At 39.3% G+C, this 68,981-nt stretch overlaps 8 protein-coding genes across 14 annotated transcripts; 5 read left to right on the top strand and 3 right to left on the bottom strand.

Moving 5' to 3' along the window:
- Positions 1-940: 940 nt before the first annotated feature.
- Positions 941-3,802, top strand: LOC104444281 (isoflavone reductase-like protein). Its single transcript, XM_010057937.2, has 5 exons — positions 941-1,126; positions 1,659-1,790; positions 2,665-2,905; positions 3,324-3,527; positions 3,636-3,802. The coding sequence occupies exons 1-5, from the start codon at positions 941-943 to the stop codon at positions 3,800-3,802; spliced, it is 930 nt and encodes a 309-aa protein (XP_010056239.2).
- A 3,709-nt stretch (positions 3,803-7,511) lies between these two features.
- Positions 7,512-9,655, top strand: LOC104444282 (phenylcoumaran benzylic ether reductase Pyrc5). Its single transcript, XM_039313361.1, has 4 exons — positions 7,512-7,697; positions 8,537-8,777; positions 9,177-9,380; positions 9,489-9,655. The coding sequence occupies exons 1-4, from the start codon at positions 7,512-7,514 to the stop codon at positions 9,653-9,655; spliced, it is 798 nt and encodes a 265-aa protein (XP_039169295.1).
- Positions 9,656-19,549: 9,894 nt separating this feature from the next.
- Positions 19,550-22,625, top strand: LOC104444283 (isoflavone reductase-like protein). The gene is made up of 5 exons (XM_010057939.3): positions 19,550-19,787; positions 20,320-20,451; positions 21,413-21,653; positions 22,073-22,276; positions 22,371-22,625. Exons 1-5 carry the CDS (start codon positions 19,602-19,604, stop codon positions 22,535-22,537), a joined length of 930 nt encoding a protein of 309 aa, XP_010056241.2. The 5' UTR covers positions 19,550-19,601; the 3' UTR covers positions 22,538-22,625.
- An 8,294-nt stretch (positions 22,626-30,919) lies between these two features.
- LOC104444285 (vacuolar protein sorting-associated protein 25) lies at positions 30,920-35,157 on the bottom strand. Its single transcript, XM_010057942.3, has 7 exons — positions 35,042-35,157; positions 33,868-33,976; positions 32,605-32,744; positions 31,961-32,014; positions 31,756-31,844; positions 31,602-31,677; positions 30,920-31,293 (listed from the first exon to the last, which is right to left on the bottom strand). Exons 2-7 carry the CDS (start codon positions 33,924-33,926, stop codon positions 31,172-31,174), a joined length of 540 nt encoding a protein of 179 aa, XP_010056244.1. The 5' UTR covers positions 33,927-33,976; positions 35,042-35,157; the 3' UTR covers positions 30,920-31,171.
- Positions 35,158-36,477: 1,320 nt separating this feature from the next.
- Positions 36,478-43,342, top strand: LOC104444277 (phosphomevalonate kinase, peroxisomal). 4 transcript variants are annotated; one of them, XM_018874040.2, is made up of 11 exons: positions 36,478-36,674; positions 36,770-36,873; positions 37,257-37,407; positions 37,957-38,054; positions 38,188-38,297; positions 38,381-38,433; positions 38,721-39,083; positions 40,347-40,451; positions 40,816-41,043; positions 42,116-42,238; positions 42,883-43,342. In XM_018874040.2, exons 1-11 carry the CDS (start codon positions 36,513-36,515, stop codon positions 43,147-43,149), a joined length of 1,764 nt encoding a protein of 587 aa, XP_018729585.2. In that variant the 5' UTR covers positions 36,478-36,512; the 3' UTR covers positions 43,150-43,342. The 4 variants fall into 4 exon arrangements, with proteins under 4 accessions (XP_018729585.2, XP_018729584.2, XP_010056232.2 ...); XM_018874039.2 differs by having other exon boundaries at positions 36,552-36,674; positions 36,760-36,873; XM_010057930.3 differs by having other exon boundaries at positions 36,564-36,678; positions 36,760-36,873.
- Positions 43,343-43,881: 539 nt separating this feature from the next.
- On the bottom strand, positions 43,882-46,042 carry LOC104444276 (pentatricopeptide repeat-containing protein At1g31920). The gene has a single exon (XM_010057928.3). The coding sequence runs from the start codon at positions 45,760-45,762 to the stop codon at positions 43,909-43,911; it is 1,854 nt and encodes a 617-aa protein (XP_010056230.1). The 5' UTR covers positions 45,763-46,042; the 3' UTR covers positions 43,882-43,908.
- A 3,259-nt stretch (positions 46,043-49,301) lies between these two features.
- On the top strand, positions 49,302-55,333 carry LOC104444275 (extra-large guanine nucleotide-binding protein 3). 4 transcript variants are annotated; one of them, XM_039313062.1, is made up of 10 exons: positions 49,302-49,751; positions 50,196-50,343; positions 50,464-51,581; positions 51,713-51,850; positions 52,109-52,213; positions 52,312-52,491; positions 52,625-52,802; positions 53,458-53,720; positions 53,951-54,123; positions 54,365-55,333. In XM_039313062.1, exons 3-10 carry the CDS (start codon positions 50,616-50,618, stop codon positions 54,957-54,959), a joined length of 2,598 nt encoding a protein of 865 aa, XP_039168996.1. In that variant the 5' UTR covers positions 49,302-49,751; positions 50,196-50,343; positions 50,464-50,615; the 3' UTR covers positions 54,960-55,333. The 4 variants fall into 4 exon arrangements, with proteins under 4 accessions (XP_039168996.1, XP_018729582.2, XP_039168994.1 ...); XM_018874037.2 differs by having other exon boundaries at positions 49,304-49,751; positions 50,196-51,581; positions 53,473-53,720; XM_039313060.1 differs by lacking the exon at positions 49,302-49,751 and adding an exon at positions 49,903-49,920 and having other exon boundaries at positions 50,196-51,581.
- A 726-nt stretch (positions 55,334-56,059) lies between these two features.
- Positions 56,060-61,110, bottom strand: LOC104444274 (26S proteasome non-ATPase regulatory subunit 13 homolog B). Its single transcript, XM_010057924.3, has 6 exons — positions 60,846-61,110; positions 58,652-59,095; positions 57,901-57,981; positions 57,359-57,555; positions 57,145-57,244; positions 56,060-56,624 (listed from the first exon to the last, which is right to left on the bottom strand). Exons 1-6 carry the CDS (start codon positions 60,993-60,995, stop codon positions 56,439-56,441), a joined length of 1,158 nt encoding a protein of 385 aa, XP_010056226.2. The 5' UTR covers positions 60,996-61,110; the 3' UTR covers positions 56,060-56,438.
- Positions 61,111-68,981: the final 7,871 nt, after the last annotated feature.

Raw genomic sequence — 68,981 nt, 5'->3', positions numbered from 1 at the left:
CATAGTATTTTATATTATTTCATATGAAAAAGTAAACCTAAAAACTGGTTTCAACTTCTCTTTTATCAAAATCATGGTAAATTATAATAGTACAATATCAATTGAGAAAACAAACTATACTTTAAATTAAACAATTTTTCTAAAACTTCAAAATTAGGATTACTTAAAATTTTACACCATCCAAACTTAAATTTGGATTTTCTTATTCTTGGTAAGTTAAGTTTTTCTAGTTTCAGGGACAACATCGTTATTAAAATAATTTATATTTGATTATCTACCCCTTTTTTTCCAAGACTAACATCACAAAAAAAAAAAATCTCAAATTAGTGCATTTATGTTATATTTACCAAAAATTAACTTTTATATCATAAAAAGTTTTACATTGCTATATTCATATCATCCTAGTTTGTGACATTGGAAATTAGTTTTGGGCGTATATGGCACTACTGTACTAGTTTGGAAATTTTGTAGGGATAAGAAATTAATTTAATATAGATATAACAGAAAATTAATTTCATGCACTTTTTTGCGACGAAAGATCAGATAGGGAACCACCGCCCACAGTGCTCGTGATGGCTAGAACTTCACTCCCCCAGAGGGGTTCGAAACCCCGTGTCCCCATTGAGCGACTCACCCACAGCTGGGCCTGTGGTGGTGGCTTAGTTCATCTCGGGTTTACGCCGTCGGCTCCCAGCTGTACGGTGGTTCCGGGTCAAAAAAGATAAGATAGGGAAAAGTCAATTCGCTGGAAAGACATTTCTTGAAATGACAATTACGCCTTTCTGGAATCAAAGTATAAAATGGCTCCGCGTGAAGAGCCCCGGCACTTTAGCGCGCGCTCTCCCTTTGTTACAAGCAGTTGGAGCAGAGTCGCTACAGAGTCCGAGCGAGTTCGCCGGAGGAAATCCACCGACTCCGCCGTGTGAAAAGCCACTCCGAGATGGCGGAGAAGAGCAAAGTCCTGGTGATCGGAGTCACCGGACTCATCGGAAAGTTCGTCGTGGAAGCCAGTGCTAAGTCCGGCCACCCTACCTTCGCTCTCGTGGCACCGCCGTCCACTCCGTCCGACGCTGCCAAGGTCGACCTCGTCGAAGGTTTCAAGAGCTTAGGCGTCCACGTAGTTCTGGTGAGAAGCTATTCCCGTGCGATCGCCTTCGTTTCCGACATCTGGTTCTGCTTCGAGGAACCGAAGCGTCACCTGCCGTTAAATCTCGTTCGCCGTCCTGAGATACGTCTTCAGCGGTAGAACCGGAGTTGATTTTCGTCTCCTTCGCTCGCTCGATCGAGTTGATTGGAGTCATGTTGCGATTTGGTGTTGCTCTTTGTCATTTTTCACACTGCCTGACAAATCATCTCAGCTTCGCGTGTTGATTCGAACGAGTGCATTTTCAGACAAATCTCACAGAAACTTCCTTATGTTTTAGCCGTTTATGAGACAGCTATAGCTACGTAGCTGCACTGACCTGTTCTTCAGATGCCATGGACGAGAATTCTGTAGTAGCTTGTTTTTTATTTGTCATAGTATTTTTTTCGTCTTTTTAAGGTCTTGAAGTATGAATCTCTCCTTTTCTTAGTCTTCCCACTGCCAAAACAGGATTTGTTGATGATTGCTGATTTCATCGATAGTTTATTCATGCTCTTGGTCATTTGATTATCAGGGAGATATGAACGATCCAGGTACTCTGTTGAATGCGATCAGGCAGGTTGATGTGGTAATCTCTACAGTTGAGACATCACCAGAGGACCAATACAAGATTATCGCTGCCATTACGATAGTCGGAAATATAAAGGTGGTGCTGTTTCGAATGATTTTGTCCTCGTAATCACTGTTCGTTTAGCATTTGACTGATGATACAGGTTGTGTTAGTTTAATTCTTTCCTTCTGGCATAAGTGCAACACCTTCTCCTTGTGAGCTTCGCTTTGATGTAATGGGATGCATTGACTCATTTATCTGTAGAATTCACATCTTTTTTCATCTTAAATGGTCATGACTTTGTGTAGAAGTCCCTGTGTGTTTGGGTTTCCTCTAGGTCAGCAAAGAAAAAAACGTAAGAAGTTTCGATCACTCAATACGGACTCTGGACATGTATCCCAGCGCTTTGATCATGAATTCGCAGGGAACATGAACTAGTTTAACCTTGAAATGGTCCTTTTCAGGAGTATTGTTGTTGCATAATGTTATCCCACGCCACTTACTGGGATAGTACTTAGTAGTAACTGTTGTTGCTGCGGGTGGTTGACAGCCAACAATGAATGGAACTCAGCATGCTCCCAAAAGGCGATGGACTTTCCTCTGATATCTTAGCACTTGTGAAAGTGTCCATCCAAGCAAGCAGCATGTTTGCATATTTTATGCTTGACAGTTATCTGGCTGCCGCTTAACATTTAAATCTTCACTTTCCATTTCTTCCATTTTTCTAATAGCACTTGGGCTAGAATTTGCTTAATTGCTGAATCTTTTATTTTACTTATGATCATTTTTTTACTCCGTTATAGTAACATATTGACAAAAAAGAAGAAGAAAGAAATTCAGTCTCGTATAAGTTTGTTTTGTTTTATTTTGCCAGAACTCATATAATTTTGTCGGATAAGGGCAATGTGCTCTAAATTTTCGTTGTTTTCCAATAGAAATGTTTCTTCTGATTTGGTTATTTTTATTCTAGAGATTCTTGCCTTCAGTGTTTGGAAATCATGCGGACCGTGCCCATGCTGTGGAGCCAGCAAGAACTTTTTATGCTGCTTACTATACCAACATCCTCCGCCTTCTTGAGGAACAGGGAATCCCGTATACCTATGTGTCTTGCAACTTTCTTGCGGGTTGGCACCGTACTACTTTGGCACAGCCTGGGGCTACAGCTCCCTCTAGAGATAAAGTTGACATCTTAGGGGATGGTAATGCAAAAGGTAAGTAGCAATTTGTTGAAATACGTATTCTGATTCGTCGGGATTTTTCTGTACAATTTTTACGATTTAACTACGGAAGTGATTAGATTGAGGGTAGTTCCTGAAGCTTGAGAATTTCAGGCAACCCCCTATCTGGAGATGTCGGGCCTTTTACATACATTAGTCTTGACTTCCAGAGACTCATAAATGATATGAAAGTGATGTTGGTTATCTTGGCACAACGCCGCCTGGTCGGCATTATTAAGAAGGTTATCTTTATGAATCTGGTTGAGAAAAGAACATATGGATGCATTCGTCTCTAATAAAATAATTATTTCAAGAAAGTTCTTTAAATGTAAAGCGAAAGTATCTCTAGGAAGGTCAAAGTTTCTGTGTTATATTTATTAGCGAAATTCTGAAATTCTCCGTCAATATACAGTGGTGTTTAACAGGGAGGATGACATCGGCATCTATACCATGAAAGCCATGAATGATCCAAGGACCTTGAACAAAATTCTCTACATTAGACCTCCTGCCAACACCTACTCGATGAATGATGTCGTGTCTTTATGGGAGAGAAAGATCGGCAAGACCCTGGAGAGGGTTTATATTCCAGAGGAGCAAGTTCTGAAGAAAATTCGAGGTGACAGATGCATTATTATCAGATTTCAGCATGTGGAAATTGTCTCTATTCTCTAAGATATTTAAACCTTTTGATGTCCATCGGTCTACTTGTCCGCTCATATTGCAGATGCGAGATCTCCAGATGATCTGATGTGGGCCATATACCATTCTATTTTTGTGAAAGGAGACCAAACTAACTTCAAGATTGAGCCGTCATTTGGAGTGGAAGCTTCGGAGCTCTACCCCAACGTCAAATACAGCACCATGGATGAGTACCTTGATCAGTTTGTCTGATCGTCGAAACTTACTGTGCTTGGGGATTTGATTTCTCACATCAGCTTGGAATCAGAAATGGTAATAGTATTCTGCTTCTTACGAACCTAGTGTGGAACGTCACTCCTATTAATCATCTCATGGCACTGTACGACCTCCAGTTATTAAGACATACTATGAATACTGAATGAATATGTGCTCATCTGTGCTGTGTGCTTGGAGAAGTCACTTCTGTTTTGGAGTTGTTTTGGGTTTAGGGGCTAGCTAATAAATAAAAAAAGGAAAAGGGTTTATGGTGTCGTGCCAAAAGCCTTCCCCAAATTTGGGTAAAACCTAATTGACTTCTCAACCCGTAGAAGACTTGATTAGACAAATTGAAAGCACAGGGAGTTAATTAGAGAAGAGGTAAAAGTACAGGGGTGAAAGGTACGAATCTTCCTTTTTTATTCTCGTAGTGGATTATAGTTGATACTCACTTTTTTGAAATCAAATACTTTGTACGGCCTCGAAGATCTCCTCAGAATCTAAACTCGAGGTTTTACTTAGTAGAATTTTTTTTTTTAGAAGTCCAGCAACGATGATATTTTTGTCGCCAGTTGTCGAAGGGTAAGCTTAAAGAATAGCCAGTTAAAACCCATTAATGAATACCTTGCGGTGTTGGATGATCCTTAATGTTTCGAGGACTGTTATGGGCGTGGAACAAGCAAGAAGAAAGAGAGGCATGCATGATGAATCTGGACACCTCACGAACCAATTTCTTTACTAATCATGGTGGGCGCGGACTCGTGTCCTTTCCTAATTAAGAAAGTCCAATAAGGCGAGGTCTACGTAATATTGTGTTTACAAATTAGGTAAATTGCAATTTCAAATTTCATATGAATGATCTAAGTATAAAATCTTTTCCATTTAATGATAAAGAGACTATCTTACTACGTGCTTAATATATGTGCATTGAACTCACTCTTTAGAATTGGAATCAATCTAAAAACCTCGGTTTCCTTTTCTTAAGAACTTAATTTGAAAATATAGAAATCTTATGTTGCCCAAAAAATCAGAAAGAGTAATCTCTTGATCAACCCCCCTTTGGAAAGAGTCTAGTGCACCTCAAAACAATCATTTAGCGATATGAAACGTCATGATACCATGCAAGTACATGCATGTCGGATAGCTCATTGCCCTTTCATATCGTTTTCACTAGTCTTTTCATATGATACAAAAAAATGGTTTCAACTTTTATTTACATGAAAAATCATTGTAAGTTATAATAGTCTAATATCGATTGAGAAATAAAATCATCATACAAAATAAATTAGAAACTCTAATCCTTCAAAATTAAGATTACTTAAATCTTTAGCACCATCTGAACTTAAGTGTAGATTTTTTTTTATATTTTTAGTAAGTTAAATTTTCTTATTTCACAATAATTTGAATCATCTCTCAAACTCGACAAAATCTTTATTGAAGTACTTTGTATTAGGTTTTCTTCTGTTTCTATTAGTCCACTTCGCATGTACTTCTTTTCCAGCTAATTGATGATCGGAGGCATTGCATGCCTCGAAAGTACATAGTTGAAGCGAGTGCTAAGTCCGGTCACCTTACCTTTGCTCTCGTGAGGGAGCCCCGGTCTCTCCGATCCCACCAAGGCCAACATCGCCCAAGGTTTCAAGAGCTTAGGCGTCAAATTTTTCATGTGTGTATCGTGTCGTGAGTAGTCACTACGGTGCAATTATGTTCGTTTCCGACATCAACTTGAACCATAAGTTATATAGGATTCTGCTTCTCCGCATCCTGCTAATCATCTCACGGCACGTGCAAGTTCCTAATACGAGGACATACTAGGAACATTCGATGTGCGAGGCGCCTATGCAGTGCTTGGAGGAGTCACTTCTATTTTGGAGTTTGATATGAGTTTTTCTATTTCTGTATATTATACGTTTTATGTCGTCGGCGTGGGTATTGAATTCGAGCTGCTGATGATGTTCGATAATTCACCTGATTTCCTGGTCTTAGACTAAAAGATAATTGTGTCTTAAGCTCCATCTATTTCGCGAAAAATAAATAATTTAGAAGAAAAAATATCTCAAAAATGATTATTTATATCGCTTATAAAATAAATGGACAAAAAATATTTTTGTCGTCTACTAAAATATTTAGACATATTTTGTTGTTGATAATAACAACATTTTTCATCGACTAATCATTTTAAAATATGCAAGTAATCATTTTTTAGAAGAATATTTTTAAAATTATTCATTTTTTACTAAACAAATAAAGTTGAGTAGTTTTTCATGTCTAAATAGTCTATAGGCAATCATTGTGGTGAAATCAAATACTTTATATATCCTCGAATATCTAAAGTTAATTGAAACTCCGGGTTTCCTTAGCCGACGAAATCTCCTTTCATGAATGATAAACTTAAAAGAATAACAAGTTTAAGGATTCTTACTGCGGGGAACAAACAAGGCAAAGAAAAAGGCAAATGTGCGATGAAGTTGGAACAACCCTCGAACTAGACTCGCGGTAGCTAAGCATGTGAAATTATGGAAAACAAATTTCAGTAAACCCTTTTTAGCAAAACAAGCACTCAAATGATATGCACTTTCAATTTCGAATTGGTGATCTAAACATTGAATCTTTCGCATTTAATGATAAAGAGATTATCATTTATATATGTCTAACTTACTAACATCATGCTCCCTATTCAATCAATGAGCCAATCTAACAAGGTTAGTCTCCTTCAATAAGTTATGAATTGTTTACAAGATAATGTTTTGTTGGCCAAAAAGTTAAAAAATTAATTAATGTAGTTGGACCTACAGGAAAAAAGAAATGGCACCTCAAAACAATCATAGAGCGACTATGAAACTCCGTGATGTCATGTATATATGTGCATCTGCATGTCCAATAGCTCATTGTCCTCTCATACCATTTTCTCTTATTATTTCAATATGATAAAGTAAACCTAAAAAGTGGTTTCAACTTCTTTTTTTATCAATGACATAAAAAATCATGGTAAATTATAATAGTACAATATCAATTGAGAAAACAAAATATAGTTTCAATTAAACAGTATTTCTAGCACTTCAAAATTAGGATTACCTAAATTTCTAACACCATCCAAACTTAAATTTGGATTTTGTTATTCTAGGCAAGTTAAGTTTTTCTCATTTCACAAAAAATGAATCATCTCTCAAATTAGACAACATCATTATTAGAATACTTTATATTTTATTTTCTTCCCTTTCTTTTTTCAGGACTAATACCATAAAAAAAAAAACTCAAACTAGTACATCCATATTATATTTACCAAAAATTAATTTTTATATCACAAAAATTTTTATATTGTCATATTCATGTCACATTTGTCCAAAATTTGCAGTAATTTTTTACATTAAAAATTAGTTCGGGATGACATTTGTATCCGGCTGGAGAATATTTTAGGTACAAAGTTAATTTAGGATAAATGTAATAGAAAATTAATTTCATGCACTTTTTTTTCTGGTGAAGGATCAGATCGAGAAGTCAATAGGCTGGAAGGACAATTCATTGAAAAGATAATTACGCCCTTCTGGAATCAAAATATATAAATTGGCTCCGTGTAGAAGAGCCCCGGGCATTTTTGCGCGCTCTCTCCCTTTCTCGCAGACACAGTTGGAGCACAGTCGCTGCGAAGACCGACGGAGCTTGCCGGAGAAAATCCACCGACTCCGCCGTGAAAAACCCCTCCGAGATGGCGGAGAAGAGCAAAGTCCTGGTGATCGGAGTCACCGGACTCATCGGAAAGTTCGTCGTGGAAGCGAGTGCTAAATCCGGCCACCCCACCTTCGCTTTCGTGGAACCGCTGTCCACTCCGGCCGACGCTGCCAAGGCCAACTTCGTCCAAGGTTTCAGGAGATTAGGCGTCTACGTAGTTCTGGTGAGTAGGTAGCTATGCCCGTGCGATGGCGTTCGTTTCCGACATCTGGTTCCGCTTCGAGGAACCGAAAGCGTCACCTGCCGTTGAATCTTGTTCGTCGTTCCGAGAAACGTCTTCGGCAGTAGAATCGGAGCTGAGTTTCGTCTCCATCTCTCACTCGATCGAGCTGATTGGAGCCACGTTGCGATTCGGTGTTGTTCATTGTCTTTTCTGATATTTTGACATAACAAGTTTCAGTCACTCAATATGGACTATGGACTTGTATCCCAGCGCTTCGATCATGAATTCGCGAGGAACACGAACCAGTTTAACCTTGAAATGGTCCTTTTCAGGAGTATTATCGTTGCATGTATGTTACTCAACCCCACTTACTGGGATAGTACTTAGTAGTAATCGTTGTTGCTGCGGGTGGTTGACAGCCAACAATGAGTGGAACTCAGCATGCTCCGAAAAGGCAATGGACTTGCCTGATATTTTATCACTGTGAAAGTGTCCATTCAAGCAAGCAGCATGTTTGCATATTTTATACTTGACAGAGTTATCTGGCTGCTGCCTAACATTGAAATCTTCACTTTCCATTCCTTCTACTTTTCTAATAGCACTTATGGTAGAATTTGCTTATTTGCTGAATTTATTGTTTCACTTATGATAAGTTTTTACTCTGTTATAGTAACATACTAACAAAAAAAAAACAAACATGAAATTCAGTCACTTTCAAGTTTGTTTTGTTTTATTTTGCCAGAACTCATATAATTTTGTTGGATAAGGGGAATGTGCTCCAAATTTTCGTTGCTTTCCAATGGAAATATTTCTTCTGATTGGATTATTTTTCTTTCTAGAGATTCTTGCCTTCAGTGTTTGGAAGTGATGTGGATCGTGCCCATGCTGTGGAGCCAGCAAGAACTTTTTATGCTGCTTACTATACCGACATCCACCGCCTTCTTGAGGAAGAGGGAATCCCGTATACCTATGTGTGTTGTAACTTTCTTGTAGGTTGGCACCGTTCAACATTGGTGCAGCCCAGGACTAGAGCTGCCTCTAGAGAGAGAATTGTCATCTTAGGGGATGGTAATGCGAAAGGTAAGAAGCATCGAAATACCCATTCTGATTCGTCAAGATTTTTCTGTACAACTTTTACGATTTAATTACGGGAGTAATCAGAGTGAGGACAATTCCTGAAGCTTGAGAATTCCAGGCAACTCCCCTAGCTGGAGATGTCGGGTCTTTTACATCCATTATTCTTGACTTCCGGAGACTAATAAATGATATAAAAGTGATGTTGGTTATCTTGGCACAATACCGCCTGGTCAGCATATTAAGAAGGTTATCTTATGTATCTAGTTGATAAAAGAACATATGAATGCATTCGTACACGATGAATCTTTTTATTGAGAGAGTTCTTTAAATAAGAGCCGAAAGGTCAAAGTTTTTGTGATATATTTATTAGCCAAATTCTAAAATTCTCCCGTCAATGTACAGTGGTGTTTAACAGGGAGGATGATATCGGCACCTATACCATCAAAGCTGTGGATGATCCTAGGACCTTGAACAAAATTTTGTACATCAGACCTCCTGGCAGCACCTACTCGATGAATGATCTCGTGTCTTTGTGGGAGAGAAAGACCGGCAAGACCCTGGAGAGGGTTTATGTTCCAGAGGAGCAAGTTCTGAAGAAAATTCGAGGTCACAAATGTGTTACTATTAGATTTGAGCACGTAAAAATTGTCTCTATTCTCTATGAGATTTAAACCTTTTGACAACGATTGGTCTACTTGTCTGCTCATATTGCAGATGTGAAATCTCCAGACGATCTGGTGTGGGCCATATCCCATTCTGTTTTCGTGAAAGGAGACCAAACTAACGTCGAGATTGAGCCGTCGTACGGAGTGGAAGCTTCGGAGCTCTACCCTGATGTTAAATATAGCAGCATGGATGAGTACCTTAATCAGTTTGTCTGATCGTCGAAGCTTACTGTTCTTGGGGATTTGATTTGTCACATCAGCTTGGATGCACAAATGGTAATAGTATATTGTTTCTCACGAACCTAGTGGGAAACGTCGCTCCCATTGATTCTCTCATGGCACTGTACAACCTCCAGATATTAAGACATACTATGAATACTGAATAAGTGCTCATCTGTGCTGTATGCTTAGAGAAGTTACTTCTGTTTTGGAGGTGCTATGTGTTCAGGGGCTAGCTAACAAATAAAAAAAGGACGAGGGTTTATGGTGTCGTGCCAAAAGCCTATCCCGAATTTGGGTAAAACCTAATTGACTTAATTAGACAAATTGAAAGTACACGGACTTAATTGGAGAATCGGAAAAAGTAGAAGGGTGAAAAGTATAAATCTTCCGTTTTTATTCTCGTAGTGGAGCATTGTTGATGCACAATTTTGAAATCAAATAATTTACATGTCCTCGAAGATCTCCTCGGAATCTAAAATCGAGGTTTACTTAGCAGATTTTATATATATATATATATAGAAGTCAGCAAGGATGATGTTTTACCGACCAAAAAAACAAGGATGATGTTTTTGTTGCCACTTGGTGAAGGGTAAGGTTAAAGAATAGCAAGTTAGAACCCATTGATGAATACCTCGCGGTGTTGGCTTATCCTTAATGATTTGAGGACTGTTATGGGCATGGAACAAGCAAGAAGAAAGAGAGGCATGCACAATAAATTTGGACACCTTGCGAACCAAATTTTTTACTAAACGTTGAGAGTGAGGACTCATATCCTTTCCTAAACAAGAGAGTCCAATAAGGCGGTGTCTACATAGTATCGTGTTAACTTCACAGATTAGGTAAATTGCAATTTCAAATTTCATATGGACGATTTAAACATTAAATCTTTTCCATTTAATGATAAAGAGACTATCTTACTACTTGCTTAATATATGTGCATTGAACTCACTCTTTAGTAGCGGAATCAATCTAAAAACCTCAGTCTCATTTTTTTAAAGAACTCATGAATTTGAAAACATAGAAATCTTATGTTCCCTGAAAAATCATAAAGAGTACTCTTAGGATTTGTTTGGTAACACTTCTGTTCTGGAGAACAATTTCTTTTTAGAAATAGTCTTTTTCTATTTCTATTCCTTGAGACAATTTCTCAATAAAATAATACGTTTGATAACTATGTAAAATTTCTATTCTCGGAATGGAAAAATAATAGGAATGTGTCTGGTACGATTCATAGTAATATAAAATTTCTATTAATTTTTTTCTTATTCTTCTTTATTGCTGCCAATCGCCGACCACTGCTGCCGCCAGCCGCCGGCCATTGATCATCGCTGCCCATTGCCAACCCCGCCGGCGATGATTAGTGGCAACAGGTGGCGGGTGGCGTTGTTGGTGGTCATCGGCAGCGAGGATCAGTGGTCGGCGGCAACAGCGGCGGTCGGCGGCGACGGCCGGCCAGCCGCAATGGTCGACTGATGGCAAGCGGCGAAGGGGGTGGCAGCTGGCAAATAAGAAAAAAAAAAAGAAGAAAAGAAAAGAGAAAATAACTTATTTCTAAAAATTGTTCCCGAGAATAAGAATCTACTTTTTTTCTACTTCTTATTTTTATTCCAAATATATTCATTGGCCACTTTTTATTTTAGGGAATAGAAAAATTAATTGATGTTACCAAACGGATTTATGTACTTTTTTTGTTTCGAGAAACAAAAAAACAGAAATTGAGAGAAACAAAAACGTTACCAAACGGTGCCTTGATCGACACTGCCTTTGGAAAGAATTTAGTGCACCTCAAAGAAATCATTTAGCGATATGAAATGTCTTGATACCATGCAAGCGCATGCACGTCAAATAGCTCATTGCCCTTTCATACCAATTTCACTTACCTTTTCCTCAAAACAATCATTTAACGATCGTCATGATTCCAGGCAAGCACATGCGTGAGGAATAACTTATTGTCCTTTCATACCATTTTCACTTTTCATATGATATAAAAAGAACTATTTCAACTTCTTCCTTAATATTTACATGAAAAATCATTGTAAGTTAGAATAGTCTAGTATCAATCGAGAAACAAAACCATAATAATAAAATTAATTAGAATCTCCAGTCCTTCAAAATTAAGATTCCTCAAATCTTTAGCACCATCCAAACTTAAACGTGGAATTTCTTATTTTTGGTAAGTCAAATTTTCTTTTTTTCACAATAATTTGAATTATCTCTCAAACTTGACAAAATCTTTATTGAAGTACTTTATATTAGATTTTCTTCTGCTTCTATTAGTCCACTTTGCGTGCACTTCTTTTCCAGCTAATGGCGATATCAAGAAAAACCAGTTCACATAAAAAGACATTTTCGTCCTTCTGAAATCAAAATCAGATGATGATTCATCTCGGAGCCTGCCAACACGCCAGCAGCTATGGTCCAAGACCGAGCAAGTCCGCCGGGAAAAACCATGCTGCCGCCGGGACGAACCTTCAATGGCCAAGAATAACAAACTCCTGGTGATCAGAGGCACTGGATATCTCGGAAGGTTCAAAGTTTAAGCGAGCGCTCAGTCCGTTGACCCTCTCGCTAAAGGGGCTGCTCTCCTTGATCCCACCAAGGCCAACATCGCCCAAGGTTTCAAGAGCTCAGGCGTAAATTTTTTTCATGTGAGCATCGAGGCTATTGTGTGAGTTGAGTAGGTATTACTGTGCAATTACGTTCATTTTCCACATCTACTTGAATCCTATGTTGTATAGGATTCTGCTTCCCAGGATCCTAGTTTGAAACGTCGCTGAAATTCGCTGATCATCTCCTAGCACGTGCAGCTTCCAAATAGGAGGACATACTAGGATCATTCAATATAGGGGTGTGCATGATCCGGGCGGGCGGTTTCCGACCTAGAACCGGGAACCGCCCGCTAAGGACCGGTTCCAAAAAATTGGAACCGGGATCCACCCGCTAAGGACCGGTTCCAAAAAATTGGAACCGGGATCCACCCGTTTGTTGCATGGATCCACTGGGAACCGGACCGTCGGTCCGGTCCGGTTCTGGGTGGATCCATGGAACCAATCTTGATGTGAAACAATTTTGGTTTTCAACATAAAATGATTGCGTGACATTAAAGCAAGCCAAAGAAAGAAAAACCAAATTTAAGTACGTGGAGATGCAGACGGCAGGAGAAGTAAACGCAGCGAAATGGTGATAGGATTAGGAGCCGAAGACGAAAGGAGTGAGATGAGATCTAGGGTTTCTTTTAGTAATTTTTTTTTTAATATTAAAAAGGTTCCGGTCCGGTCCGGGTGGGTGGGTGGGCGGGTGGATCCGCCCATGGAACCGGGAACCGAACCGGTACACACCGGTTCCCATAAATTGGAACCGGGAACCGGACCGGTTCCCTCAAGAACCGCCGGTTCCGGGCGGTTCCAGTCCGGTTCCGGTCCGGTTCCGGGCGGTCCGGGTATTTTGCACACCCCTAATTCAATATGTGCAGCATCTATGCGGTGGTTGAAGAAGTTACTTCCGTTTTGGAGTTGATAATGGGTTTTATGGGCCAAGCTTAAAGAAAGACGTTGGATTTCTCTATTCATGTATTTGTTTTAAATCTATTATGGTATTAATAGCTTGTTATGGATCATAAAAAAATTAATAATTAATAATTGTTGTAAGATTCACTCTAAGAATTTACAACTCACAGTATACCGTTACTCTCATAATGACCCAAAAAATGTCATGCGAGCAAAACCCTTCTATATTTTATACATTCTATGTCGCCGGTGTGGGTATTGAATTGGAGCTACTAATCCTCGTCTTATACTAAAAGATCATCATGCTTTAAGCTCCGTTTGTTTCACGAAAATTATATTATTTGAAAAAAAAAAAAAAATTAAAATGATCGCTTGTTTCATTATAAAATAAATGGATGAAAAATATTTTTATCATTCACAAAAACTTTTAAATATAATTTATTATTGATAATAAAAATATTTTTCATTGACCGATTATTTTAAACTATACAAGCAATTATCTTTTAGAAAAATATTTCTAACATTATTTATTTTTCGAAATAACCAAAATCGAATAGTTTTCCATGCCTAAATGGTCCGTAGGCAATTATTGTGATGAAAGCAAATACTTTTTATATGTCCACGAAAATCTCAAGGAAATTGAAACTTTGGGTTTCCTTAGCCGAAGAAATCTACTGTAGCGAGTTGATTATGGATAAACTTAAAAGATTAACAAGTTTAAGGACTCTCATGGGCGGCGAACAAGGCAATACAAAGAAAAGAAAAGGGCAAATGCTTGATGAAGCTGGAACAAATCTCGAACTAGAATCCTGTCTCCACGCCCGATCATTCGTGGATATCAGTCTTGACTAAATGAATCCTTCCGTACTCTGCATGCCGCCGCCGCCGCCAGCGTGGACTCTTGGGTCCTTCTCTTTTCGAGAAACCGCAGTGCCGTGCGATGTCGTGTTGACTCTGCAAACGAAGACTTGCTTTGTTTAGTGAAAACTTCGACATGTCTAAGAAAGATGTTTTGTACTGAAATCATTTTTAGCTATCGTTTGGTCATTTTGAAAATGATTCCCTCTCTTAAGGGTAGTGAAAAATTTCCTCATTGTTTACCGTAGGTTTTTTGATAGAATTAATAATACTAAAATTTCCAAACTAGTGTATTTGTGATAAATTTACCATCCGTTAGTTTTTATTAAATTTTACTGTCAAATTACTAAGTTATATGACATAAATAGCCAACAAATATACCAGTTTTGGAGTTTTACTTTCTGTTATCAATTTGTGTTTTTTCATGGCATTGATTCAATTTAACGAAAATTAACATGGGATAAATTTATCATAAATGTACTAGATTAAGGTTTTTGGTGGTTAAAAAATTAGTTTAGAATAAATTTGTCACGTATGTATCAATTTTGAGTTTTTGATGGTTGAAAAATTAGTTTTAGGTAAATTTATCATAGGTAAACCAATTTAGAGACGTTTTATGCAGAAATCATTTTTAGTTCTCATTTGGTCATTAACTTTAAAATGATTTCCTCTCTTTGAGAATAGAGAAAAGTTTCCTTGTTTTTGAGCATGGATGTTTTCCTTCATTGTAAATGATTTTTCGATAATCAATCCATTTTCGGTAACTAAGCAAGTAAAAATATCAAAAACAAATTGTACGAAACCCTTTTTGGCTAAACAAACACTCAAAAGATAAGCCATTTCAATTTCGAAAAGGTGATCTAAACATTAAATCTTTCACATTTAATGATAAAGAGATTATCATTTATATATGTCTACATCGTGCTCCCTATTCAATCAATGAACCAATCTAATAATTTACCTCTCCTTTCTTCAAGAAGTTTTGAATTATTTATAAGATAATCTTTTGTTGGCCAAAAAGTTACAAAATTAATTTATGTGATTGACTCTACAGGAAAAAAGAGTTTGCACCTGAAAACAATCATATATGGATTATGGAACTCCATGATATATATATATATATATATATATATATATATATATATATATATATATGCAAATGCATGTCAAGCAGCTCATTGCCCTCTCATACCATTTTTTCTTATTATTTCATATGATAAACTACACCTAAAAGGCAGCCTCAACTTCTTTGTTATCAATTACATTGAATATTATGGTAAATTATAAAAGTATAATATCAATTAAAAAAGCAAGCTATAGTTTAAATTAAATAATATTTCTAACACTTCAAAATTAAGATTACTTAAATTTCAAACACCATCCAAACTTTAATTTAGATTTTCATATTTTTGGCAAGTTAAGTTGTAATGTCTACAGTTTTAGCCCATGAGAAATGGCTATAAATCGGTGTGCCCCAAGGACCACTCCAAGGATCACTTGCGATGGATCACGGACTAGTCACGGATCGGTCATGGATCAGCTTAGCGACCTTGCCACCCGGCCATGTGCCAGGCCATAAGCCCGGCCTTATGCTAGGCCATGAGCTGGCCTTAAGCCCGATTAGCTTGGCCTTATGTCCGGCCAACTCTGGCCATGCGCTAGCAAGATAGGCCATTGAACTAGCCACGTTGGTCTAGGCTTGGCTACATCCCGCCTCGATCGGTTGTGAATTAGCCACAAACCTCAACTCAAATGGTGCAATTGATTGTGGATGAACATGAAAAGCTCTCACACAATAATCTTGGCACTTCCATCAGCTTCTTTCTCATGTTTACAAAATGTTCTTTGGAAGTTAGTCCATAAATGAAGAGAATGACTCATCAACTTAAGTGGTAAGGAACTTGGGTGGCAAGGAAGAGGATTTGGTCATGATTACATATGACAACTTAAGTAGCAAGTTACTTGAGAAACAAGAAACATGTGACTAAATCCAAAGCCGATTATAACTAAATCTTAGGTAACTCATATAGGAATGAGTTGTCATTCAATTAGCAAGATAGGGGTTTAACTTGAAGAACAAGTAATCTCATTATGTTTTTTGGAAGTTAGTAACTGAATAAAAGGGATGACTCACATGTCCAAGTGGCGAGAAATGAGTTCAACTTGGAGAACAAATAATCTAACATGCGACAAAAATCCAAGCCTTATGATGACACCAAATCTAAGCAATTAATGAAGAGAACGAGTCATAAGCTTGGGTGTCCTTATAGAAATGAGGTTATCATTACATTAAGATATCGTCTTGGAGAGCAAGTTTAGCCAAGTTATTATTGAAAGATGACTCATGACATAGGTGGCCTAATGAGAAGAATGGCAAGTGCTCTTCTAGGGCCTTAGGACGCCATTTCATCAAGGTAGGCGTGCCACCTCTTCAAGATAGTTTCTTCATTAAGGCGATGACTTATGGCTAAGTGTCCAATAAGAGACACTTTTAGGACTTAATCATTTCTCTAGGCTATTAAGGCGCCATCTCTCCTAATTAGCCTTGCCACCTAAAGAAGTTATTAGATCATTTGGAAAAGGCAATCATTGAGGTTTTGCCTATAAATAAAAGCACCAACCCTTGATTTCCCCACCTTGGCTCATTTCTTCCACCTCTCCTCTCTTGCACATGCCCCTCCCCCCTCTCTCTTGACCATTCCCTCTCTCGCCATTCACCCCTCATCAATTTGCCATCGCTTAGCCATTGGCCACCACCTGGATAAGTCGTAAGTGAAATCTCTAACCTTCAGCTAGGGCAATGTGCTGCGTTGTTGGGCTTGGCTGTGTTCTCATCCGTGCTTAGTTGTGTGCATGTTGATGGTTGTTTGTATGGTTTGCTCATGTCCTTGTAGTTATAAGTAGAATTTCTAACCCTTAATTAGAGCGATGCGTTACATTGTTGGATTTAGTTATGTGCTCACCCATGTGTGGTCATGTGCATGATGAGGATTGATTTTGTATGGTTTGCTCATGTCTTGCATTCATAAGTACAATCACACCACGAGTCACGGATGAGTCTTACTCGGTTTTGGAATCGATGTTGAGGTGTGACAGACTAAACCTTGCTTGGCCTTAGATTGGCATTGAGGCATGTCAATTTGAGCCTCGCTTGGCTTTGGGTCGGCGCTTGAGCATGTCAATTCGAGCCACGAGTCACATGTCATGCTCAGCATAGTAGTAAAGTAACAATGTTATAGGTCATGACGCACGCACGCACTTGTATGAGCACGCTTTTGGACCTTGTTTGCACCAGCTAAAATTAAAGATAATAAATCGATTTGTGCAATGTAGAACATGTGATCACCTAATGAAATATAAGAACTATTGCCACTTGAGGTAACGACGATGACCCCACGCCAATGGGATGTTGTCGCCCATTGAGATGGTGACAATACCTCGTTCATGAGAATGAGATGTCCCCACGCCAACAAGATGTCTCTTTAATGAGAACGATATGCCTCTATGCCAAGAGGATGCTTCATTCATGAGAACAGGATACCTTGATTGAGTCAAAAAGTCCTTGAAAATATGAGATGCTTAGCTTGATGGTCAAATGCCTCGCTTGATGTTGGAATCCCCTAAAAGTATGGGAAGAATCGTTTGGGATGGTTAATGAACCTTTGTGCATGTTGTTGTGTGTTGTTTGATAAATTTGAGGTAGATCATACATTGATGATAAGCCAAAATTGATCACATGCATATAATTAAGGTATAGCAAAGGAATTGTTATTGATTTGCCATCGATGTTGTAGTGCAAGCAATGTTCGCATGCTAGATTCGATGACAAGCTGTCCTCTTGTATGAGGATTAGTGACTTCACTTGTTGAGTCATTGACTCACTCTTTTATCTTTCAGACTTGTAGGTATGGATACCAATTTTGGAGCTTTGACTTCCATAGAGGAGATAGGGATACCTCAAGCTTATGCAGATATATATAGCATGGCGGAAAAATATATGTTCTGTAGAGAAAGGGCTTGTAATATATTAATGTAATATAAAAGTAGTACGTTTGTGGTGTCTTTTCCTGGCTGTTGTTTGTTGTGTCGTCTTAGAGATCATTGATGGACACGCTTCCACATGCTCATGCATTGATGATAAGCCAAAATTGATCACATGCATATAATTAAGGTATAGCAAAGGAATTGTTATTGATTTGCCATCAATGTTGTAGTGCAAGTAATGTTCGCATGCTAGATTCGATGACAAGCTGTCCTCTTATATGAGGATTAGTGACTTCACTTGTTGAGTCATTGACTCACTCTTTTATCTTTCAAACTTGTAGGTATGGATACCAATTTTGGAGCTTCGACTTCCATAGAGGAGATAGGGATACCTCAAGCTTATGCAGATATATATAGCATGGTGGAAAAATATATGTTCTGTAGAGAAAGGGCTTGTAATATATTAATGTAATATAAAAGTAGTACGTTTGTGGTGTCTTTTCCTGGCTGTTGTTTGTTGTGTCATCTTAGAGATCATTGATGGACACGCTTCCACATGCTCATGCATTGATGATGAGCCAAAATTGATCACATGCATATAATTAAGGTATAGCAAAGGAATTGTTATTGATTTGCCATTGATGTTGTAGTGCAAGTAATGTCCGCATGCTAGATTCGATGACAAGCTGTCCTCTTATATGAGGATTAGTGACTTCACTTGTTGAGTCATTGACTCACTCTTTTATCTTTCAAACTTGTAGGTATGGATACCAATTTTGGAGCTTCGACTTCCATAGAGGAGATAGGGATACCTCAAGCTTATGCAGATAGATATAGCATGGTGGAAAAAGATATGTTCTGTAGAGAAAGGTCTTGTAATATATTAATGTAATATAGAAGTAGTGCGTTTGTGGTGTCTTTTACTGGCTGTTGTTTCTTGTGTTGTCTTAGAGATCATTGATGGACACGCTTCCACATGCTCCTACCTAGGACGTCGCATCAATAATCCCTCGTCAGATTGTTACATAAGCTTTTTTAAAATTACAGAAATATAAATCATCTCTCAAGCTAGATAATATCGTGATTAAAGTAATTTAAATATGATTTTCTTCCTTTTTTTTTAAAGACTAGCAATATAAAAAACTCTAACATCTACATGCGTGTCGTATGTACAGAAAATTAATTTTAGATTGCAAAAAATCATACATTGTTACACTCAAGTCACCTTTATAGCAAATTTTTTTCCTAATTTATGGTATTAAAAATTAATTTGTGCTAAATATAGCACTAATAAATCCGTTTGAGAATTTTATATAGATAAAAATAATTAATTTAAGATAAATGTAACAGCGCACTATTTTCCCGTGAAGGATCAGATCGAGGGAAGTCAATTCGCTGGAAAGACAATTTCATGGAAAAGACGCTTATGCCCTTCTGGAATCAAAATATAAATGGGCTTCCGTGCGAAGGACCTCCTCATTTTAGCGCGCTCTCTCCCTTTCTTACAAGCAGCTGGAAGCAGAGTCGCTCAGGAGACCGAGCGAGCTCGCCGGAGAAAATCCACCGGCTCCGCCGTGAAAAGCCACTCCAAGATGGCGGAGAAGAGCAAAGTCCTGGTGATCGGAGTGACCGGACTCATCGGAAAGTTCGTCGTGGAAGCGAGTGCTAAGTCCGGTCACCCTACCTTCGCTCTCCTGGCACCGCCGTCCACTCCGTCCAACCCTGCCGAGGCCGACCTCGTCGAAGGTTTCAAGAGCTTAGGCGTCCGTGTGGTTCAGGTGAGAAGCTATGCCCTTGCGATCGCGTTCGTTCCCGACATCTGGTCCTGCTTCAAGGAATCAAAGCCTCGCCTGCCGTTGAATCTTGCTCGTCGTCCTGAGAAATGTCTTCAGCAGTAGAATCGGAGCTGATTTTCGTCTCGATCGAGTTGATAGGAGTCACTTTGCGATTTGGCGTTGTTCATTACTGTTCTGATATTTTGTCTTTGTTCGTGAAAATGGTGAAATTTTTTGTGACGAATCATCTCAGCTTTCCATGTCGATTCGAACGAGCGCATTTTCAGGCAAATCTTACAGAAACTTCCTTATGTCTTAGCTGTTTATGAGACAGCTATAGCTACGTAGTAGCCGCTCTGACGTGTTGTTCAGATGCCATGGACGAGAATTCTGTGGATAGTGGCTTGTATTTTTTTTATTTGTCGTCGTATTTTTTCTTGTCTGATAAAGGTATCGAAGTCTTATCTTCGTGCCAAACCGGTTATTGCCGACTTCATCGATTGTTGGTTCATGCTCTTGGTCCTTTGATTCTCAGGGAGATATAAACGATCCGGATACTATGTTGACTGCGATCAGGAAGGTCGATGTGGTGGTATCTACCGTTGAGACATCAACAGAGGACCAATACAAGATTGTTGCTGCCATTACGATGGTCGGAAATATAAAGGTGGCGCTGTTTCGAATGATTTTGTCCTCGTAATCATTGTTTGTTTAGCATTTGACTGATGATACAGGTTGTGTTAGCTTAATTCTTTCCTTCCGGTATAAGTGGATCACCTTCTCCTTGCGAGCTTCGTTTTGATGAAATAGGATGCATTGACTTACATATCTGTAGACTTCACATCTTTTGGTCATGACTTTGTGTAGAAGTCTTCGATGAAATTTGAGAATAACTATTTCACATCCAAGTGTAGCCCAGTGTTCATATTGCGCTACCCACGTACTCCAGGAGGCTTCATATGTATATTTATCCAGAACCTGTGTTTGGGTTTCCTGTAGGTCGGCGAAAAAAACACATGTTTCGTGCACTCAATATGGACTATGGACGTGTATCCGAGCTGTTCGATCATGAATTCGCAGGGAACATGAACTAGTTTAACCTTGAAATGGTCTTTTCAGGAGTATTATTTTTGCATATATGTTCCCCAGCCCTACTTACTGGGATAGTACTTAGTAGTAATTGTTGTTGCTTCGGGTGGTAAACGGTCAACGATGAGTGGAACTCAGCATGCTCCCAAAAGGCAATACACTTACCTGATATCTTATCACTTGTGAAAGTGCCATCCAAGCAAGCAGCATATTTGCATATTTTATACTCGACAGAGTTATCTGGCTGCTGCCTTACATTGGAATCTTCACTTTCTATTTCTTCTATTTTTCTAATAGCACTTGGGGTAGAATTTGCTTAATCGCTGGATCTGTTTTCTCACTTATGGTCATATTTTACTTTGTTATAGCAACATATTGACCCAAAAAAAAAAAAAAAAAGTACTTCATTCTCATATAAGTTTGTTTTGTTTTATTTTGCCAGAACTCGTATAATTTTGTTGGATAAGGGGAATGTGCTCTAAATTTTCGTTGCTTTCCAATAGAAATGTTTCTTTTGATTTGGTTATTTTTCTTTTTAGAGATTCTTGCCTTCAGTGTTTGGAAGTCATGTGGATCGTGCCCATGCTGTGGAGCCAGCAAGAACTTTTTATGCTGCTTACTATACCGATATTCTCCACCTTCTTGAAGAACAGGGAATCCCGTATACCTATGTGTCTTGTAACTTTCTAGCAGGTTGGCACCGTTCGACATTGGCACAGCCTGGGGCTACAGCTCCCTCTAGAGATAAAGTTGTCATCTTAGGGGATGGTAATGCAAAAGGTAAGAAGCAATTTGTTGAAATACGTATCCTGACTGCTCAGGATTTTGCTGTACAATTTTTATGATTTAATTACGGGAGTGTTGAGATTGAGAGCAGTTCCTCAAGCTTGAGAATTTTGAGGCAACTCCCTATCTAGAGATGTCGAGCTTTTTACATCCATTAGTCTTGACTTCTGGAGACTAATAAATGATATGAAAGTGATGTTGGTTATCTTGGCACAATACCTCCTGGTTAGCATATTAAGAAGGTTATCTTTATGTATCTAGTTGAGAAAAGAACATATGGATGCATTCATCTTTGATGAATCTTTATTTCAAGAGAGTTCTTTAAATGTGATCCGAAAGTAACTCTAGGAAAATCGAAGTTTTTGTGATGTATTAATTAGCCAAATACTAAAATTCTCTCTGTCAATATACAGTGGTGTTTAACAGGGAGGATGACATTGGCACCTATACCATCAAAGCCATGGATGATCCAAGGACCTTGAACAAAATTCTGTACATCAAACCTCCTGCCAACACCTACTCGATGAATGATCTCGTGTCTTTGTGGGAGAGAAAGATTGGCAAGACCCTGGAGAGGGTTTATATTCCAGAGGAGCAACTTCTGAAGCAAATTCGAGGTCACAGATGCGTTACTATTAGATTTAAGCACGTGGAAATTGTCTCTATCCTCTACTTGACATCGATTGGTCTATTTGTCCGCTTATATTGCAGATGCGAAATCTCCAGACAATCTAAGGTGGGCCATATCCCATTCTATTTTCGTGAAAGGAGACCAAACTAACTTCAAGATTGAGCCGTCGTTTGGAGTGGAAGCTTCGGAGCTGTACCCCGACGTCAAATACACCACCGTGGATGAGTACCTTAATCAGTTTGTCTGATTGTTGAAACTTACTGGGCTTGGGGATTTGATTTCTCACATCAGCTTGGATATAGAAATGATAATGGTATACCGCTTCTTACGAACCTAGTGGGAGACGTCGCTCTCATTGATCATCTCATGGCACTGTACAACCTCCTAATATTAGGACATACCATGAATACTGAATATGTGTTTCATCTGTGTCGTGTGCTTGGAGAAGTTACTTCTGTTTTGGAGTTGCCATGGGTTTAGGGGCTAGCTAATAAATAAAAAAAGTGTGACATCCGAATTTTCGCCGGACCTCGAGTACGCCGGACCTCGAGTACGTAACGGTTCGTGGTAGGTCGACGAATTTGTTGTCGGACTGCGTCGTTGGCGCCACTTTCGGCCGCCGTTTCATCATTTCCATCACCAGACCAAGACATCACGTTTCGTGATGGTCTTATAACGTACCCTTGTAATCACGTCTTTGCCGTGTCGAGACGATCCGATTTTCGTATAGCTTATCATCTCGTAAAAAATCTTCTTACGTAACTCGCGAGACCAGCCCCTTCCACATTTGTACCTTCCTAAAGCAAACCTTTCATGCAAGCACCCGACGTCTTCATGCACACGTCCAATGTTGCCAACTACAAAGGAAATTGTTAACCCCAAGCAGCCTCGCAAATCAACCGAGCTGAAGACCCGTAGCATGCAATGGCCATGCGTACGTCCGCGGCCCTTTCTTCATGCAGAAATGAAGACGTGCACGCCGGTGTTGTTCTCTCCATTTGCTGCCAACGCGACACCACTTAGTTGACTCAAGTAGTCAACTAAGTGAAGCCCACGCCCATGCATGCTCGTGAAGAATTCATGCAGCTATGTCCACGCATTCAAGGACTGCCCGTGATGATGTCACGCTCCTTTGATGGTCAACAAAAGAGGGAATGTTGACCGAGAAGAACCAAATGGCAGCCACGTTGCTCCTTCACCGTCGACCAGCAAATGAAGACGCGCATTCCATTGAGTTGTCCCCTTCAACGACGGCCACCGAGACCTTGCTTAATTGACCAATGTAGGAAAATACGTCCGTGCATGAGGAAAGGGAAGTGCTGGCCAGAATTCTCGGTGGAAGTCCACGTCTTCCCCACCCGTCTCTGCCTCCTGCTGCCACCGGGATCCTCTTTGTTGACTCACGAAGTCAACTAACAGAAGGTCGGCTTCTCTTCAGCTGGACAGCGAAGCCGAGGATCTCGACCAAGCGGAAGCCACGCAGCAGCTCCTCTTGCGCTGGCAAGAGAAGACCCGGATGAAGGCCCACGTCTTCTCCACCCGGCTCCGCCTCTTGCCGCCACCGCACCTACATGTGTTGACTAAACTAGTCAATCAAAAGAGGAACAAAACCGGCCATGGACGTGAGAAGACACAAGACTCGAGAACGAAACCGCGAGCGAGAGAGAGAGAGAAAACCAGCGCGAGAGAGAGAGGAAGAGGGGGATCGTTCCTCCTTGCCGCGCACGTAGCCGCCGTCCACTGCTGTGCCGATTCAGCCGTCTCGACCGTGCCCGCAGCAGCCGCACCACCCGCCACCAACCTCCCGCACCGCTGTAGGCACGAGTTTCAGTCGCCGTCACATCGTTGTCACCGTGAACTGGTTTTTGCGCTAAATCGGTGAGTTTATGCACTAAACTGGCTAATGACGTTTAAGGGGTGTTTAGATTTATTTAAGTGTAATTAGTTTAATTATTAAATATTTTCCGGAAATTAGGCCGAGATAGCCGGTGACCAAAATTTCGTGCCGATTGCAATGATGTGGTTAATTTCTACAATCGAGTGTTAAATTGTGAAAATTTGAGTACTAATTGAAAATTTGGTCAATTATTCCAAAAATTGTAAATTTTGATATTTATTCAGAAAATTCCGGGTGTCGGGTTTTAAACACCGAAAATGGTTTTATATACTATATAAACCAGTGAGATTTTGAAAAGAAGGTTATGAATTTTCCGGGTCCAATCTAACCGTGTACCCACATATGACTATTTTTCATCGGAAGTTTTTAATACGAAGAAAATAGGCCAGGAACACTATTTTAATTGAGGCATTTGAGTGCAATGCATGGTGTCCTGGGCCGAGATTGATTGGTCGTGTGTTGGTTAAGATAACCCGTCCCCGAACTGTGTCGGATGAATGTTCCTCTTTATGGGATACTCATTTATTGGGATTTGGGTTGCAGTAGAGGCTGGACCTATACTCCTTTGGGAAAGTCGTCTTTGAGAGACATAACCATGTTCAATGAGGTGAGACGATGCCTGGCTACGCTAGTAGATCGCCGAACTTCAAGTAGGCCATGCCCTAGAGCGGGTGTAATTATCAATTGAAACGCGTGTTGAGTGAAATATCTGCGCCGGATTATGGGACAAAATTATGTGACTTTGAATGGGACGTGTCATAACGATTTGACCCTATAATAGGATTCATGTGCTAGTTTGAGAATTGAGTGTGGCGTTCCAGTTGTTGGAGCTTAATTATTGCTCATATCGATATGGTTATCTGTGATATAAATTGTACTAATCCGCAGGGTGGATCTGAGGCGAGATAAGCCCTCTATACCAAATGCGTGATTGTGTGGTTAGGACGCCTCTAGGCGTATTACCCTCTTAATCGGGTTTAGAGCGTGGACTTGCTGAGACATTGTCTCATTGGTTATTGAATAACCATTTTTAGGTCTTTAGAATGTGGTCGTGGAGGGCCAAGGCCCCGAAGTCGAGGAGGAGGAGTATGGAGGATCGGCGGATGTGTCCTATCAATATGTCATAAGACAACCTCTTTTGAGAGTCGACCTTCTTGTAGGCTTTCGACTAGACTCGTTTTGTACTTGAATCTCGTTGTTCATAAAAGTGTGCTTTTGTGAATTGATGTCCTGCTTTTCTATCTCGAGATGATTACTGTTAGGGGATTTATTTTCGTTTCCGCATGTGCTTAAAAATGAATGGGTCGGCGACTCATCCTGGGAAGTCACAAATTTTATCAACCAAAGAGGGATGGGCACGCACTCGGGGTTCGGGGCGTGACAAAAAGACAAGGGCTAAGGGACTGTCGTGCCAAAAGCCTAACCCAAATTTGGGTCAAACCTAATTGACTTCTCAATCCATAGAAGACTTGATTAGACAAGTCGAAACTATAGGGACTTAGGGTGCGTTTGGTTCAGCATTCCCAAGAAGCTTTTAGCCTCCAAAGCCCATTGAGGAAATGTTAGACTGTGAAATAGCTTTCAAGTGAAAATTAGTATTGGGAAGGTTGAAAGCCCAATGCTAGTAGGGACTAGTTTTGAGCTTTCAGCATTTGACCAAATCTTTGAAACTTATTTTTTTTTTTTCAAAACTATCTTCACTCATTCTTCAAATTTCTGATTTTGTTCTCGTTATTATTGTTTTAAATGCCAAAATAATGCTAAAAAAGTCAAATATATATAAATGCTAAAAAAATTAAATATATTTTGGTTTTTTTAATTATTTATATATTTGATTTTTTTAGCATTATTGTCAAAATCTGTATTTAAAAAGTTGCATACATTATTTTTTTTCAATTTTAAGCAAATAAAAATTAAAAAAAAAATTAATATTAATCACCCAAAGAGCTTTTCAAATGTGTTTTCTACCAAAGGGCATTTCTTTCAAAGTTGCTTCTCAAAGTATAATTTACCAAACGGTCTTTACATTTGCCTAAAGTCCTTTAGGCTAAACTAAAAAAGATACATTATTTTTTTTCAATTTTAAACAAATAAAATTTTAAAAAATATTAATTTACATTTTCCCAATGAGCTTTCAAAATGCTGAACCAAACGCACCATTAATTAGAGAATCAACAAAAGTAAGGGATGAAAAGTATAATTTTCCTTTTCCAAAAAAATTATGTATGTATACGATTTTTTTTAATATTATTGCCAAAATTTATATTTAAAAACTTGCATACATTATTTTTTTTCAATTTTAAACAAATAAAATTAAAAAAAAAAAATATTAATCACCCAAAGAGCTTTTCAAATGTGTTTTCTAACAAGAGGCATTTCTTTCAAAGTTGCTTCACAAAGTATAGTTTACCAAACGGCCTTTGCATTTGCCTAAAGTCCTTTGGCTAAACTGTTTTACATTTTCCCAATGGGCTTTCAAAATACTGAACCAAACGCACCCTTAATTAGAGAATCGGCAAAAATAAAGGATGAAAAGTATAATTTTCCTTTTCTATTCTTGCAATGGAGCATATAAAGCCAAACCAAAGTTGATGCTCATTTTTCTGAAATCAAATATTTTATATGTCCTCGAAGATTTCCTCGGAATTGAGATGAGGTTTACTTGGCAGATTACTTGTTAAAGTCTGCAAAGATGATATTTCTGTTACCAGTTGATGAAGGGTGAGAGAATAGCAAGTTAAAACCAATCGATGAACAAATCTCACGATGTAGGATTATCCTTGATGCTATCAGGATTGTTATAGACTTTATAGTGTTATGGGCGTGGAACAAGCAAGAAGAAAGAGAGGCGTGCACAATGAATCTGGACACCTCGCGAACCAAATTCTTTACCAGCCAAAGTCGGCGCGGACTCGTGTCCTTTTCTAAACAAGAAAGCCTGAAAAGGCAGTGTCTACATAGTACCATGTTAACTTCACAAATTAGGTAAAATGCAATTTCAATTTTTGTATGGATGATCTAAGCATGAAGTCTTTTCCGTTTAATGATAAAGAGACTATCTTATAATTTGCTTAATTTATTTATATCGAGCTCACGCTTTTATGAAGGAATCAATCTAACAAGGTAAGTTTCCTTTTTTCAAAAATTCGTGAATTTGAAAACATAGAAATCTTATGTTACCCAAAATAATAAAAAGAGTAATCTCATAATCAATGTAATACGTCAAGATACCATGCAAGCACATGCACGTCGAGTACCTCATTGCCCTTTCCAACCATATTCGCTTCTCTTTTATATGATAAAAAAACGGTTCCAACTTCTTCCTTAATATTTGCATGACAAATCATTGTACGTTACAATAGTCTAAACATCGATCGAGACACACAATCACAATATTAAAATTAATTAGAATCTCCAACGTTCAAAATTAGGATTTACTTAAATCTAGCACAATCCAAACTTAAATGTAGATTTTCTTATTTTTGGCGAGTTGAGTTTTCTTAATTCACAATAATTCAAATCATCTCCCCTCGAACTAGACAAACCTTTTATTAAAGTACCTGATATAAGATTTCGTTCTGTTTCTATTCGTCCACTTTGCATGTCCTTCTGTCCCACCTAATGATAAGATCAAGAAAAATCAAGTGGCTGAAAAGACAATGCATTGAAGAGAGAATCTGTTGAAAAGACAATTGTGCCCTTCCAGAACCAAAATAAATAAAATTAATATTCTAAAAAAATCCGAATGTTATACACTTATAATAAATTTAATCAAAGCTACTTTTTTTACTATCAAAAAATTTAAATTGATTCATCTTTAATATATTGATCCCAAATTAATATATTTATGATAAAGTTACCATATTATCAAATTACTAAATTTGATTATATGTGACAGTTAAATGATGTATCGATTTGAGATTTTACTCCATATTTCATAGTTGTATAATTTTTGTGATTTTTTGTGATATTAATTCAATTTAATTGATGGTGGGCTAGACGTAAAGAAGAAGAAAAAGAATTTCAGGTCTAAACCAAAAATCCAACCTCACACTCAGCATCATCTTTTATATGACTTAGAGCGAGATTCTAAAGAAATAGACTAGAAAAAATTTCAGCAGATAAATCAACTAAATTGACATTAACTTCTTTCTAATAACAAATTACCTGGGCTCCACCAAAAAGCATGTTATTAGCAACTTCCAGGGATGGCCCTGTCCAACTGGTCCACTAACATCATAGCTTGCACCATTCTAGATATTCCATACCTACAATCCATACCTACAAGAGATACAAGAGAATGCAATAAATTAAAGCTAGCTCACTAATTCAATATTCGCCAAAGAAAATTATAACAAAGGACAAAGGAGACTTAGGCAACCACTCACCTTAACAGCATTAGGCATGCTGATAAACACCCAAGATCCCTGCATCTAGTCAGGTGAATTCAGCGAGTTCAATTTCTAAAGAGAGAGCTGATTCGTCAACAGATAAAAACCCTCAAAAGCCCCAAGAAAAAGTATGCCATTACTGGATATCAGGCAACTGTGTGAAAGGCAATGCGTGTCCTTTCATGCATTGTGCAAACGGCAGAAACTAATCTGTAAATAGTACCTTTTTATACCCCTCAAGCTTAGCCAACAGGGCAAAATCAACACCGTGAAATTAGAACATGCATTGCCCTTCACAAAGTTGCCCGATATCAGAATGGCATACTTTTAAGCCAGACAGGCAATGATATTTCAACATCTCAATTAGTACAAGACAGAAACAAATTGGAGTTTAATAAAACAAGCTATGCAACTAAGTGTTCTCCAGCTATAGTCTTGGATATAAGAGAACCAAATGGCAACATGGCAAAATCAACACCGTGAAACCACAAATGCAAGAAAGAAAGGACTCCCATTGCCTTTCACACAGTTGCCTGATATCCAGTAATGGCATACTTTGTCTCGGGGCTTTTGAGAATTTTTATCTATTGACGAATCACCTCTTTCTCTAGAAGTTGAACTCGCCAAATTCACCAGACTAGATTCAGGGCCCTTCACAGGGCAATCCTCTGGCATATAACTTGACTGCTTTGCAGCTCGATGGTAAACATTATGTGGAAGAGATGCATCGTGCAAAAACCCGCGGGGATTCCGGTTGCACTCCCCTTCTAAACCAGTAAGTGCAAACTTCACGGCTCGTTGGTGCTGTTCGAAGTTGATTATAGTGAGGAGCTGATTTCTGTGGCCTACCCACAGTACTCCTTGCAGTCTCATCCATGCTATTATACAGAAGCACAGAGAATCAATCACTGAACTCAATGATCAAAGCCCCATGGTCCACTTTAGTCAGCACTCCCAAGCATTTCAGTTCCTCCATCACCAACGACATGGATTAAAAATAAAGAACAATCGACCGATCCAGAGAATGCAAAACTGACATCAAAAACCCTCGACCCACGATTCCCTTTCCCATCTCCTTCAATTCCAACCATACCAAATTCGCCCAGAACCATGATGACTGAAAACCCAGAACACGGACTGGAACACCAAACGAACGACAACATTCGTACCACAACGTCGCATCGCCGGAGCCCATCCCAGTTCCAAACTCGCCATCCCCGTAACAGCCCCCTCAAAATCAAGGTACCAAACGCCCCCCGATCCTTTCAGGCGGAAAGGGAAAAACCCCAGTTCCTTCGCCATCAAGAAAGTTAACGATCCCCGCCGGCGACTACCCAGCGCAGGCCCCACGGCCGTCGCCCTCGCCGTCGCCGGAATGGACGCGCATGGCTGCACCTTATTACTTTAAAGGAACAAAAATTTCTGTTTTTTGTTCTTTTGTTAAACAAAAATGAAACAAACAAGAACACAAATTTTGTGTTTACATTGTTTTCTAACACAAATCGTAAACACTTTTTTTTTTTCTCTTATTTTTTGTTCTTCTTTCTTTTTCAGGCCTCGGCCTACAAAACCCTCCGACGGCGAGCGGGAGATCGTCATCGTCGAAGGAAAATCAAACCCTAAGGGAATGCTTCCTCAGCTACTTCGCTAGGAACCGCATACCAAACAGAGAGCGTCAAAAAGAGAAGCAGGCGAACTTGGAGATTCGAAAAGAGAAGAAGGCGAACCACGGAGATTCGTCGTAAATATCGCGTCGAAGGAAATAAATATAAGGGAATGATTACCGAAATGACCTCAAAGTTGGTTTTTAATTTATTTTTAATTATAATCATCTTTTTCCTAATTTCTTAATCCTTACCCAAGCTTAATGGCTTCCCAAACAAGATGATCCAAAATTTCTTTGTTATTCTTATCTTTATATTGGGATATGTGACATTATTGTCAATCATCTATGTTTGTACTATTATGATTGTCTTAACATATTTGTATCACTGAAAATTTTGGACAGTAAAATTTGAAAGTCAAACAACTTTTGAATGAGAAAGAGGTATTAACCATAACAGGAGATTATTGATTTTGCAAAATAGTTTAACTTAGTTTTCTACCGTCTACCAAAATACCTTTTTAATGTAGTCAAAGCTCGATAATCGGTCTTCCGAGCCCATGACGGTGTCTATTCATAACTCAATTCACAAATTATTTATAAATCACATTGTAAACTACGGTTCCTATTTTGCAAACCATTACCATTTCATGCAATTATGTTGCAGTTTTCTGACTCATCGGTAGTTCGCGGCATTGACAGATAAGGTTTCCATGTCAAGTATGAGGACAAGAAACCTTGGCATGTAATTCAAATTGCCATTTTTCGGATCCATGGAAGAGATGGGGATCGAGGTACCACTTCCATAGTTTCCTAACACTCCTCCATATTGCCTTACACATTCTTAAGTCAGTCCACAAGCAGGAGGGAGATTCTACAATGTTTTTCTTACTCAAAAACCTGGAGAAAGATTGAATAAAGGCGTCCAGGAACAGTACATGTGCCGTTTCAGATGGTAAAAGTTCAAATAAGAGCACACATTCATCGACATTAACTCGAGAATTTAATGCCTTCGTCGTCCGCAGAAGTGCCCTTGAAAATCACCAGCTTCCCCTTGTGTTCTAGTAGTTTCAAAGCTCGCATGAGGATGACGCGATCCACGCCTTGAAGATCTAGCAGAAAAAAAGAAACCCCACTTAAGTTGCATGAAAAAAGTTGTGCCGACCCTAAAGAGTTGCCAAACCATGATTCACTTAAGCTTGAATGATACTTCCTACCAAGACGAGAGGATAAGAGGAGAAATACTTCAAGAAAGAGAGGAAGTTTTTCAGGAGAGCTTGTGATTAGCATTATCTGACCGCAGGACTTGGAGTGAAAAAAACTGCTCATTTTTCTTCCAAGTCGAATTCAATAGCAACTATGTTTTACCTAATGTGCAAGTCTTGGAATTTTCTTTTAGAACATGCAAAAGGTACTTTACCTGTCCCCCGAGATTCAGGCCCAGTACGTATTTCCTCAACCGTCGTCACAGAGTCCTCCAGCCCATTATCTTTCACCTAATCAAACAAGGGTGGTGAGTGCACTTCTCCTAACTTAACAAGCTTCAAATTGTACTGAAGCTCTGACTAACTCACAAAATTTAATATGATATCAGCCCAGTCTTGAATGCGGTGCCAGAGAATGAGACACTTCCTATGCCCTTTGTCCAACCATTCTGCACGTCCTGCTAGATGAGGAAGGTAATCAATGGTCTCCCATACAATATCATATTACTAAATCAGTATAAAGCATTAAACCAAACAGAAAACAGAAAAGAAATAATTTATGAACTACTCCCACCTTCAGAAACTAAGGCAGCAAGGAATGCTTCCCTTGCTTCATGAGTAAGAGATCCTGCACTATCAGAGTGACAAGAGTAAAAACACGTATGTTGTTAGGTAGACAAAGCATTAGTGATCTCAGACCAACAACAATGTGAGAGGAACAGGGGAAGGTGCAAACCAATGCAATAGCTAAAAAAGATTGCATGGCATAAGGAGATCGATTCAGTGCAAAGAACTGGTAGACTCATCAGGACATACACGCATACTAATTTGTGACCAACTATGAAATTGTTTGGGAGTGATGTCAGACCTAGTGTTGTTCAGAAACATGGGCAGGTGGACAAAAGGCAAGGATATGAAGGGTGATCAACCAGTGAATTGGGGCAGATGGACACGATAATTACTGATTAGCATACATAGATTCCTTGTTCCATAAGAGAGAGAATGGAATCTCAACACTAAACACCAGGACACGGAAATTTTTTCATGATGATACCTGCTTTTCAAGTACCTTCTGCTGTGACCACAAAAAAAAAAAAAAAAAAATGTACCTTCTGCCAGCCAGCATGCTCTTGGCAAAGCACAAGGTAACACAGCCCTAGGTTTGCAGAAATAAGCAAAAGAAGTACTTAACGCATAAATTGATGAAAAGGCCCTTACTCTCAATCGCAGGATTTGAAAAAAGTGGAAAATCTTCTTCCAATCCAATCAGAAATATCTTTTGCGTTTTACAGAAATCAAGGATCAGTTCCTTCCAGAGTTGCACTTGCTTCTCTCGAGTGTCCCTTACTGGCTGCAAGCTGAAGAAGGTACAGCCAAGTTGTGAGCCATATGAATTCCCACTAATAAATGATAAGGAGATGAAAAATTTTGGCAATGGAACTATGAAGACTACCAAAACAATCGATGCCAGAATCAGATAATTTGCAGCTAACTACAGTAAAGCTGAAGAAGGTACAGCTAAAGCAATTGTTCATATGCACCATTGACACTTTATTTCTTTTTGAAAAAAGGAAAAAGCGGATGCCTGACTGAGATAATTTGCAGCCGACTTGCATCAACAACCTTTTTTAGACAACACCTAGCAGATAAAAAAGCAGTAGACGCAGATATTGTGCACTGGCAGAGATGGCAATTTGTGACATTTTTGTTTCAAATGGCTTACGCATTCGCACACCAAATAGAAAACTAATTCTGCTGCAGTACACACTTGCCCTTTCACTTAAAGAAGACAGTTCAAAAGAAACTAGTTTCGGCAAACAACCACTAGTCACGCCAAAGCTATATGCCTTGAATCCTAAAATCTCACTAATAATTCAATGGGCACATGTAAGATACTTTAAAGATTATGACATGAGCTAAAAAATGGTCTCAATGCTGATCAAAACAGATTCAGGCAGCTGGCCCACAAAGACTGGAAGCTATTTAACCACACAAACTGACAAAATTTTCTTATCGATGCTCATTAAAAAAAATACCCATCGGCCATACCATAAAATTCTTAAGGGGCTAAGTTATCTTCCAGACCAATAACTTTTTTCCTCAAAGACAACAAGGGAAAAGCCCTGTCTTGCCTACGACTCCATTGGAAACAGAAAAACAGAGTATTGATAGAAGCAGGGACCTAAAACAGTGCCACAGACCAAAAGCAACCCTTTCCAGGGTTTTGGTTGTGACACAGGCTGCACTTCAGCATTGATAAACTAAGCCGAAACAATGTGCTCTTTGGTAGATGATGTATAGATAAATAGAAGGGCTCAATAATGACCATTGCATATAGTTTCAGAAAACTATTGACTCTTGTATATCAGGTTATTGATGCTAATTAAATTACTAGAAGTGCGTCCTAACAACTAACAGAATAAGTGATACAACATTAACCTTCCCATCAGTAAAGCAAGTGCAAGGAGTTTAAGTCATTACGTGAAATAAGGAGGGTAATTGAAGAATGGAGGCAATTTGAAATTGCCCAACGTCTGCATCTCTTCCACTATTCAGAGAGACAATATTTGTTGCAAATCTGTCATCAAACCTGACAAAAGAACAGGATTAGCTCCAGCTACTTTTTTAGCATAATCATTCCTAGAACATTGCATAACACAACTAATTTCGATATTTAACTATCTATTTGGCCACTTCAAACTGGATATTCGAATCAAATCACAAGTCTCTGTTAAAGCGATTCATATAGAATAACGAGATTATAAAAATCAATGAAATAATGCCGCATTACTGCTCCAGATCAAAACATTAGATGCGATCTGACGGTAGAGGAACACATAAATCAAGGACAGCTTCAGGATAAGTTATCTTGATAGAACACAAATGATCCTCTCTCTCCTTTCACAAAAAAAATCTTCTTTTTATAGCTCCCAACTCGCCAGCTATATCCACGATTAAAAGAAGGCTAAAGTAGCTCAAAAGGCTCAACTCTCAATCAGCTCGAACAGCTCGAACTCAATACGAACTTGTACACAGCTGAGCAGAACACAAGTAAACGTGAATTGCGAGCTCGACGCACTTCCATCCCTTTCCCTCACATCAAAGCTCTGAGATTTACAAAAGACTCGGGGATGCCACCGGAACCAATCAGGCTCGTCCCCTACCGGAAAAAGCTCATCAATTTGCACAACGCCAATCAACCCGAGATAATCCTAATCAATCACTGGAATTCCCCTCTTCTTCCCCTCTATTTCGATCAGCGGATGGAGATAAAGTAGAATACCGTCACTGCCACTGCCACCGCCACCGATGGTCCGAGCGGACGGCACGGAAGAGAGGAACCTCGCAACGCCCGTAGATTTCCTCCGCAAGCTCGACACTTTCCTGCATACCCACGAGCCGCAAGCTCGCAGCTTCGCGCTTCTCGTCTTCCTAAACCGACTCCTCGCGTTGAGCCAAAAACCGACGAAATCAAACCTCCGATCAACTCCGTCCCGCCCGAATCGACAGCCTAGGACGGAGTGATCGAAAAGACTCGAAAGCGAGCTCGAAATGTCCCGAATCACCGCCTACCCACCGCGCAGAACACGACGATCGAATCGAATTGAGAGCGAGCGAGAGGATCCGGAGCGAAGGACGGAGAGAGAGAGAGTACCTGCTTCGAATCGCGCTTCAATGTCGTTCGACGCAAGCTTCCGTCGATCCGGCTGCTGGAGCACCGCGGAAGAGGCGGAAGGAAGAGGAAGGAGAGAGTCAAGCGAAATTCGTTGACCCTGGGACTGGGCTTGGATTTGGGCCGTTCGGGCTCTCCGAGTTTAAAAGACTGTGGACAGGCCCAATGAGCCCACAAACTGTGCAAACAGAGGGCCCCAAAGAACGAAAATTGCAAAGATGATGTTTTGAAGTTAGCCAAATTAGACGAAATTAATGAAGTGGCTTGACCGCATAAATATGGCAAATTTGAAGATTTGGTTGCACCGTCTAAAAATTTTAGGACTTGGTTATACATTTATAATGATTTTTAAGATATCTTATACACATATTATAATTGTTAAGTAAGTATATATGTGTTTGTTCTTTTGAATATAAATTTGGTGTGTAAGTTTTGATCATGCTTTTCAGGTCGCTATGATGCAACTATAAGAATAATGGGAGAACTAAGAATCTTAAGAAGATAAGGATCAAGAGTTCATCTCTATTTAATCTCCTCTGGAGTTTTTGCAAGTGCTAATATCCATCTTTGATTCCAACTAGGAAACATGGTCGAGTCGAGACCCGTGATAGGTGCGGTTGTTCGATCCTATGTCCAACAAGGAGGTATAACAGAGACATCAACCTTCATGCCACTCCTATAAAAACCTTGATTCAGGTCTTGTATTTCATGTTATCGTTGCTCGACTCTTTGTCATATGGAAGCAGAATATCACATATGATCATGAGAGAGTGACAGAATTTATTCATAGTTCCACATTATTTGCATCATCAAATTGGATGGAATTTGTGTGAGTGTAACTAATGCGTGCGAGCATACAATGATGGTGACCACATACCAGCTATTTGCCTACCCAAATTGGCTATGGACATGGCGATTTCTCCCAAGTATTAAAGAACGAGAAAGAAAAGACAAAGAAATTCAAAAAAGGTGAACGGAGATCCAAGTCAAAAAACAACCGCTGGGAGAGATCCCTCGGTCAACTTTGGCTAGAGGACTCTTGCATTTTTATTAGTGCTACCGGACCAGAAATATTCGGCATTTATATGGTACCAAGGCACAAATTTTTTATTATTAATTATTTATTTTAAGCAATATAAATAATTATTTTTAAAACCCTCAATATACTTATGAACGAATTTTAATTCAATAATTTATATTTTAAGAAACTATAAACTGTTGTAATTTGACGATGCACATCAAACCCTAGTTAGAAACTGTTCGTTTCATTTATGGTTGAAGTTACTGCAACAAATCTTATATCAAACGATTGTCCAAAATAGAAAAGCCCAATGTTCAAACTTAACTTGAATTTTTTTTTTATGACATTAAAGAAATAATGGATCCATGGTCACGCCAAATAAAGAAATCCACTTGGCAATTTCGACATAGAATTTAAAGAAATAGGAGAAAGATGAGGCCAAAAGGAGGCATATTAATTCACATGCAGAACAAGGACAGAGATGGTAGGCAGCCCGGTGTGTACGAGCACTCAGCACCGAAATTCTCGTCAAAGAATCATACCAATCAACCGTCGCCTTCGCTGACAACATCGAGCGTCAACGGATCTCATCTCGTAGGTGGTCTCTCTCTATATCACTGTGTGGGTTGGGGTCCTGGGCCCGGCTGTGAAGTGGTAAAGTTTCGTGCTTTAATTGCAGTTAGCTGCAGGGGGGAGTGGCATTCGCTTGGGAAACTCCGCTTCAAGAAGTTCCTCAGAGCGGCAGAGCGAGAGAGGGAGAGGAGGAGAGGCGGAGGAAGAGGACAATGGCAGTGTAAGAGCTCTTGAGTCCCCATCTGATTTGATTTGATTTGATCCTAGCTGTTATTGGGTTTGCTGAATTATACCCATCTGCGGACCTCGGTTGCTTATGCTGGTTCCGCTTTGATTTGGTGATGAAAAGCTAAGAACTCGAAGAAAGATCGACTCTTGGATAGTGGGTTTTTGTCTGAAATTGTTTCTTGTTTGCCATTCAATGGAAAGTTGTATACTTTCTTTTGTCTGCTTCATATGGTGTTTTCTTGTTTTGCGGGTCAATGGATGATATAATGTTGGGTTCCACTATGTGGACGGTAATCGTTCAAGAATCACACTAGAAGCTTCATTTTCTAGGAGGGATTGATGCTTGATTCTAATATTTTGATATGTGGTAATCAGTGTTGCGTCAGCTCCTGGGAAGGTCTTGATGACCGGCGGGTATCTTGTTTTGGAGAGGCCAAATGCAGGGATTGTTCTTAGCACGAATGCTCGATTCTATGCAATTGTGAAACCTCTCTGCGAAGAAATCAAACCCGACAGCTGGGCATGGGTGCGTGATTTCGGAACTCTTATCTGTTAATGTTTGATTGCTGCTGTTTCTGTTGCTTGAATATTCTTTTGGAAAATATTTTTTTTGAATAAATAGAATTAGTCATTTGAGCTTTCTATTGTGAACCTGTTGCAAGTTATTCTATTTCCATCAACAAATATTTCCTTAATCTTCTGAGGCACTTTAAATTTTTGTTAGCAATTCCTTAAAATTAAGGTTTGTCCATTTCGATACACTAGTGGTGGGAATCATCTACTGGAGACTCAAGTTTTGAACGGAACTGCTTTGTTGATTCTGAAATGCTGGAGTGAGATGCACCTAGGCCATATTGGCAAGATGTCCTGATCAGTTGATGTTATGGAGAGAGTCTTTCTCACTACAACCTGCCACAAGACCTTCCAGCAATAATTGTAATGCAAAGGGTCTTTAGATTTGATCTAAGAATGTTTCAGGGATTTTGTAGAATCCAGCAGAGTCCATTAGATTAGATCATTCATTCCCCTGTAAAACTTTTCTTGGATGAAGTTGAACAATTGCATCTTCTTCCAGGTATGGACAGATGTCAAGTTAACATCTCCTCAGTTGTCTAGACAAAGCAATTACAAGTTGTCGTTGAAGAATCTGACTCTCCAGACGGTCTCTTCAAGGTAGATTTTTATCACCTTTTATATCATTTAGGGACAAAACTAAAGATTCTGTTTTTCAATAACTTTTAGGATGAGCGAACTGTGTATAGGGATATTATTAAACAGAGTATAACTCAGCTGCTTGAAATCTCAGCGACTCCGGGAACCCGTTCGTGGAACACGCTGTGCAGTATGCTGTGGCAGCTGCACATGCAAAATTTGACAAGAACAAAAAAGACGAGCTTCACAAACTACTGTTGCAAGGTACTGTTCGATGCGCATATGCCTGTATGCCTTTTGCAGATGGAAGTTTGACATTTTAATAATGTCTATTGTTAGTTTCGCAGGGCTTGATATAACAATAATAGGCTGCAATGACTTCTACTCATACCGGAATCAGGTAATAAAATACATCTATGGTTGCTTTAACTTCATTTTTCTTTCATTTGATGTCCCAGCAATGCTTTTGGATGCTGGCAGATTGTTTGTTCTTGTAAAGTTCCAGATGAATTTTTCTTTAAGCATTTGATGGATTTCTTTGAGGCCCAACAGCATTTGCATCCAAAAAATGAGAATTTGGGGAACATATATGTAGATACGTTAAAAGATTTTGTTCTAAAGTTCTATTTTTGGGTTCAGTTCTCTTTTATGACTCAAGAACGTGATTGGAATCTATTCTTATATTAGATTGAAGCTCGAGGATTACCTTTGGCACCGGAGTCATTAGCTGCTCTTCCTCCTTTTGCGTCAATTACCTTCAATGCAGAGAACTCAAGCAGAGAATGTAAACCAGAAGTTGCAAAAACTGGACTTGGTTCTTCTGCAGCCATGACTTCTGCCATGGTTGCTGCTTTACTTCATTACTTTGGTGCTGTTAACCTTTCTCACTTGTCGACGGATTCCTCGGACCTTGATGTTGTGCATATGATCGCCCAAAGTGCTCACTGCATAGCTCAAGGAAAAGTTGGCAGTGGTTTTGATGTCAGCTCTGCTGTATATGGGAGTCAGCGCTATGTCCGGTTTTCACCAGATGTGCTTTCTTCTGCTCAGGTATCCCTCCCTCGCCTCATATTGGCCTTGCCTCCCTCATGCCAACAACCTAGAAAATAGATAAGATGTTGGTTCATTTGATTGCCAGTCAAGGCCTACGGAGGATTAAATCACATATTTGTTTTTTAAGTCTGACTATATTGATGTTTGGAGGATAAAGCTAGAGGATTTGTTTATTGGTTGTCATCTTCTGCAGCTGTAGAAAAGTTAGCATGGGCTTCCCAGTGGTTTAGCATATGAGATTGATTTACCAAACTTTGAGTCTCACATTAAAAAGTTACATGAACCCAAATTTTTGAGACTATGCGTCAAGAAGAAAGTTGGCTTCCTGGTGAATAACTGCCACATTCGCTTATACTTTGGGTCTATAACATGCGCATAAGTATTACAATTGATTTTTAGATATCGAAGCTTATCTAGGTTGATGAAGAGGTGAATGTCTCATAAAGTTCCTGCACTTAAAGAGTGGTGAAGTCACTTTGTTTCTCCTTGCTTTTATTATGATTTATGCAACATAAATGGACTCTTAACATTCTGTCCCATTTGATGGCCAGAACAACTTCTTCACCAATCCAATTCTTATAAATATGCATGGTAATAGGTTCTTAGAGACATGATTCAATTTTGCAGCTGATATATTGGGTGCAGATCATAATGTTTGCATGTATAGGCTGAGTTTAGGTGTTAATGCCTATAGTAGAGCGGTGTAAGATTGTAATGTCTTCAACTAAACTTGTTCTTGAATGGCTCTTCAGCTTCAGATGGTTGAATAAGTTGTATTAACATCCTTAATGTTGGTTGCAATATTTCAAAGTGAATCAGAATATTTAGTTTATTCTGATTAAATGATATCCTGAATTAGGCTTTCTGAAAGTTGGACTTGCTTGTTTATGTGGGTCAACTGGGCACGTGTTGCCTTACATTGATGTATCTTTGAGAACAAGGGTTGCCTGATTGTGTATGTCCAAGGTTCGGTTATACATTCTATGGTCAAATTGCTTTTTTTTCACAATTCTCAAATTGTATTACTGAAACACACAATTTGCATATGGAGGTAAAAAGGTTAGTTTTCCATTAGTCTCTGCATTCCTTCTTCTTTTTCTTTTTTCTTTTTATTTGGCCAAATGGTCTTTGCATTACTTGGATAAGTAAATTGGGACTCCATATGAATTATAACATATCACAATGCTCTATGACATGTCCATGAAGGATGTCATGAACTTCATGTTTTCATTTTAGACAAATTTTTTTATTGAGTGCCAGGTTGCTGTCAAAGGAATGCCTCTAGATGATGTCATTGTTGACATCTTGAATGGAAAGTGGGACCATGAGAGGACCAAGTTCTCCTTGCCGCCATTAATGTCACTTGTAAGCATTCTCTCCTTCTCCATTTGATGCTAATGATAGTCCAGTGCTTTCACATTAAACAGAAGATGGTTAGGTGAGAATTAAATCTGTTGCCAAATGCCATATAACAGTTACTGAAATTTGTTGCCCTGATTTCTTCGAAAATTTACAAGCCAATTGTAAAAATTGGTAACACTTTTAACCTGTGCCTTGGGCTTCAATTTGCCAGGCACGTGTTATGACCTTTTCTGTACTACTTCTTGCATTGTTAATGGAATGGGTTGTGTTGAGACTTGACAGCATGAATAACTACCCACTGGAAAGCAAGAAACAAATTATGGATATGTTTGGAAAGCTTTACCCTTCACTATTTTCTTTCTATTAGTTGCTCGGAGAACCAGGAACAGGAGGTTCGTCCACCCCATCCATGGTAGGAGCTGTGAAGAAGTGGCAAAAATCTGATCCCCAGAATGCCCGAGAGACGTGGACAAAGTTGTCAGAATCGAATTCAACTCTGGAGAGACAGTTTAACTTGTTGAGCAAATTAGCAGAGGAAAATTGGGACGTATATAAACATACTATAGACAGATGCAGCCCACTTAAGGCAGACAAGGTACTTTTCTGAGCCAGATTTCCCTCTCTTGAGGTGAAATTGATGACAAATATGATCTACCTATGTGATGTTTTCTAAGAAATTTGGTGAAAAATCGCTTTTAATTTTCTTTTATTTGAATTATTGATGACTAGTCATTCGTCTGGCATTTAGAGTGTGCCCGATCTTTGTTGTATTTGGTATCCTTTACTACGGGAGGCTTTTTTAAGGAAGAGAGTAAATTTTGTTTATGCTTCTTTTTGTGGATGACGAGAAAAGCCTTTATTCTTCCCTGCAATATTTCAACTTTATGTGCTGCAATTTTGCCTGCTTTTTAGTCCTAGGAATCCAACCAATCATGGTGCAGGACGCTTTTTCTCATAAGATTTGAAGTATTTATGGAAATATGAGTTACAGATTATAGACTGTGGTGGTATGAGGTGGTCAGTAGAACTTTTAGAGTTTAATATTTAGCTTGCACTAAATAGGAGAAGTAGAAGTGTGGACTCACCAGTATCCTGTAAATAGCTTGTGTCTAATGTCTGTATGATTTTATTTGTTTTCTTCCTGGGAAGCTCTATGGCCTTCCAAGTATTTTTGTGAGCCTTTGAAGCAGAGCAGGAGTAAGGCACTTGTGTATTATAGAGTGGGTGTCATCTTGTTAAGATGTCAGAACAATCTTGTGCTTTCCCCACATTTTACGGGCACTGTATTCTAGAGATACAAACTTCATACAGGGATTTATCCTTGGGCATAAGCATAGGTGACATGAACTTTATTAGTGTTCAAATGTCTAATATCTTGTCCTAATGCTTTCCAAAATTAAACAGATTTTTGGTTTTGAATGCTAACTTGCTAGTCATTTACCCAACAAAATTTAGGCCATCTAATATAAAGGGAAGCCATCTTTAGAAGGAACATTTTCTGCAGTGAGTTAAGGATATTTGTGCAGGCAACATGAGACCTCGTTCTCTTGTTCAGAAGAAGAATATTTTATGCTGCTCAAGCTTTTCTTTGTTAAATAGATATCTTTCTTCTATATTATTTCCTCACATCACTGGTGTCGACACGATCTGACAAGCTTTACAAACAGTGGATAGAACTTGGAACCGAGCCAAGAGAAGAAGCTGTCGTCAAAGCTCTGTTGGGAGCAAGAGATGCTATGCTTGGGATCAGGAATCTTATGCGGTTGATGGGTCAGGCTGCTGGTGTTCCTGTAGGTTCTCTCTGTCACTGAATATCATATAACGTAGGCAAAATCAATCATATATGCGTATGTTAATAATTTCTGCTGTTGTTACTAAGATTGTGGATATGTACTTGCGTTTGGAAATTTTGGATGACACTGCAGTAATTAGCACCTCATGCGGATGGTATATTTCTGTGCTGATTATGCATCATACTGTCTATACCAAAGGATAAAACCTTGTAGTAGGATGTCAAACTTTTTCTGTCTTATGCATGCTTAACAGTTGAAAAAGGATTTATGGTAGCTCCAAAATGAAGAGAATGTGTTTCGTGCCCATATTTCCTCATGTTGAACTCTATTTATTTTGATTACTACCGTTTAAATTATCTTGCATGTATCTAAAGAAAGATGTTGCCTTTAGATGGTGTTATTTATTCATAATTTGTTGATATTTGATTCTTCGTCTGAGGAGGAATGAATGAAACACTGCTCTTTACAACGTACTAAATATTGCTGCCCCACTGTTGTAGACTTACGATCATGTTTCCCAAGAAAATTTGTCATTGGATGGTTTAGATTCTTCTCCAAGAAAAAAATTAAAAATATCTGATTTGATCCTCCGCTCATGTTTCTCGATCACTTACAAAATTGCTTCCTTTTTTGGTTTACAGATAGAACCTGAATCACAGACTCAGCTTTTAGATGCTACTATGGCCATGGAAGGAGTTTTGCTGGCTGGGGTTCCTGGAGCAGGCGGGTTTGATGCAATCTTTGCCATTACTTTAGGAGATTCTAACCAAAATCTTGTCAATGCATGGAGTTCGCACAATGTCTTGGCTTTATTAGTCAGGGAAGATCCTAGGGGAGTATCATTAGAAGCAGGTGACCCAAGAACTGCAGAAATTACATCAAATGTTTCTTCTGTTCGCATTGAGTAGCCCGTCTTTTTCTTTTTCCCTTTCTTCTATGCTGGAATTACAATTGTCATTCAAAAAGCTAATGGCTGTTGTGTTTCGATATTTTGGGTTGGAAGCAAGCATTGTATTTCGATGTAGATGAATAATCTTAATGTTTAAGACATATTTGACTGGCAAAAGCAATAATTAAAAAAAAAAGTTTATTGTTTCATCATTTTCTGGGCCCATCGCTAGTATCCTTCTCATCTGTACTGCTATCCGTTGTTTTGACTTATATTTCTGCTCTAGGAAAAACTAAATGGTTAAGAGTATGTACGCCAGGCTGCATCCCTTTGGATATATTAGGAAAATTGTAGTTCCAGTGATGAGCATGTATGGTTCTCATTAGCCAGAGACTTTGCATAAGCCTACAGTTAGAGGCAATCTAGATTTCCAGGCTATAGTATTTGGCTGTTCGAATGAATCTTTTTCCTCCCTTTTGTCATTTATAAAATTGAGTGCGCAGGACAAGGAAGAAGATAGTTTGCATAATGTTCTTTATGTGAGTTTAAAGAATCAAGACAGCCGAAAAGAGGCAATCTAAATAATAATTTGAACTCCCCAATTATGTCCCCACTTTCACTTCACTTTGTCCCTGTATTTTCTATTTCAACCATGTTAGAATGTTATATCTCCCACTAAGATCAAGAAATTATATGCTAGACGATTTCTCAATAGATGCTATTCCTAATAATGTAATTTAATGTACCTGGAGATCAGAACTTCCACGTCAATTATAACTCACCAGAAGTCATTACAAGAGCACGTTCCATCTCTAAAATGGTGGAACCGGTTTCGATCCCTTACAGTAATTTCCCTTTCATATATCAATGAGATGTACTTTGTGTAAGTGTGACAGTCACTACACATCCTGAGGTTTCTGGTGACTCTGATTGGAGAACCTCGAGATGTATTTAACAGGGCAAAAGCTATTGCTAGCTTCTGGCTGTGACCTCTCAGTCTTTGCCTCTTCTCGTCTTCTTGGACATTGAGCAAAACTTGCGAAGTGTCTGGGACATACCCTTCAAATTTCAGCTGCCACTCCATTTGGTGAATCATGTCGCTAATGCCGTCGTGATGCGGCCACTTCACATCTTGCGAGAAAAATCTGTATATCTTCCTCTGCACCTCAACTGAGCTAAATCCCGGTGCCTGAGAAATCCCCTTATCGGCCAACTCTGTTCTGACCTGAGAAACATCCTCCCACCTCCCGGTTCTTGCATACATGTACGACAGTAACAGATAGTCGCCGGGATTCTTCGAGTTTGATTGGAGTAGTTCGTTGGCCGCAGTTTCTCCTATTTCCAAGTTTTGATGAACTTTGCAAGCACTTAGAAGGCTTCGCCACACAACGTCATTTGGCTTCATGGGCATATTCTTTATGAGGTCATAGGCTTCAATGAGCAACCCTGCTCGACCAAGCAGGTCCACCATGCAGCCGTAGTGCTGAATGGTCGGTTCGACCCCATATTCAGATTTCATCTGCTCGAAAAATTGGAGACCCTCGTCTACAAGGCCGCAATGACTACAAGCGCTCAAAACTCCTACATAGATCACAGCATCTGGCTCCAGGCCTTCCCTGAGCATGTCTGAGAAAAGTTTCAGCGCCTCTCGGCCCTGGCCATGCATTGCTAGACCTGAGATTGCGGCACTATAGCTTAATTGATTTTTGTCTGGCATCTTCTTGAAGAGGCTCACTGCTTCTTGTATGGCCCCACATTTAGCATACATGTTTATTAAGGAAGTCTGTACAATTACATTGAGCGAGCTTATGTTCCTTAGCAACGAACCATGTGCACATTTTCCTAACTGCAGTGCACCCAAGTGAGCACAAGCACAGACCACATTCACCAGAATGCTCTCTTCAGGCTCCCCAAAACCTTCACTGATCATGTCGCCAAAGAGCGTTAAGCACTTGGACCATAGCCCCGAGCTAGCATTTGCTGCTATAATTGCACTCCAAGAAGAAACACTCTTCTGATCCATAGTTTCGAAAACCACATATGATAATTCTATCTTCTTGCACTTCCCATATAAGTTGATCAAACTGTTTTGCACATAAAGGTCATCATGAAGCCCAAGTTTTAGGATCTGTCCATGAATTTGCATTCCCTCATCAAGTGCCCTTAACAGGGCACCTGCCTTCAGCAGAGCAGGGAATGTGAAATTATCAGGCTCAATCCCTCTCTCAAGCATATCAGCATAAACAAGTACAGCTTCTTCATAATTCATATCCTTAACATGCCCTCTCATCATTGTATTGAATTGGAAAGTACCCGGTTCGCATATTTGGCAAAAGATTGAGCAGGCGTACGCCATGCTTCCCCAAACCGAAAGAGCACAAGTGGCCACAAGATTGCTTGCACAGAAAGAGTTCCAGAACAATCCCCACTTCAGGATTTGTGCATGTGCCTGCTTAAATTCTTCCATGTTCTTACATCTCTTCAACGATGACAAGCACTCTTGCTCCTTCAACTGGAGATTGAACTCGGGTATTTGTTGATGATTTCTTGGTGGAATCAAGACTTGGGTGGGTTGGAGATGATCTCTTGGTGTAATCAAGACATTGGTGTGCTGGACTTGTCTCCTAATCATCCTGATCCATCCACATCATTATAAAACGCGAGAGTTTAAACGAGAAACATCAAGATATGAATGAAGAAGGTGAGAAAAGACACGAAGAAGAAGAAGATAGGCCATGGCGGCCAAACTCCTGAGTCACAGTGAAAATGGCTATGGGTGTTGAAAGAGTGACCGAAAGAATGACTTGAGAATGGATTCAGATTTCAAAGACAAAGGAGAAGTGAGCTGATGTTGTGCAATGAAGTGAGAAACTTCTTCCTTTTCCCTGTTGAGCACTATATGGAAATTATTTCCAAGATTGGGGTTGGAATTTCTCATCCATGAGATTGCTGGATGATTGGAGCCGTGAGATTGTGTCAGGGCCCATAAGAAAATAAGATAATTTGTGGATAGGATAACGTTTTGGAGGGGATGTCTGCATCAGATTCCTCCTCTCAACATCTGGACCTGTAAAATCTTGCCACGTCAGCCAACGGATCCATGGTCCATCATTCAACGTGAGCATGCCCCGTTTGGTTCGGCTTTGGAAATGGGTTTTGGGACTCTAAAGTCTCTTGGCCAAATGTAAACACATTTGGTTCGATTTTTTGGGCGATTTTGACAAGATACAATTGTATCTTCCAAAAGACTCTAAGAGCCCTTAGTTCAAAGCAGGTTTAGAGGTCCTTTGAAACTGTTCATCTTCTCTAGTGGAGAAGCCGATCGGAGGCCAACGGCCGCTAGCCAAGGGGTCACGCGCGCCGAAGACTGTCGCCTGAGGTTGCCCGACCTCGGCATTTTTTTTTTTACAAATGCAAGTTTTACCGAACGGTATTTTAGCCAAAGTTGTTTCTCAATACAAATTTTACCAAACGTTATTTGTATTTCGAAAAACCTCATTTATTCAAAGGTATTTATATTTTTGCAAATGCATTCCTCAAAAGTCAAACTAAACGGGCCCATGTCACTAGGCTTTAATTTAAACTTGGCAGACTCACCCCTTAAGCACATCGATTACTTTTTACCGCAAAAATGATTGAAGCTCTTGACCATTTCTACTTCTGTGAGCCCTGCAATTATGTCTGCAAGATAAGACCCTGGCATAACACCCACAGCTTTATCTGGGCAATACTCACATGCGCTCGCTACATGTGAGCTGAGGCTACATCGACCATTGGATCACGAGGGATCCCGCTTGAGGCCAATGCAATCGAACGGGTGGAGCTCAGAGAGCTCGTGTGCAGCACCTAGACTACGAGGCCAACTTCACAGGATTAGTGACATCAAGCAGCGTCTGAAAGAGCTTCACAGTGGATAAAATGAGTAACAACAGTTGTTACTTCTGACTGAACTTGATTATGTGCTTTGCCACTTTGCTAGATCTCCAACGTTTGCAAAGGGTGGGCTCATGTCACAGATGGGCCTAACGGAGGCTGCTATGAGGAAAAAAGTTGTTATCTAGGCCCACATCGTCCCGGACTTCCATTGAAAGTTTTTAGGTTTCTAAAGTGTAATTTTTAAATTGGCGAGTGAAACTGACCCGACCTAATTGTTGAACAATCTAATTTTTCGTAAGACCGGTCAAGACTGTCGATCTGCTTTATTTATATGACTTTCTCGTTCCCTTGCGAGAGATATGATATTGGCATCAAGTTGGATTGGCAACTCTAAACACGTGATTCGCATGTTGACCAAGGCAATAATGAAGGCACTAAGCCTTAAGGTCAAAAACACAATAAATCTTCTTATGAATGTGATTACAGCATGAGGGCACCCAACATTTTTTTTTTTTGTTTTGTTGCACATGCCAAGTTTGAAATACCAAGAAAACCATGAGGGCGTGACTGTCATATTCTCCACCGTCCCAAGATTTGATCCATAGATTACAACTCCGTCATGAACAATCAAAACCCCCCTTCCTTCCTCCCAAAGCTCTTCTGTCCTTTGCCCCATGTCTTTCTTTGAGTACCTTTCTAGCTAGGCCTGCAAAAGTGTCCGAGAAAGCAACACCCGGGTCTCCTGTCCTAAATAGATGTTGGGGTTTAGATTCAAGGCAGCGTTGGCAGCAGGACCCAACAACGGCAACAACAGTATCCAATTGGGACAAGTGAGTTTGGTGAACAAGACCACCCATAATAATTGTCAAAGGAAAAACTAATAAAAAAGGACACAACATGAGGCCTCTCGTTAATAGATCTGCTGTGGCCCATCGGTAGGAAACGAGAGCAATAATTCAACTGCAACACTAACAGGGTCAGTCTCCCGAAAGCTTAGGTATGGAGAGGACTGCTGTGGAGCCCAAACAGCATTTATCACGGTCGTACATCAGAGCAGCCACTGGTGGCCCTTGATTGGTGAAATGATCCAGCGGTCTTCGATTGATGCCGCCTTGAAGAAGAAACATTCAACTTGTGATTTATATCAGAAGTATAATATCTCACCTCTCTCTATCTCTCTCTCTCTGTGCCGCAAGTTCGTGCAGATCAACTGTGGGTTTGCTGCACTGTTGGGGTGATGTTTAGGATGACTCTGGAATTGGAAACTGTTTATGTATAAACTTATATAGATAGCTACATATGTTTATACTAGAATGAATCTAAATAATATTAGAATTTATTTTCAAGTATAGTCGCATACTTTTCAATTTGCAATTTCATCACCCTGACTTTCGATTTGATAGCTTCTTTCTTAACTTCTTTCTGATGTAAAATTTGATATCGAAACTTTCTATCCATTCATTTTTTTGACCTAACTTTCCATCTTGTAACTTGTCTTGACAATGACGTTCAAAAATTAGGCAATGACTCCCAATCATTAGAATTGTGTGTAAATAGGTCTTTTTTTGTCTATTTCTAAACTTGCTACGGATCTTTTTAACAGTGTATATTACTCAAACTCGATGCAATTCTTTTTGAGTTTGCAGCAAGCCTATGTAGGTCAAGCATTTGATTAAGCCAAACAAAACTTTGAAAAGTACTCAGACTCGAAAAGCTTATTGAGAAAAAAAAAAGAAGAAGAAGAAAAGAGAGGGGAATGAAAATAAGATGTGTGCATCTAAGTGCTTAAGATGCAACATAAACATAAGAAAAAGTTAAAAATAACAACATTTATGATTTATGAAACTGACTGACATAAAAGAGGTAGTTCATTAAAAGATGATAGAACCAAATATACTTAGTATTAAAGATATTTATGATAATTCTGATGATTTTCTATATATCTTAAGATTATGTGAATACCTATTACAATTGTATATATCTTGATTAATATGTTATCTTATTTAGTCATCCATAATAATCTATACATAAATTGATGCGATTTTCATTATGATTTATCGAAATATACAAAATTACTCCCTTTCACATGTCTTTCTCAATTCTTGAAACTCTTCGGATGGTATGGATATAGGATTCATTTATTAAGGGTCCTACGTTCTATGATGACTGATGATGTCCCAGGATGGATTCCCCAAGAACAGAAAGACCTTTCCCTTTCTTCCAACGTTCCAACATATTACCTCTAGAGAAAAAAAAAAAAACAGCATATCTTGGTCGCGAGCTGGTTCTCTCTCTCTCTCTCCCTCCTCATCATCATCATCATCACTGTTCCAATTCAACTTGTATCTTGATGGGCTCCAAGCCGTGGACCCCACCTGCCTCCCTCTCTATCTCTTCTCTCTCTCTCTCTAAAATGAAGCTCTGTTCATGTTGATTGGTGGGTTCCTGCACTGAACCCACTAAGCTCTCCGATAGGTCCGGTGGTGGACTTGTGCGCGTGTGCGCTCTGCTTTTGTTGCACCGCACCAAGCACCAGCTCCCTGCTCTTGCTTTACCGAGCTCAAAAAGCTCTCCCTCTCTCTCTCTCTTTCTCTCTCACTCTCTAACCCTCTGAGGAAGCTGCTTGCACAGTCGCGGAAAGCAAGAAGAACCCGCTTCTTTTTCTCTTACTAGGATTCGTGGGTTGTGCGTGATGTGATTTTTCGAGCTCCGATTCGCTCTCCCGCTTTGTCCCTTTCCACTCGGGTACTCTCTCTCTCTCTCTAGAGTCGAAAGCTTTCGCCTTTCCTCGAAAGGTCATTTTTTCCCATGTACCCTTTTCTTTCTTGATTTATTCTTTCGAGGGAGGAAAGACGCTTAATAGTAAGCGAAGCATCTTTTGTTCGAAATTCTCTTGTTCCGCCTTTTTCGAGTGGTGGGTCTTCGGTCCCATCTCGCTTCCGCCGTTTACGATTCTGCTCTTGCGTTTTTTCTTAAACTCTTTTCAACGCCCGGACTGTTCAAGAAGTTGAAAAAAATGTGATCTTCACTCGGACGCGTCAAACTTGTCGTTCTAATCACTGAATACTTTGCATATATGGGTTTTTTATGTGTGGGATAGGATTTCGTGCTTGAAGTCTCTCGCTGTCGTTTCCGGTATGAATTTGACTTTTCTTCGGCGTTGTTAATCTCGGGAAATGTCATTTTCAGGTTTGAGGCCGGTGTTTTATGGGTGTGTGGGCTTAGCGAAGAAGGTCATGTTGGACTGAGAAAGGTTGAAAATTTCTGGGTTTGGCACGAGCTCCTGCGTGTGTGGTTCGTGATTTGATTTGTTCAAATTCGAAGGCTTTCAAAGCGGGTGAGCTTTTATGACTGACTGGTCTGATTGCGGCTTGCTTCATGATTGTCTCGAGATTTTAGTTGTGACCCTCATCAGCGAATGCCGAGCTGAGCATAATGAAGAGTAGTTTTGTGGCAGCTACTTTCTCCTGAATGTTTTAGGACTTTGCAAGGCATTTGGTCCTTTTATTGTGGTGGCGATATCTTGTTCGTGCGTAGAAATACTTTTGTTGGTTTTTCTGCTCTGGACATCATAGTTGGGATGTGGTGTTTGGTTTAGTTTGTGGAGTAATGGATCGGAAGGAAGGAGAAAACTGGAAGGAAGTGGTGAGGAAGATCCTTCCACCAGGAGCCTCCCTGCCCGATGATGCTACCAATCTTGATTACTCTATTGCCATGGAGTATGAGGGTCCGCCGGTGGCTTATGAGGTTCCTAGGATCGAACCAGTTGATCTGAACCCTCGGCTGATACCTACAGCAGAACCCTTTTCAGAATCACAGAGAAGCGATGCTAATGCAGGGCCTCCGGTTGTCGAACCGATCTCGCTTCCGGTTTCTCGCATTGCCAATGTCATGAGCTCTCCTGTCCAAAGTCCGAGGGTATCGGCAAGTACGGAATCGGTAGTTTCTGTATTGCAGCAGCCTGATTCTTCCTCGGCTTCGCCTTGTGGTTCTCCTCATTACAACAATGGCCCGCCGGATGAACTTCCTAATCAATTAGTTAGGAGAGCACCAGTGGTAACTTTTAATACTGAAGATAGATCGGAGCAGAAAGAGGTCGATGGGGAGGAGCCTAACTTTTCGGAGTATGTTGCGGTTTCAAAAGAGAAAAAGAAGAAGAAGAAGAAGAAAAAAGTATGCTACAGATGTGGAAAAGGCAAGTGGGAGACTAAGGAGTCATGCCTTGTTTGTGGTGCTAGGTACTGCAGCAATTGTGTGCTTAGGGCAATGGGTTCAATGCCGGAAGGGCGTAAATGCGTGACTTGCATTGGTGAACCGATTGATGAGTCCAAGCGCTTCAAATTGGGTAAACATTCTAGAGTCCTATCTCGGTTGCTCAGTCCTTTGGAAGTAAAGCAGATTATGAAAGCTGAAAAAGAATGCGCATCGAATCAGCTTCGGCCAGAGCAGCTGATTGTGAATGGATGCCCTTTGAAGCCAGAGGAAATGGCCGAATTAATTGGGTGCCCTTTGCCTCCACGAAAGTTGAAACCAGGAAAATATTGGTATGACAAGGAATCTGGTCTCTGGGGGAAGGTAGGATCAGCATTGCCACACTATTTTGTTATGCTTGTGATTTCACTTCGTTTCTTAGTGTGTGAGTTATCGGTCAGCTTTGATAAATGCAATGCCAATCTCTTTATTAGTTGCGTGTGTCAATTTTACAGGAAGGAGAAAAGCCAGATAGTATCATTAGTTCAAATCTGAATTTCACGGGGAAGCTTAGGCCAGATGCAAGCAAGGGAATTACTGAAGTTTATATGAATGGGCGAGAAATAACGAAACTTGAACTGAGGGTACTTAAGGTAAACTGTTGGCCCCCATCGCAAAAGTTTATTTTATAGCTTCTTTCTAGCCTCTGTTTTGAAAATTAATCCCCAGTTGTATCCTTAACTTCATGCTGCTATTTAGTGTCCTTAACTTTTCTGAAACTCTTGCTTCTCATGCTCGTGGAAAGATCGTATCCTTGTGTTTTTATTGTAGTGCATTTCTTTTAGGCTTTTTCAATCTGTGCTGGAGTGCTTCATGCTCCTCATGATGTTGCTAACTTAAATCCATTTTAGCTGGCGAATGTCCAATGTCCACGGGACACACATTTTTGGGTCTATGATGATGGTCGTTATGAGGAGGAAGGTCAGAACAATATCAGGGGAAACATTTGGGAAAAGGTATATGATGTTATGTTATCTATGGAAGTCTCTTGTTGTTGTGGATTGCTTTAGAGAGTATTTTTTGAACTGGCGTCGATTTGCTCTATCCTACTTAGGCATCAACAAGATTTGTCTGCACCTTGTTCTCTTTACCCGTGCCCCATGGCCAACCACAAGGATTGCGTGATGAAGCTAGCAATTATACTACTATTCCAAATTATCTGGAGCAGAAGAGGTTACAGAAGATTCTTTTACTTGGACTTCAGGGATCTGGAACGAGCACTATCTTTAAGCAGGTAAAGCTTACCCTTTAACAAGAACGGTTTCAAATGCTGCAATGGTGCATTTTCTCATAGGTGGGGATTTGTCATTCTGATTTGTCCCTGATGAGATCTCTTCTTTGTACTGACTTTCATTCATTTTGCACAGGCTAAGTTTCTTTATGGAAACAAGTTCAATGCAGATGAACTGCAAGAAATTAAGTTGATGATCCAAAGCAACATGTACAGATACCTAAGCATTTTGCTCGATGGCAGAGAGCGCTTTGAAGAAGAAGCCCTGTCTAGGATGAGAAATCTAAATTCCCACGATCAAGCTACTGAAGCAGGTAAACTACGCAGTCTCTCAGTATATCTTCCTTGTATGTGCATTCTGTACCACTGAGAAAATAATCAGCTGATTAGTCCATGTTTGGGAGTTTTGATTGTAAGCATTTTCTTGACTAATATTTGTTAAATTAAGTTGGATGGGATTGACATTGCTCTTTGATATTGTGTAACGGGAAGAACATCCTCATATATCTATAAGAGTTGCAGATGTGCTCGATAAAGTGAACCTTTATTTTAAGGAATTCTGGTTTATGCAAAGCAGTTTTATTATTCTATTGATAGGTTCTATATTGTTTTTAATGGCATTGGGGATACTTTTAGAAGTAGTCAAGACAGAACACGTTGCAAAAAAGATGCGAATTAATTGTCCGACCCTTTAATCATCATACGATAATATACCATCATCTTGCATGATTTGAACTTTACTTTGAAATATATAGTATTAAAATCCTCAACTGAATTTCTGGTACCTGCAGCCATTCTGTGGGAAGGGCACCTTAACTAGCACTAAAAAAGTTGTAATAATTATCATGCTCATACTTTCTAAAAGATTCTTCCTGCAGTTCGCACCTTTATGAGGTATCTAGATTACATCATTTCGATCTTAGATGTAGAAAATTGCCTTGCTTCATTGCATTAACGTGTTAAAAATAGAACCATCTCTTGCAGGCGGAGGCGTTTCGTCAGCTGTAGATACTCCCTGTGTTTTTTCCATTAACTCTAGGTTGAAGCATTTCTCCGACTGGCTTCTGGACATCATAGCTACCGGAGATCTTGATGCTTTCTTCCCCGCAGCAACACGTGAGTACGCTCCATTGGTTGAAGAGTTGTGGAGGGATCGCGCAATACAGGAGACATATCGGAGAAGGAATGAGCTTCATTTCCTTCCTGATGTTGCAGAGTTCTTCCTGAGCCAGGTATGTGCCTTCTCCTGATGTGTATCAAACAATTTTGTGGAGATGCAATTCAAATTGGTGGATTGTTTACAGCTTATTTTTGTGTTCTGTGTCAACATGTCAAGTGGCACTGAGCATTTCTTGATGATGATAGGTTGAGAGGCTTTGTCTGCTGTTCATTCTACGTGGCTATGCATGCGTGCTGCCTTCTGTTTCTGCAAATTCAGTCATGATGCTTTATTTCCTTCCAGGCTGTTGAGGTATCAAGCAATGAATATGAACCGTCAGAGCGAGATATAGTATATGCGGAAGGTGTCAGCCAAGGAAATGGTTTAGCCTTCATGGAGTTCTCATTTGATGATCGTAGCCCAATGTCTGAAACATACACGGATAATCTCGAACCTCCGCCCCAACCTTTGACCAAGTAATTATATTTTACCATTCCATATGCCCATGTTTACAATGTCTATAATTTAAAAACACAATTGAGTCTGAGCATTTACTCTGTAGGAAAATTAGCAGACCCCTTTCTTGTTCTGGTAAACAACATGTCCACCACCAGTAAATTTTTCAAGTACACATTTCTGAATTTATACTATCGCTATATGATTCTTCTCTGGGAGGCCAATTTCTAAGAATTTTTGGACTTCACATTTTCGATGCAGATACCAGCTCATAAGGGTAAATGCAAAGGGGATGAATGAGGGATGCAAATGGGTTGAGATGTTCGAAGACGTGCGAGTGTTGGTCTTCTGTGTCGCCCTCAGTGACTATGATAAGATGTTGGTTGCTACAGACAGCAGCGGCAGCGGCGCACTACTTAAGAACAAGATGATGCAAAGCAAGGAACTCTTTGAGACTGTCGTGAGACAGCCTTGCTTTAAGGAAACACCCTTTGTGCTGATATTGAACAAATATGACCTCTTCGAGGATAAGGTCAACCGTGTATCGTTTAGTTCCTGTGAGTGGTTTAACGATTTCAGCCCCGTGCAGCCCCACAACAATAACCAGTCATTGGCCCAACAAGCTTATTACTACGTCGCAATGAAGTTCAAAGATCTCTATGCTTCCATCACTGGCCGTAAGCTTTTCGTGTGCCAAGCTAGAGCAAGGGAACGAATAACTGTTGATGAGTCTTTCAAGTATATAAGGGAGGTTCTCAAGTGGGATGAGGAGAGAGACGAAAACTATTATGGCGGGCAGGAGGATTCGTTTTACAGTACAGACATGAGCTCTTCACCATACATTAGGCAAGAGTAATACAAGGACTTATCTGAGATTCAGAGCAAGTGTAAAGTAGACATGAAACGGGAGGTGAGCGTATGAATTGATTGTGTTTTATGTTGTAAACAACACTGGTTTTGATTGACAAAAGCATAGCAAGTTTGTCAGTCTCGAGACTTCACTTCAGGTTCTTGGTTGATTGTAGTACAATAGAGAATGCAGATCACCGAAACTATCTTCGAGCAGGAGTCGTCAGAATGGGGTGTTGCTCGCATTTCTAGTCCTTTTCTTTATTTTTTTTTCGTATTTGTCCCTTTATTTTTCAAAAATACCCGAGGGGAATGTATATGTCAAGAAGAGATTCAAGCAAGAGTATTTTTAGCTGAGGTAATGCCCCTTGTTTCCTTTTCTTTTCCTGCCTTATAAAATCTAGGATCTTCCTCCTCTGTAGTTCTATTATACATAGTAGCCTGTAGTTCTTCACTGTGCTTTTAATTCCAATTGCTGAGTAGTTTGTTTGCTTTTACCTTGCGGCCTATTCTCCAGCTAAGTGTCCTTGCCTTTCTTCGAATCTCCACAAGGCAAACGGGTTTTGAGCAGTTTTTGAAGTACTGGTTGGCTGGTATTATGCCATGAACGGATCCAAAATTTCAAGCAGGTGTTGCCTTGTTGGAGGGGTATGAATAGCTTCAAAGAGATGCTAAATAGAATAGCTAGACGACTGAAGCAAGAAAGAAATTCATTGAGTTTGGGACACAGATTATCCTAATTAGGGGAACGGTATGGTATGAAAACTCCCATTTGTCAATCACCGATGGCTGGGGGAAATGATGGTCTCGTATGACATGGCTCTCAATACATCACTTTGCAGGAAACGAAAACCCAAATCTTCGATCATGAAAAACTCAAGGCCATGGAGCATGCAGATGTGTACATTGGCAACGCCTATATGCTCTAAGACGCACAAGCATGTGGAACGCACCAGAGCGAGAACTTGATACATTGAATTTGCTGAAACCCAAATCTTCAATCACGAAGAATTCAAGGCCATGGACCATGCAGTTACATATAGTGGCATGATATGCCCCAAGAAACACAAACAATGCACTTCGGGCCACGAGAGTGAGGCAAATGGATGAGGCAAATGGCACATCGAATTCCATGTCCATTTGAAAAATATAACGAGCAAATCATACATATGACACGGATCAAATCAGGAATATCGAATGAGATCCTCCTTGCATATTCTGCTGTCTTTAGCAAGTAAATGATTGTCTTTAACCTAATAACTAAGTCTGCGATCGATTGCTGAATATTTTCACCCAAAGCAAATGAGACAGCCACTTCCAATGAAAAATGATTGAAGAAAAATTAGGGACACAGAAGGAAGTTCTAATATGGACCAAGCGCCCAACTGCCTCACACTTGTCTCTTTTCTTTTACCTCCTTTTGCTTCGTCGTTGGCACATTTAGTCATGGGATGTTACTATTGGCGGAGAGGAAAGCACCATAAGACTACACAGCAACAAGGTCAGGTGTTTCCGCTTCAACGGATAACAAAGCAGTGTGTACTTTACCCAGCCAACCATCCAACCGATCTCGCAAGGATGTAACTTGTGAAATGCCCAGAACTCTTGGTTGGACCCAGGAAACATGCACCGTTCCCTCTACTTGATCAATTAGACCCTCGATAAGATGAACCTGTATCGACATAACCTTAGTTAAATATAACTGAATGAACAGGCAAAAAAGAGTCTTTCAGAAAAAAATGACAAGGTACAAGAAAACGATGTAATCCTCTTGGACTTTGGGATTAACCAAAATTGAAGAGATGTAGGAAAGAACAAAAGATCTTCACTGCCCATGTATCTGCAGGATCAGACCAATGAGAAAAAGAAAGGCTCTTTCATGCTCTCTTAACTAGGAATAAAGCTTCCACCTATCCATAAGATTATCAAGTATTCATTTTTTTAATCATCTAAACCACCAATCTATTCAGATGGAGTTCATTCTGTCTTAAAGCTTCATGTGTACAGCTGCACCATAAGGCCAAGTCAAACTATAACCTAATGAACTCAAAACTAGAGAAGGATCATATACACAGCCATGATAATGATCACGTCCAATCTTCTCATCCAATGACATAGAACAGCCTGCCAAATAAGATGTTACAGAATGACACAACCACCAAGAGAGATACAAAAGAATTGGGAAGACTTACAGAAAGGCTCTTCATGAGAAGGTGCTCAACATCAGCTACACAAAGCTTTGTGCATTCAGCAATAACACTCAGTGGAATTGTCCTATCTTCTGATGCACGTCTGCAAGGATAAGATTGTATACTTTATATAAGGAGGAATATATGCTTATAATGCAAAATATGAAATACTAAGTATGACAGAAACGGAGATAGCAAAAAGAATAGGAAGCGGGACCTGAATATGATTTCCATTAGGCAGAGAATGTTGATTTTCTCCAATAGTTTTTTCTCATTTTCAACCAAACCAGGTTGTGCATTGAGAGCAGCATTGTGTACACGACATAGTTCTTGATAGTATTGCAAATTACCAGCATTAAATGCCTCAAGAATATGGTACATCCACTCAACATTTGTTCCTAAGAGGCTCTTTATCTGTCAAATTTGTTAAAATCAAGATATAACATGATGAAGAAAAAAAATTAATAATAATAATAATAATAATAATAATAATAATAATGAAACAACTAATGGCAAATTGAAAGGACCATGTAACCAAAAAGCAAGTTATGCTTTAAGTTGCTTTGTAGAAAATGTGTCATCAACATAGTATTAACAGCTATGCAATGAACATGTGTTACGAATGTGCCTCAAGCAAAACTAGGGAAATCGTTATGTACTTGGTTAAGTTAATGAGACCTACCACTAAGATTTTGATGCTGAAACTAGTACAGACAGAAACCCTAAAGAGATTTATAGCCTTTTTGGTAAAGTACTTACAATAGGATGCGATAACAGCTCACCGAAGTTGTATATGTCGTCTCCCAGTAGTGCAGATAGAGATAAATCAAATGCCAAATCCTAATAAAGAAGGACGTGTCAGAAACTATCTCGTAAACTGCTATTACAGAAATTCAAATGAAATATAAGCATCAGTGATTCAGCATCAGAAACAAAAGAAGAATCTCCTCTGAGGTCATTTCCAACTTCTTGATGACAACCTCAACATGAAACATTCCTGAACTTTAGTTGCCACAAAAGTCTTAGAAAAATATCTACTTCCACCAAGCAGTTTAATTCAGAATCTATCCACTTTCAATTGAAGTTAAGGTTAAAGACAAATGGACATTCATTTTACTGGAAGTCCATTCGACATAGTTTATGATAGTAAACATAACACTGTGAAGTCCCACTAAAAGTCTAAAAGGAGAGCAACAGCTATACACAAACTGGATTTACTTGAACACAAAGTGAGGTTTGGTGGCAAGGCAATATACAGACTACATGAATTAAATGCTAATACGTAGAGTAATCATCCCATTCCACCAGTTACTATTTCTCCAACCAAGGAAACATCCACTTTACAAGAACCAAGAGAACAAGAACAACAGTTTCATGAAAAAACTGAACCATCATTGTGAATTGACAACACATAAAATGCAATTAAAATGTAAGCTTGACGTACGATTGGGAACAGCGTCCTCTCTAGAAAGTGGCTTTACAGATTATGATGCAGTTGTAAACCAAGTACCTGTTTAAATGCATCCGAAAGAGATTCCACTGAGGTATATGCCAAATAGAGGAGAGCATTTTTATAGAACTCCGCATATTCCTTTCGAACTTTGTGATATTGTGATGAAAGCCAATAGTAGCTGGCATATACAGATGGATCTATGTCAGTCATGCTATCAAGAGTGCTCTTTCCTTCATCCAAAAGTTTTTTACACTCCTTTTGCTCCTCATCAAGCTTGAACATAGCTATCTGCATCTTAATGTAGACGATAGGCTCTTCCACACGCTGCTCTCTGGTAGTTTGAAGCTTCTCTATAATCCCTTCGAGATAACTAATGGAAGCTTGTTTCTCTGGATACTGCCTAGAGACTACTACAGCAAAATGGGCAAGCTTGAGCAGATTAATTTTGGTCTCAAAGTCAGTGATGAAATTATGATACAACTGTATCAACAAATCACCAGCCTGAAAGTCAGCAAAAGCAAAAACAAAGGTTATAGGATGCTTAACAAGCATCGATGCCAAGCATAACTAATCGTTATGAGTAAAAACATTGTGTAACTAACTAATGCCAAGAAGTTAAAATAACTTGCCAAGATGGAATGTGTTGCATACCTCTACCAGACAAGGCTAGACCAAGAAAAAATTACAGCTAAAAATCGAAACACGTCAACGATGCTATGATATTACTTTAGTCTGTTAAAGTCAGCCATAGTGCCCCAGGCCCCCTATATGGGAATGGACAAAACAAATCCTAGTCCACATTTTAGAAAACTTGCTGCACGCTAACCATCAAAACAGATATTACAAAGACTACCTTATTCTACCATGCAAATACATGAAGGAGCAAGAGAGAGAAAGGAAGGAAGGAGGGACAGTGCAGGGGGCGCCCCATTCCTGGTCCCACAACCATCACTGGCTTAATTTCTTTTACACTTAGACACCAATTATATTAGTCATCTATTAGTATCAAGACAAAAAGGAAATAATGCCTACTTGTACTATTGACAAATGCAACATTCCATAATAATTCATTTCTACTATGTTTAACCAGTGATCATCAGAAAAGTAAGCTATAACATTGTCATTAACTTTCTGTCAAAAACATTATAGTGAATAAGGCACATTCTACTTGTATCATATTTGGCCCCTCTAAACAGATCTATTCAAGAAATCAAGGGAGAGAGGGAGGAAGAGAGGGAGGGAGAGAGGAGGGAGGGAGGGGGAGTAGGGTCTTGACCGACTACTGATGCTTATCAAATTATCTAGAAAAGAACTGTGACAGAACACGCAATGACTTATATGAGAAATGCATAGTAAGCACAAACCTTAATGGAGATCACGATCCACCAACAGGACAATATGTTAGAATGACTAAACAATTTAAAGTGACCACGAGAAACATTGGGTCTGCAGCCACTAAGTAATCTCCACGCCCTTGCTTAAAACAACCCACAGAGATCTCAATCTGGAGATACCCTCGCAATTAACTCCCCCTAAACGTCCTTGATTTCAAGAAACTTTAGCAGGTTACTTATTTGGTACTGTTAAAAACTTTCCCAAAAATCAGTATATAATTTCCTCGTGGAACCTCAGAACTGGCTTAGACAATCCCCTTTAGTCATCAGCTTAACATCAACAATTGACATATGGAAAAACTCGCCTTGGTCGCTAGCTACATTGTTGAAGAACTGCCATCCTAACAAACATGGACTTAAGCAAACTTGAACAGAAGGAAAACGACTTTACAGGCCTCCTTCTCCCTCCCTCCCTCCCTCCCTCTCTTTCTTTCTATCCCTACCCGTTTCAAATTCAATGCGAACAAAGCGCCTTCCAATTCCCCAAAAGGGGCTCGACTGCAGCACAGAGTCATAGCCACCTCGGTCAACAACATTCAAGGAAATCCCCCGCAACCAGAAAACGTCGGAACTTCTCACGTTCCACATTTCTCCACCACCAAACAATAGGACAACAATTAAAGCGCCAACTTTCCAGCTCGCTAAGGGATGAAAAGCCCCTCCCACAACCCTAATTGCTAAATCGATCAGCTACAAGACCACAATTTCCCAACCGCGGGACGCCAAAACAGATAAAGCGGCACACCAGGGCCTCCCCCAAAAGGCCTCAATTCCCGATCCGGCGCGGAAACGAAACAAAACCCAGTTCACAAAATCACGAAAGAAGATTGCCCAGATAGAGAGAGAGAGTGGGCGACCTGAGAAACGGCGAAAGCGACGAACTGCTCGAGCTTGAGAGTGAGCTGGTGCCAGAGCTTCTTCTGGTAGAGATCCGCCAGCGAGGTGTACCACTCCGCCATCTCCGGGTGCTCGCTGCGCAGCGTGTCCAGGTACTCCAACGCCGCCATGGCTGCTGCTCCGAGATAGAGATAGAGAGAGAGAGAGAGAGGGCCCTTGTACGCAAGCAAAGCAAAGGAGGAGCTCGAGAAAATGAAGAACGCCTGCCGGTCCCCTTGCGTCTTGGGGTTGTTTTGGCTTGGGGAGAAAGAAAAGAATCACCCGGACTCCGAATAATTGAAAACCGGTAATTGTTTTTAATATTTAATTTTCTTTTTTCTTTTTCTCCTCTCCTTTTTCCCCTTCTCCATCCGGTTGCTAGCCAATGGCGAGCTCGCCACATTGTTGTTGGGCAAGGGTAAGCTCGCCCAGCCACTAGCGAGGGCTTGCCTCACCCAGCGACAACAAGGCGAACTCACTATTGGACAACAACTAGCCCTCCCTTTAGCCTGTTGCTCAAGTAAGTGGAAGGAGGGAGAAGGAAAAAAAAAAGAGATAAAAAAAATCATAAAATAAAATTCAAAAAAATTAATTATTATTAAAAAATTGTCCGCCGATACTACCTGACGTCCACATCAATGTCAACCAATCAAATTTGCCTTTTAGATGGATCAAATTGATGTAATTACAAAAAGTTTAGGATTATACTAAAAAAATAATTGAGATGAATTGAAAAAATCACAATAGATTTAAGATTTTATAATTTTCTATCTATTGTGAATTTTCATATTATTTGTTTGTTTCTTATATTTATGCAATAAGACAAATTGTTATCTTTTGTTCCACAGTAGAAGTAACATTTTAAAAAAGTGTCGTGTAAGTTGAAAGGAAGAAATACAAAAAAAGAAAAATTGAAAGGAAGAAAAGCCTAAAAACATTACTAAAAATGGATTTTTGAGGATGAAAATGGCCTTCGACTCCTTTGAGCCTCATTAAAAAAGAAGAATTCCGTCTTTAGTTCAAATGAGCTCGGACCAAATCGAATAATAACCTATAGACGCGGCATGGTTCGAGTCCTTCTTTTCAGGATTTTCCTTTTGCTCTGTTCGCACTTAAGATGTGAACGTACTCTAAATACTAATTATGGGATAGTGTAACCAATAATATCACCGCCGTCGCATTATTGCCGACTAATTTTGCTTGTTGAGATTTTTACAACTCGATTGACTCGTTTCTCTATGTGCTAATGACACATTGCGCATCACTTAATCAATCGGGCAGGTTGGATTATGAGCCTAGAAGTCCTTGTCCATGCTTGCTTATGATTTCGAAATCAGTGATATTCTTTTCGTAAGATGACAAGATCTAGAAAGGTCGGAGCTACTATGAGCCAGCTCGAGCTCCAAAAGGAAACTGCTCGCAGCTAGCTGACCTTTATAAGTAATTAAGTAATTCTTTTGGGCAGAGTTGTGCTTGGCTTGGCTTTGAACTTGACCTTAATGAGCGAATCAGGATTTTTAACTAGATAGCCTTATACAAATCTACTTCACAGGTTATAGGCCCATTTGGCTTAATTCGAGCCCGTGGGCCGCTGTGTTTCGGGTCTTTGCCCTTTTCTTTTAAATTTTATTTCTTTTCTTTTTTGTATAAAATATTTCGTATTTATGCTGTGGACTCAACTAATTCTCGCGCGTGTATGCAAATTTTTACTATCATTTTCTGATTTTTACTTTTCATGTAAGAGATTTGAATTTTGACTCTATTAAAAACCTTGAACCTCTAAATGTGCGTTTGACAATTTGCCAAATAGTAAAAATTTATATTCTTTGTTCTCAATAGTAGATTTGGAATAAAAATCTATTTGGTAAATTTTTTGTTTCTTTAATAATTTTTTTATTTCTGGAGATAGTTTTGGAGTAGAATTAAGAAATAAAAAAAATTAATATTTTGTCCCCGATAATAATTTCATAATCAAACCAACACATTTTTTTCTCTTTTATTCTCATTCTTTTTTTCTTTATCTCTTCTTCTTCCACTGCCACCGAGGTCAACCATTGCCTCCATCGCCGTCAGTTGTCGACGACTAGTTAGGTGAGGTTCGACAAGCTCACTGAACGCTTGCCCAACCATCAACGAGGCTCGATCCCACTAGATCCAGCTGTCGATGGTTAGGTGGGCCTCGCTTAGACCTCCCCTAGCCATCAGTGAGACACGCTTGGGTGAGCAAGCTCAACCTCGCCAAATTTGGACGAGGTTACTTGCCCAGCTAAGGCTTGATTGATAATGCTCTAGCAAGGTTCTAGCCTTTGTTTGGCTGGTCAGCGGCCTGCGGTGACTGGCCATAGCTTGAAGAAGAAAAGGAGAAAGAGGAAGGAAAGAAGAAAAAATAAAAATAAAGTGATTTGGATTAGAAATTTTGAGAACGGTACTAAATGCAATTTTATTTCGAGAATAAAAATTTTGGACAGTTAGGAAAATACTTAAAATACTTCAAAATTATCGGAAATAGAATAAAAAAAAATAATTTCTGATCAAAAACTATTCTTGGAAACAAAATGGTTACTAATGGTCCGTTCGTTTTGCGGAAAATGACTTCCGGGAAAATGTTTTTCGGATTTTCCAGTGTTCGTTTCATGGAAAATGAACTAGTCAAGGAAAACGTTTTCCATCATTGAAAAAAACAACCTTTAAAGTGAGGAAAACGTTTTCCACTTCTGAAAAAAGTGGAAAACGTTTTCCATGTCTTCTTCCCTCTTACTTCTTTTTATCAATTCATTTTCGTTTTCATTTTATGCTTTTTCTTAAATCAAGTTTTTAATTTCTTTTCTTTTCTTTTTTTCTTTCCTTTTCATCTTATTCTTTGGCGGTGGCCGGCGACCGGCCACAGCGGCGTCCGGCCACAGCGGCATCCGGCGACTAGCCGCAAGCTAGCGACGGGCCCCACCGCCTCACCCTAGGCCGGTAAGGTGGAGCTCTCGCCGTATCTAGCAGCGAAGGAAGGAGGAGGAAGAAGGAGGAGGAAGGAGGAAGGAAAAGAAAAAGAAAAAGAAAGAAAAAATAATAATAATTTCCATTTTTTAAAAATATAAATAATTAAAAATTCATTTTTTAAAAAAATATAAAAAATAAAATTAATTTTTTGGTCAATTAAAAATATTAAAATTCAATTTTTAATAATTTTTCCCAAACAATTAAATGAGCTAACAAACTGGAAAATATTTTCAAATTTTAGGTTTTTAGAACATTTGGAAAATAAAGTCATTTTCCTCGAAAATGACTTACGGGAAAATATTTTCCGGAAATATGATATTTTCCGCGAAATGAACGGATCCTAAACATACCCTAAATGGATCAAGAGATGGAGGAATAGAGGAAATGGGGTGACAAAGAAGAAGATCTGGTTAATTATTAGAAAATTCTTTGGTTAATTATTTTCTATGAGCAAATTGTTTTTTTAAGGAATAGGGGAGGCAGAATTTATTATTGGCATAATACAACAATCAGAACCCCATTTACCTTCTCAATTACATATTTCCACACTTTAGCTTTAAGATAAAATTCAACTTACATGTAAAGGGGAGTGTTCGAATATTTAAATATTAACATCACACATTTATTTAATAATCTAAAATTTTAAAACAATTTACAATGTCTCATCAGATCTCACAATTTGTTCTATAAAGAGTAAACATAGATATTAAACTTGTGAGGTCATGCAACATTTTTAAAAGTGAAACTCATTTACTCTTTTAGTATGAAGGGTAAGACAAACATGAAACTTTTGAGTTCGTGCAACATTTTTTAAAGTGAAACTTATTTACTCCTTTGGCTAGATATGACGAGTATTTTTAATAAGTCAGCACGAGTAGATGCCTCCATTGAGATTCAACTACATTTCTACATTATATAGGGTAACAAAGTATGTCAACAAATCAAAGATCACTGAGATTGATTTTCAATTAGAAAACAAGCACGGCTTCGCTTCGACCTTGATTCGGCATCAAGTGATCCCAAGATCCGAGATCTAGGGCTCGGGTCGAATGTGACCAAGTTTATGACTTGAGGCTCGTGTTCAATTTCGAGACTTGACAGTGACGACAACGCGAAGCAGAGGGTGAGTAAGGGAAAGAAAGAGAAGGGCCTAGCATGTCCGCCTAGCATGTCCACCTAGCTTCCACTGGGGGCTTGCAGTGTCAATGGGGGAGGCGGAGGCATGGCTACAACAGCGGAGACAAAGGGACAAGTGAGATTGGGAGATTCCTATAAAGTGTTTTAATGGTGGGTCTAGAATAGTATCTGGGAAAAGCCTTTGTATAAATGCAAATGACTTTAGCCCCTATTTATGAAAAGTAAACATTATTCGGTAAACTATAATTAAAAAGTGCATTTGAAAGCAATTTTAAGGAAACGTCGTTTAGAAGAGAGACGTTTGAAAAATCTATTGGTGTGACCATGTATTATTTTGGCTGTTTCCGGTCCTGAGTGCTCAGCAATGTGTTTGGCTGGCATTTTGATGAAGTTGAGTAATGCTCAGTTGGGATCAAGCAAGAAACAGATTTGGAGGTCTCTTATTAATCCTCCATGGATTAATTTTGTATCTACTATTTACTTTAATGTTGCCATAGCAAAATTACTAGTTTTCCTCATCCTCGATCAATGTTGAGAAACTAATATCTCCAGGAACACCGGTCAAAAGACTTGAAACACAAGGAAAGCACCCCCAATCTAGTGACTAAATGAAAATAACCAAGTTTTGACAACCATATCTTGAAATAAAATATTATGTTAGCGATAATAAGAAAATGAGAGAGTAGCTCAAACGGTTCCCAAACTTTGGTGTAATGTATAATGAACATTTTCCAAATGGGTTCCCATAATTGTTATTTAATTTACACACCAAAGAGGCTCCTCTCTTATCACGAGGTTCTTCTCTACTACATGGTAGCTCCCTCTCGGTTTGACCACAGCGAAGCTGTTTTGAATCGTATCATCCTGAGCAAGCCTCCCTAAAATTCCGTCTCCTTGTTAACCTCTCTCAGCCACTCTCGATTCTATCTCTGCATCCTGGGTTGCATCGCCCAAACCTCTAATCCCCTATTTTCTTTTGTTTCCTCGTGTCGTAGCTCCCATTTTAATAGCATTTTGAAACCCTAATTTTAGCAAGATAAGTTTACTTGTCCCTTTTTGCGACCACGGTTAAATATTCTTCTCGAGTCTTCCCCAAAAACCCTAATTATCGAGATTCCTCTCCCCGAACAAACCTTCTGGCCGAATCTCTCTTTTTGCCCCTAGCCGTTTAAATATTGCCCTTTCTCCTTAGCTTATAAGTACCTTTCGTTCGACTTTCTTGTCCCCCTTGTTGGGCTTTTCGCTGCTCTCCTTTGGAATAGGCCCGGTGGTTCTTTTGAACTCGGATCGTCTTGGAGCCTGTCATCATACTTGATCGAGGGGAGCAAAGGCCACCAGTTTGATCCTCGTACTTGGTCGAATATGTTAGAAATATGCCATAAATTAACTAATTAAAAAAAAAGAGAAGTAAAGCTTCATGCATGTACACGAATTCGTGCACATGCACGAGCGTAATGGTCAGCGGTTGCTGACCATTATGCACGAAGCATGGATGGTCAGCAACCGGCCGACCATCATGCCAAGATCGTGCATGAGCAACCGCTCATGCACGATCGTCCGCTATGGATGATCAGCAACGGTTGCTGATCGTCCATCGATCAGCAACCGTTGCTGGTCATTTTTATTATAAAATGAACGAGGGATGGGAGTTAAATAAAGCTGTTGAAAAACAAAGAAAAAGTCAGTGTGGTTTTGGTTTTGTTCGAGAGAAACACAAGCGAGAAATTAGTGATGCTTTGCTGAAAATAGAAAGCAAATTGTGTGCGTGTTCTTGTGTCTTTGAGACGCAAGAAAGAAGATCATTATCTCGTTCGGGCCGTGACTATAATATATTGAGGATACGTTGGATCATTTCCACGTGATTGCTAGCACAATTGAAGTGGAGAATATCCGAAAGTTCTCTCTTTCGTTCAACGTTCGTTGTTGGTGTGTCTGAACTAGAGGTCCGACGCTTGTGGGACTCGAATTGTAGAACAACCGAACCGACTCGTTTCAAAGCACGCTTCGAGAGGTAATTCGTTTAACTCCCTTTTATATTTAGATTTTTGATTAAAACGCACGAACAACGCCTTAGGAGAATCATGTGTAAACGATATCTTTGTTTCCGCTGCGTTCATTTTGTTAATTTTTCTTATACATGATTCATGAAACACCAACAGTGGTATCAGAGCCAACCTTAGGCGTTTTCGTGCGTTTAATTGATTTGTAGTTCAAATATATTTTTGCGTTCTAATGGCCAATTTATTTTTGTTAAGAGAATTGGTTCTCTTACTCTTATGTGGCCTATAGAAGTTGATTAATTTATGTGATAAATTTAATCAACTAAGCAAAAATTAGAACTAAATCAATTTTGAATCAAAAATCTATAACTTGTTATACTTTGTGTTTATATTCTACAAGTGATATGCAGAATTTTATGCATGCCTTCCAGAGCTTTAAATTTTGAATTTATGGCTCGTAAGGAAGGGTGGTGATCATGGAAAAATCCCTAATTATTGTGATTGTTATATGAATGAATGTATGATGATTACAGGTATTCTTTTTGGGGATGTAATTATTAAATGGAGGCTGCGTCCTTCCTTTTATATTTATTTTTATGAAATGTAATTTTAGTATAGTTTAGTATTTCAATTATTGATGTAAATACTACAAGAGAGGAGGAGCCATTGGAGGAGCCATTAAACCGGTGAGCTCTTTGGGCCCGGTCTTTAAAGAGTTCAAAGATTGAAGAAAAAGTGAAGAGCAGGTCCATATTATTAAAACATTAAAATGGCTAAATGGGTCTCTTTGGCTCGAGACCCATTGAACCATAATTCCATGATCACCACATATGATAGATATTATGTGATATCTATTTATTTATTGTGTTTATGATATCGTGCATGTTAAACCGGTTAATGTGCAAAGTGAGACCGTTAATAACGACCCAAATCTCCTTACAAAGAATATTAAGTCGAAACGGGTTTTGGACTCGTGGCATTCCATCGTCGTGGTTTGATCCAATATTTTGGTTAATTAACCGGTTATGGATACATAGGGGTTAATTACCATTTATAATATTGGACCACTCCATTATGCATATGATGCTGTGGGGTTGGAGCCAAATGATTTCCAATAACTATTAGGTGAGGGAATTATTTGTGTTTTCAATATTTGCATGAGACGATGGGCTAGACTTAACTATGATCATGATGCCAATAACTGTTAGGTGAGGCTTTCATGGTCTAGAGGCCGAAGTTATGATTGGGACTCGCATATGATGCGTTGAACAAGCTGGTTCACTCACTAAGTTCATAGGACACCAATAACTATTAGGTGAGGTGAACTTTGGGCTAGTGGGACTCAATCCCCACTAGTAATCTTTACCCAACAAAGATTACCGCTTCCCATCTTAAGGAGTATAGGATTCGAATATAAATTTAGTGGGAGGATCTATTTCATTTAAAGGCCAAAATGAAATAGTTACTTTGAAAGATACAACGGCTAACAATTTATTTTCTGCAACAGATATATTATTACTCTGAAAATGGTGACCACAAACCCACTCGCTTCTATACTTGACAAGAATTGTTTGACTGGACCCAATTTCACTGACTCATTTGGGTGAGGAATTTGAGAATTGTTCTCAATTCAGAAAAAATTGGGTATGTACTTGATGAAAAGATGCCAACCTCCTTTCCTGAGGGTGGGACCCAAGAGGAGCGTGTCACTTATGATAAGTGGCGTGATGATGACTTAAAATTTAGGTCATATATGCTTGCTTCTATGAATAATGAATTACAGAAGAAGTATGAATCTATGGAAGATGTTGGGTCGATCATTTTGCACTTAAAGGAATACTTTGATGAGAATGGCCGAACCTCTAGATATGAGATATCTAAGGCATTGTACCGTATGAGGATGGCTGAAGGATCATCTGTTAATGATCATGCTTTGAAAATGATCTAACACATTGAAGAATTGGCTAGGCTGAATCTCGTTATGGACAA

This window comes from Eucalyptus grandis, chromosome 5 (genome assembly GCF_016545825.1).
Source record: "Eucalyptus grandis isolate ANBG69807.140 chromosome 5, ASM1654582v1, whole genome shotgun sequence".
NCBI classification, from domain to species: Eukaryota; Viridiplantae; Streptophyta; class Magnoliopsida; order Myrtales; family Myrtaceae; genus Eucalyptus; species Eucalyptus grandis.
Note: the sequence above shows the minus strand (reverse complement) of the source record. Positions and strands in the feature narration are given on the sequence as shown.

Excerpts from the sequence above, each read along its gene's own strand:
- LOC104444285 (XM_010057942.3), bottom strand. The coding sequence starts at position 33,926 with ATGCAGACGTTGGGCAATTTCAAATTGCCTCCATTCTTCAATTACCCT. Across the intron at positions 31,678-31,755 it reads CTGATATCATATTAAATTTT|GTGAAAGATAATGGGCTGGA; the intron begins GTGAGTTAGTCA and ends TTGTTTGATTAG. Across the intron at positions 31,294-31,601 it reads GCCTGAATCTCGGGGGACAG|ATCTTCAAGGCGTGGATCGC; the intron begins GTAAAGTACCTT and ends TTTTTCTGCTAG.
- LOC104444283 (XM_010057939.3), top strand. The coding sequence starts at position 19,602 with ATGGCGGAGAAGAGCAAAGTCCTGGTGATCGGAGTGACCGGACTCATC. Across the intron at positions 21,654-22,072 it reads AGGGGATGGTAATGCAAAAG|TGGTGTTTAACAGGGAGGAT; the intron begins GTAAGAAGCAAT and ends GTCAATATACAG. Across the intron at positions 22,277-22,370 it reads ACTTCTGAAGCAAATTCGAG|ATGCGAAATCTCCAGACAAT; the intron begins GTCACAGATGCG and ends CTTATATTGCAG.
- LOC104444281 (XM_010057937.2), top strand. The coding sequence starts at position 941 with ATGGCGGAGAAGAGCAAAGTCCTGGTGATCGGAGTCACCGGACTCATC. Across the intron at positions 1,127-1,658 it reads TAGGCGTCCACGTAGTTCTG|GGAGATATGAACGATCCAGG; the intron begins GTGAGAAGCTAT and ends TTTGATTATCAG. Across the intron at positions 3,528-3,635 it reads AGTTCTGAAGAAAATTCGAG|ATGCGAGATCTCCAGATGAT; the intron begins GTGACAGATGCA and ends CTCATATTGCAG.
- LOC104444274 (XM_010057924.3), bottom strand. The coding sequence starts at position 60,995 with ATGGCGGCGTTGGAGTACCTGGACACGCTGCGCAGCGAGCACCCGGAG. Across the intron at positions 57,245-57,358 it reads CTAATGGAAATCATATTCAG|ACGTGCATCAGAAGATAGGA; the intron begins GTCCCGCTTCCT and ends TTATCCTTGCAG. Across the intron at positions 56,625-57,144 it reads TTCTCATGAAGAGCCTTTCT|GTTCATCTTATCGAGGGTCT; the intron begins GTAAGTCTTCCC and ends ATGTCGATACAG.
- LOC104444282 (XM_039313361.1), top strand. The coding sequence starts at position 7,512 with ATGGCGGAGAAGAGCAAAGTCCTGGTGATCGGAGTCACCGGACTCATC. Across the intron at positions 7,698-8,536 it reads TAGGCGTCTACGTAGTTCTG|AGATTCTTGCCTTCAGTGTT; the intron begins GTGAGTAGGTAG and ends TTTTCTTTCTAG. Across the intron at positions 8,778-9,176 it reads AGGGGATGGTAATGCGAAAG|TGGTGTTTAACAGGGAGGAT; the intron begins GTAAGAAGCATC and ends GTCAATGTACAG.
- LOC104444277 (XM_018874040.2), top strand. The coding sequence starts at position 36,513 with ATGAGGCCAAAAGGAGGCATATTAATTCACATGCAGAACAAGGACAGA. Across the intron at positions 38,055-38,187 it reads CTCCAGACGGTCTCTTCAAG|CGACTCCGGGAACCCGTTCG; the intron begins GTAGATTTTTAT and ends TTGAAATCTCAG. Across the intron at positions 39,084-40,346 it reads ATGTGCTTTCTTCTGCTCAG|GTTGCTGTCAAAGGAATGCC; the intron begins GTATCCCTCCCT and ends ATTGAGTGCCAG.
- LOC104444276 (XM_010057928.3), bottom strand. The coding sequence starts at position 45,762 with ATGATTAGGAGACAAGTCCAGCACACCAATGTCTTGATTACACCAAGA.
- LOC104444275 (XM_039313062.1), top strand. The coding sequence starts at position 50,616 with ATGGATCGGAAGGAAGGAGAAAACTGGAAGGAAGTGGTGAGGAAGATC. Across the intron at positions 52,214-52,311 it reads GGGGAAACATTTGGGAAAAG|GCATCAACAAGATTTGTCTG; the intron begins GTATATGATGTT and ends TATCCTACTTAG. Across the intron at positions 54,124-54,364 it reads CCGCCCCAACCTTTGACCAA|ATACCAGCTCATAAGGGTAA; the intron begins GTAATTATATTT and ends TTTTCGATGCAG.